A 69,366-nucleotide genomic window follows, 5' to 3' on the forward strand; every position below is an offset into this window, starting at 1 on the left:
GGGAATTGGGGTTCCCAGGGGACTGACAGTCAGGAGAGCCGTGTGGGACTGCCTGGCTGAGGGACAGGGGTGTCCGGAGCTGTCGGAGCTGCTCCGAGGAGGTGCTGGGGGTTCTGTCGGTGCCTGGGAAGCACAGAGGGATCCCTGGGGGAATGGAATGGAGGTGGCTCCTGAAGGGACAGAGGCTGCCTGAAACATGGCTCTTTAGGGAGAAAAACACCAAAAACTTTAAATGGCATTCAGGGCATGAACGTGCCTCCCAAGAGCCCGGATCTGGGATTAATCCCTTTAGATGAGTTTAGGCCGGGGTCAGATCCTCTGAGAAGGGTTTAATTTCAGAGCACGCTGGTGCTCCCCAGCCACCCTGATGCGCACAAAATGAGAGTTTGTGTTCGAAGACACCACTCTCTTTCCCTCTAAACAAGCCACCTGTAGAGAAACCGAAGAGTTTGAACACGATTTGATTAAAAAGCAGTGACATTTATCTCCAGACCGACTTATGTTGGAGATACACTGGTGGAACAGCCCCGTTATAGCTGTAATAAACAAGGTTTTAAACACAACCTATGGGCTGGAATTAAGTGAGTCTCAAGTAAGTCTAAAAACCTTGAGTGACCAGTGTTGCGTGACAGGGCTGTGAGTAAAATAGGGTGAGAAAGTGATGGTAAATGAGACTTGGGATGAACAAAAGTGAATGGAAACTTCCACTTTGGACACGCTGAGGCTGGCAGTGAATGGCGATGTTTAATATGCTGCCTCTGCTCTGCCCTTTATTCTCTTGCACATCAGTGCCATTAAGGGGGTGTCTGCACTGCGGCCGTGGGTTTGTACTGCCCGCTGAGGCGGACGTGAGGGTTCCGAGTTCCTCCCGCAGACACAGGGAGCTCTGTCCTCGCACGGACGGCGGCGGGGTCTTCCCGGGGCCAGGTCCACCGGACCCGGACCGCTCCGGGTCGTTATTCCGGTGGTTATCCCGATGGTTATCCCGGTCCTCGTCCTACTCCCTCAGGACCCCCCTCCCGCCCTCTCTGTGGTGCCCTGAGGGGCCGCCCCGGCCCAGAGCGCCGCCCCTCCCGCAGCGCGCCCTGCCCCTCCCGCAGCGCGCCCCCTGCCGGCCGGGCGGCTCCGTGCCGGGCCACGCCCCCACCGCTCCCCTTTCAAGCGAGGAAGTCCCACCCCCCCGCCCCGCTCGCTGATTGGCCGCGGGGCCCGCGCGGGCGGGCGGCTATTGGCCGCGCCCGGAGGGGGGCGGGGCGGCGCGGGGTGGGCGGGGCCGCGGTCCGGCCGTGGCGGCGGCGGGAGCGGGAGAGGAGCCGAGCGGGGCCCTCGGCCCGACATGAAGAGCCTCAAGTCCCGCCTCAAGAAGCACGAAGCCGTCATTGGGGGCAGCGCGGTGGGTGCAGGGAGGGGGCGGCGGGACACCCGGGGGGCTGTGGAGGCGTCCCGGGTCGGGGTGAGCAGAGCACGGGGCTCCCGGTTCTTGGAGGGGCAGAGCTCGGGGGGTCCCGGTTGGTGGAGGGGCAGAGCTCGGGGGTCCCGGTTCTTGGAGGGGCAGAGCTCGGGGGGTCCCGGTTCTTGGAGGGGCAGAGCTCGGGGGGTCCCGGTTCTTGGAGGGGCAGAGCTCGGGGGGTCCCGGTTCTTGGAGGGGCAGAGCTCGGGGGGTCCCGGTTCTTGGAGGGGCAGAGCTCGGGGGGTCCCGGTTCTTGGAGGGGCAGAGCTCGGGGGGTCCCGGTTCTTGGAGGGGCAGAGCTCGGGGGGTCCCGGTTCTTGGAGGGGCAGAGCTCGGGGGGTCCCGGTTGGTGGAGGGGCACAGCACGGGGATCGTGTCTCCCCGGGAGGGTCCCGGCTCCTTGGGGAGGGGGTGCTGGTGTCCTGACTCCTGGAGGAGCAAAGCACGAGGGTCCCGGTTCATGGAAAGGCACAGCCGGGGGGTCCCGGCTCCCCGGCATCGGGGGCTCCGCTGTGCGCAGGGAGCGTGGGGAGCCGGGATAAGTGGGGGGCAGAGTCCCCCGGATCCGTGGGGAGCGGCTTTGGTGGGCTGGGATCACTGGAGGATCCCAGGGGCGCAGGCTTTGGGGGGCAGGGCCCCGCGGTGGGCTGTGCCGGGGCAGGGGGCACAGCAGCCGGGGGATGACATTCCCTGCCCCCGGCTCTCATTCCGGCCGCCCGGCGTGACCCCCGGCTCGGAACACGGGCGTGCGAGCGCATTTAGCGCTGCCTTGGGCTCTGCTGCCCGGCCCCGGCAGGAGTTAACACCTCTCTTTTCCATCGGAGCCCCTGGAGCCGGTGCAGCCCCGGCTGGCAGCCAGCCCGGGGGCTCCCGTGTGTGCCCGGCACGGGCAGCAGCTCCGCCGGAGTGATTCAGTGTGGCCAAACCGGAGCGTTTGGGAAGCAGGATTTGCTTAGAAAGGGGGCAAAAAGCCCTCAGGGCAGCTGGTCACTGCCCAGCTGTGATTCCTGATCATCCGGGCTGGAATGCTGGGCCTGGGCGAGGCAGAACCTCTGGAAATGCACCTTTGCGATGGTGTAGTTGGCTGTGCCTTGTTCTCTGTGTCTTCCCAAATGCGGGCTGCTGTTAACTGGCTTTTTTGTTGGGCTTTATTTTTACTTCGCTCACCCCTGCTGATGACTTTTGGTGGGGGAGGTCTTTGTAACCGGAGAAAGCTGTGCTCGGAAATCGCTTTGCGTGGTAAATCACCTTTAACTGTGCCCGTTCAGTGGACGCCTCCCCGGGCATCCGCCGTGGAGTTGCGCTCCCGAGCTCATCCCTGCCTTCCTTTGCCCAGCTTGCCGCTGGCACCGCGGGATAGCGGGAAAAGGGCAGGAGAACGTGGGACGCTGCCTTTTATCGGCTGTCCTTTGACATACTGGCTGTCTTTTAAAATCTGCCTCGGATCCGAAGCTGTTACCTGCAAATAATAACTCGTTGGAAAGAGGTGTGGATGCCGAGGTCTGGGGAGCGCTGAGTGCGGTCCCTGCCAGGGAGGGCTCCGGAGCATTCCCGGAGCACGGCAGTGATTCACGGGGCAGTTATGATGATTTGTCATGTGTAGGCTGGCGCTGGCTTGTGCTCATCAGTTGTCCTGTACTTTAGAGCTGTTTGTCATTCTCGAATTAGCCCACGATAATTAAGTCTCAACAAAGACCCGACAGCACCCGTATTTGTTTTGAGTAGGCATGGAGATTTTTCACTTCCATAGGTGAGGGCTCAACAAACCTTGTCTTCGAAGGAGGTTTGAGTAGTTTTAATACTTTTAAGAGCTGGAGTTATTCTAAAATATGTGAAGGGAAATAGCTTTCAGCGAGATCCTTTAAAAACTGGGCTTTGTATCCATGATAAACTCATTTCCCCTGTTTATTACATAGTTTGGTTACATGATCACTCCACCAGCTCATCAAATACCAACTTATAGCCTTCTGTGTGGGGGGGAAAGAATCCATCCCCGCGGGTGGGGGTGTTAACAGTGAGGCCGAAGGGGGGTCAAGGGATGAAGCCGGGTCTCTGTTCTGCTGGGGAAGGAGGGAAGTGGGTGGGAATCCTGCCAGCGGGAGCTTTACAGATCCTGCTCAAAGGGGAGTAAAAGAGTTGCCTGTTTGAGAAACTTCATCCCTCTCTCCTCTCCCCACCCAGTGCTATTTCCTGGGGGGTGGAGAGAAACCTAATCCGTGCTGCTTTTGGAAATTTTCCTCCAGGTTAAGGGAATAATTACCTGCCTTCTGATGGAGATCTGTTGGAAATGGCTTTATTACTGGGCTCCTGATGGAGGGAAGCCACAAAAAGCAGCAAAAAGCAAAAGCAATAGTTATCACCAATTCCACAATTATCCAGAGCATTGTGCCTGAAATGGAATTACCTGGTTTTGCCAACTCCAGCTGGCTGATGGTGCTTGGAAAATCATCCGAGCAGCCTGTTCAGTGCTCTGAATAGTGAGACAAATTCTTGTCGTTAGCAGGAGTGTAGGCTGGAAGCTTTAATGTGAGACTCTGTGGAGCACAAAGCCATGAGGTCAGAGGTGATGCCTCTTTCACCAGCAGTTACAGAAAAGACTTTAATTAATGTAGTCAGTCCCACTGGGTGCCCACAGCAGCACACACTGCCCGTGTTTCTGAGGTTCCAAAATACATCCTGCTACTATAAATGTGAGTTTGTGACCTGGTTTGTGTTTAGGAAATGTGCTCTTCCAGCAGAGTCAGAAGTTGTGTGTGCAGCTGTCTGTACAAATGAAATGCTCACTGGTGGGCTCCTCTTGAGAAGATGGTTGGGGACAGTTTGGTTTGTTGTTCTACAATGTTATTTTTGGTTCAGACCTTTTCAGTGGTGAGGTTCTGACTGTGGCTCTGCAGGGGAAGAGGTGCTTTCTTGGGAACACTTGGGAAATAGCTGTGGGGGTGTTATCTCATTAGTGTGGGGTTTTAACCTTTCTGCCCTTTGTGATGGGGCCTGGAATTTAGGGAAGGGGGCTCCTGGAGTTCCTGGGAAACACGGGATTCCTGGCAGTGCTTTGAGCAGAGCTGCCACCGAGCAGCAGCAGGTCTTTTTTCCTCTGGAATTGTTGCATCCCAAGGTGTGAGGTGGAGCTGGTGTGAGACCCACAGGTGGTTCAGAAAGCAGCAGTGCTGCAAGAGGTGGGGATCACCTGCAAGAGGTGGGGATCACCTGCAAGAGGTGGGGATCACCTGCACGTGGTGGCAGTGAGCAGATATGAAACTCTGTGAAAGCTTCTACCAATCCTTTCTCCTCTGGGAAAAGTGATGTTGGGTTTTGTTTAATTAAGAGAACCTGAACCTCGTCTGTAATTAGTGGGAACCATTGTGCAAGGAACAAAGGTGGACACCTGAACACTTGCCCTGCTATGATGATCTGTGATTATTAAATTAATATCTGCACAGGCTCTGTAGTTAGTGACAGCTGAACTTATTCAGGGTTGTGTCAACAGTTTTTTTGCCCGTGGAGGCTGCCCAGCTCTGTTAAATGGATGAGTTTTCCTCTAGGGAAGGAGTGGAGCTTTGTGGGGTGACCCAGTACACAATTACACATCCACTCCTGCCCTGTCAGCACCAGAGAGGGCAGGTACCACCTCTTGTTCTGGTCTGACCCATTTTATTAGGGGAATGAAGAATACTGTTTGAATTTGCTAATTCATCAGCAGCACCATCTCTCTGTATGTGCAGCAGAAACGTGTTAAAAATGCTTTGTAGCCCCAGTGTGCTGCCAAACACACATTGGTAACTGAAGGAATGAAATAAAAAATAGAGGTGTGATAACTTTAAGCCTTTAAAGATTGAAGATCACTTCTGAAAGCACAGACAAGCCTCGTGCTGCTGGTGGCACAGGGTGGTTTGTACAGGAGCGAGATTTTGGGGGGTTTGTCACGACTGCCCCGTGCAAAGGCAGAGCAGTTTGGGAGCCACTGCTCACAGTGCTGGGAGGCAGCAGGAGGGTTTTTCCAGCCTTGCTGCTCTTGGCCAGAGCAGTCCCTGTGCCTGCCTCGGGCAGCCTGGGGTGACTCTGTGGTGGCATCTTGGAGAACCCACAGCACTGCAATATTCCAGTGGCATTCCTGGCCGGGCTGGGGTTGTTCTTCACAGCACCTTTGGTTCCAGGAAGCTTTGTTGAGGCTCCTGCTGATGTGTGTGCTCATTGGAAAAACCCCTTTGTGATTCGTCTGCGTTTAGTTAACTGGAATTAGGTGTTTGTTCCAGTGATGTTTGGGGTTAGTGCTGAAGGAACCCAACAGGCAATTTGTGGTCCAGGAAAAGCTTCGTGGTGCAGCCTGTTTACAGGTGCATTGTAATTTTCAGGCTCCGTAGAAGAGAGTTTTAATGCTTTATCACTTTGGAATGTAGCAATTAAAAATATTTAAAAGAGTGGGGGTTTAGTGAGTGCCTGTGAGTTCAGTACCCTGAGCTGATTTGCAGACATAATGACACAGATAAGCTCCATGGTTTATCTGGTTTGAGTTCATCTGACCTTTGGTGTAGAAGCAACTTATGGAGTACTTTGTCAGTATTTAAATATTAATATGAGCAAGCAAATGCTTGAACATCTGAGGCTGATACTGTCTCCATGTTCTCATCACTTAATGGTGACAGAACAGGACTGAGGCTGCAGCGTGTTATCCCTTCCCTGGGCACATGTGCTTGGGGCTGATCTCTGTGTATCAATGTAATAATCACGTTGTGTTTCATCAGCCCCTGATATTTCCCGATGCTTTGTTAATAAATGGAAGCACACAAATCAATGGGGCCTTGCTGAGAGCTCATAATTCCAGCTAATGCTGTGCCTGGAGTCCTGGGAAGGCAGGTGATGTGCTGCCCTTCCTGGCAGGGCAGGCAGCTGGACTCTGACCTTGCTCCTGCTTTCTCCTCACTTAAAGGGAAATATTTTCCCCTGGGCAGCTGTGGGGTGAAGCTGGGATGGAGCAGCAGGACCTGGGCTCCTGTACCCGTGAGGTGGGAGCTGTGGTGCTCTCCTTTACTGTAGAGGGTGTGATGTGCTTTGCTGTGTGTGAGGCTGGCCTCAGTCACCATAAAATGGAGTTGACAGAGTTTTAAAAGGAGCTGCGGAGCCACTGCTTTGTTTGCAGAGTGCATAAGCAGCTCTGATCACTTTTATTGGTGTCCAAGTCAGGCTGTGTCTCAAGGCTGGGAATTCGAGGCTGTTTTATCAGTAAAGTGCACTGTGGTTGTATGTTGGCCGTGAGACACGAGGAAGCTGTTTCAAAACAAAATTGAGACTATTTTTAATTCTTTTATCAGGGTTTGCCTCCTTCGGGGGTTATAGGCAGAGTCCTTTGACACTTCCACTGTACCTTTTGAGCTCTTGTGGCTGGTGCTGATGGATTTTCCCCTGTCCCAGCCATGAGGAAAAGGGAGGCTGGCAATGCTGGGAGGGACCTGTTGCTCCTTGTAGCTGGTATGTGCAGGATTTTTCTAGGCAAATGCAGGTAAGGCAAAATCTGCAGAATAGATGGGTGATAGTGAAGTGCCTCTGCAGTGCAGGGGAAACTGCACCTGCTGAACATCTTTTGAAAAAAAATAGTTTCACTAGTCTAACTTACCCTTTCATTCTGTCAGTCTGGGCAGTTTCCAAATAAATCAAACTACTTCAAAAGCATTTGTCACTTAGTGCTGTATGAAATGCAGGGTGTGTCTGCCAGACCTTAGTTTTGATTACAAATGTACTCTGACCTCTGGAGAAGGAGCAGGAAATCAGAGTGTGCGGCCTGACAGATGTGTGAGCCTGCCCCTGGCATCTGAGACACAGCAGGGTTGGCCATGAGGAAGAAATCCTGCCCTGTGAGGGTGGGCAGGCCCTGGCACAGGTTGCCCAGAGAAGCTGTGGCTGCCCCTGGATCCCTGGAAGTGTCCAAGGCCAGGTTGGACGGGGCTTGGAGCCACCTGGGATAGTGGAAGGTGTCCCTGCCCATGGTAGGGGTGGGACTGGATGGGCTTTGATCCCTTCCAGCCCAAACCAGTCTGGGATTCTATAAAAGCCTGTTGATAGGTTTGTGGGTTCCTGCTGTGGTGGTGCTGGCAGGGTGTCCCCAGAGCTGTGCTCTGTGCTGTGCTTATGTCACCCACTAATGGCATTAGTGGGGCCGTGTCCCGTTTGGGGTTGGCTGCTAATGGGATCAGCTGCCAGGCCCAGCCGTGACAGGACTGGGCTCACTTTCACAGCTTTAGCCCAGCTTGCAGGCTGAAGGGCTTAAGAGCTGCTTTGAATTACAGCTGGTATTTCTGAACTGGGTTGGGTGACCTTAAAGCCCACCTAGTGCCACCCCCTGCCATGGGCAGGGACACTTTCCACCAGCCCAGGTGGCTCCAAGCCCCGTCCAACCCGGCCTTGGACACTTCCAGGGATCCAGGGGCAGCCACAGCTTCTCTGGGCAACCTGGGCCAGGACCTCCCCACCCTCACAGGGAAGGATTTCTTCCTAATACTTAATCTAAATCTCCTCTCTTTCAGTGTGAGGCTGTTCCCTTTGTCCTGTCACTGCATGTTGTTATGTAGTTAAGTTGTACAGTTCCTTATCCAGGGCTGTTGAGGATGCTCAAAACTCACCTGGACTTGAGGAAAGACTGGAGAAGTCAATACAGTGATTGGTTCGGGATCATTGGCACGCAGGTGGAATCCCTCTAGCCTGGAAGTTTCAGTCTTTCCCTGAGAGCCAGGAGGGCACTTGGAGCAGTATCCTGTGCCTGCTCAGTTCATGTTCTCTCTCTGAGCAGGGTGATGTGAACATGTCGCTCCATCCCTCCCAAGGGTGTTGGATTCCAGATGGATGCACAGAGTGTGCAGACACCCAGTGTGTCTGCTTCAGATAAATCCTTCAAACCAAGGGCACACCAGACACAAACTGCTGGGAAGGAGACTGCTTCTGATCCCAACAGATGGAGGAGGTGGGATACTCCTTATCTTTGGAGACCTGGAGTTGGGAAGGATTCCTGGCAGGTTGAGCTTGAAAAAACAGGTGCTCTGTGTTAATAAAACCCAGGTAATATTGGCCTTGGCCAGGCATCCATGAGGTGGTGGGCAGGGTAGCACCCCCAGGGATCTGCACTGCTCGTGTCTGATGATGGTTCTGGTCTTTGTTCTGATAAACGACTCTGAACAGGGCTCTAAACTTTGATTACACTGAAAGAACACAACATGAGCACGTTTAAGTTGTTTCTACCCTTCAAGCTCCCTGGTTTCAGTGCCTTGGAGAACAATTTAGTCAGTGGGAGTTTGTAGCTGGGCTGTGTTTCCTGGTGCTGCTCGGTGCTGGTGGAGCTGTGAAAGCTGCTCTGTGCCTGACTGGGCAGGGCTGGGGAATGTGGTTTAGCAATCCTAAATCCTGTGGTCAGGACTGTCTCAGGAGGATCTCCAGCACAAAGGGGCTGCAGCTCACGAGTCACAGGAATGCCTGCAGACAGATAACGTGGAGACAAGTGAAACCTTTGGGATAAATACTTTGGAGAAGACTGTACACCTGGAAGCCACAGTCTCACCTACACTTCTCACCAAACTGATTTTGGTTAAATGGGCCTTTTCTGTTGCTGTCACTTGTGAAGTGTATTTTTTTTTTTCCCTCCCCCCCCCCCAAAAAAGCCATTTTTAGCTTGAGGAGACAGACTTGGTTCTGGTCAGAAGACGATGCAGTCACTGCACTTTTTGGAGTGGCTTTGTCACATGGGTACTAACTGCAGGGAGGGCTTGGAGCTTTCCTTGGGGAAACACAGTGGTGCTGCAAGGCAAAGGCTGCTGCTCACAGCAGGGGATGTGGGATAGTTCAGAAATTACTGGGAAGGAGTGAATTAGGCCAAATATGAACAATTGGTTTTAAAACTCTTCGCTGAGAAGATCCATTTATTAGGCTATTTGCAGTCTCTCCCGTGTGTCCTCCGGGGGTGTGTGTGTGTGTGTGGATTTTCTGGCCCTGGACCAGGTTTTTCTCCTGCAGACAAAACAATGCATTGCTTGCCTTGTTGACCTACTCCTCTAAATATGGCACTTGGGAGATCTCCATTTAAATTTAAAACTTGTGAAAGGGGACTCTCCTTCTCCCCTCCTGTTAATCATTGCGCTGTCACCGAATGTTTTCACAGCCTCTGTGACTCCTCTCGTTTCTCATGTTGGGAGACAGACTGGCAGCAGCAGTAAGCTGAAACCAGGTTCTATTCAGAAAGGGTTTCAGTGCTGTAAAAGGAGAATTTTTTTTAAAGCAGAGGCATGTGTGTTTTCTAATTTGAAATGGGTTACATTTCTGTCAAAATAGGATCATGCATTCCATCTGCTCCGCAGTTGTAACTGTCTGAAGTCTGAGCCTGAGTCTGGTTTCAGCTCTGTGGCCTGGTGGAATGGGGAAAAAGTGACTCCTGGGAGTATTTCAGTCCTCGTGTGTTATTAGTGGTGATAAGCGTGACCTCCCCCCATGTCAGTGCACAGTTAATTTGACTAACGTGTTTGTTATTTTAGAGCGAGTGTTTGCCTGTCTGCAGAGCACAACAACACCGCAGTAGGGTTTCCTGCGTGCCTGTCTCCTCAGTTAACACCAAACCTGCCCCGCATTACTCAGGGCAGGGGCACGCCGGGAATGCACTAATAGCCATGGCTTTCCATCCTGCCTGGCAAGGACTGGGCTATCAGAAAATAGATCAGCCTCAGGAGACTGTCTACGTATTGTTTACAAGATCTGTGGGGTCTGGGCAGTATTTCCCTGGGAGCCCCAGTGGCTCTGGCAGTTTGTCCCACACGACCCACGGCTCTGGAAGGGCTCTGGGGAGACCCGAGCGTGGCCGGACCCGCACACGGCTCCTCTGGCCGGGAGCTTTCCAAGAGTTATGAAGTCTGAAGATGATCCTGAAGATGGGGAGAATATCCTCGGGGATCCAAGCTAAGTGAGGGATGGAGCAGGATGAATCCAGGGCGGTGGAGAGGAGCCGTTTCTGGAAGCGGGCTGTGTGAGCTCGGGCGCTGTGAGCGGCGGGAGCTGATGTGAGATAAACTGATCCCTCCTGGCAGCACCAGGCTCAGAGTTCAGGATGATCTGTTGGTTTTCTTGTGCAGCTAAAGACACTGTAGGTATCTGAGCTTTCATATCTCTGGCAGTCATTTGCAACTGCAAAAATGGGAAAGCTTGAATTGTGTAAATGTTTTATAGTGGGTACTGTTTAATTAATGTGTGTTGTATCTCTTAAACAACTATTGCTGTGAGGAATTTTCCTTAGATGTGAGATGCATTTGTTAAATGGGTAATGATTTAATCATGGAATGGTTTGGGTTGGAAGGGACTTTAAACTCATCCTGTCCCACCCCTACCATGGGCAGGGACACCTTCCACTAGCCCAGGTTGCTCCAAGCCCCGTCCAACCTGGCCTTGGACACTTCCAGGGATCCAGGGGCAGCCACAGCTTCTCTGGGCAACCTGTGCCAGGGCCTGCCCACCCTCACAGGGAAGAATTTCTTCCCACTATCCCATCTATCCCTGCCCTCTGGCAGTGGGAAGCCATTCCTCCTTGTCCTGGCACTCCAGAACATCCCAGGCCATGGATAGAATTTACTGAAGTGTTATAACCAAATGGAAAAAATATGAGGGTGATGGATTTGTTTGGGTTTCTTTTTTAAATAATGCATTTGTTAGTCAGAAGTTTTATTAAATGGGAGCAAGGAGGGGCTGGGGAGGATTTTCTGTTGCTGGGACTGGTGGTGTCACCAACACTGACTTCATTAGGCCAGGCTGGCTTGGCTTTCAGGCTAATGGATGTTTTAATTGATTGACAAATCAGTTCTGCACCTCAGCTGGGCAGCACTGGTGGTAATGTCATTAGTGGTCTATTTTTATTACCTCATGTCGCTTTTAGCAAGTGTTGTACTGAGTAAGCTGTTGCTAAGCCTTCATGATTACTGTAATCTTGTTTGTTGTGAGAAAGGGGAGTAAAGATAATCACACAGAATCGTTAGGGCTGGAAGGGCCCTCTGGAGATCATCCAGTCCAACCCCCTGCCAAGGCAGGGTCACCCAGAGCAGGTGACACAGGAATTCATCCAGGTGGGTTTGGAATTTCTCCAGAGAGGGAGATCCCATGCCCTCCCTGGCAGCTGTTCCAGTGCTCTGCCACCCTTAAGGAAAGTTGAGGTGGAACTTCTTGTGGTTTAGTTTATGGCCATTGCTGCTTGTCCTGTCAGTGGGCACCACTGAAGAGTCTGGCACCATCCTCTGGCACCCTTGGAGATGTTTGTGTGGGTTGATGAGATCCCCTCTCAGCCTTCTCTGGTCATGATTGCAGTTCCAGTTTACGAATCACTACAGTTGCAGGTGGTGGCAGTGGGTTTTTGGTTCTGTTCTTTTTTGTGTACCCTCTTTTCCCTGGCACACCCTGGGTTGGGGTTACCTGTTTCAATATTCTTTATTTGGTGAGGTGTGGAACTTCTGATCCACAGTGATAAGTAACTTTGTGCACCTACAGGCTGCTTGTGTCTCACTGCTATCAACAAATTCTTTTGCTGTGCAGGGTTAGATTTGAATATAATACTCCTTTTTAAGTCTTGTTCTTCAGTGTCCAGCTTGGCCGGGAGGTTTCTGTCACAGAACAGAAATTCCTGGAAAGCCCAAAGCCAGTCAGGAGGGGTGGTTTGGCAGTGAAGAGAACAAACTCTGTATTTTGGGGTGGGAGGCTTGGCCTGTGGCCTGAAATTCTAAATTTGAAGTAAACAAGGGAAAAGTGGGGGATGACGACTGTCTGGGGCTGAATGTGTGGTGGTCTATTTATAACTGCCTTGGACTTCCTTTACCCTCTCCATTGCTTTGGGAATTGCAGGCTTTGAACTTCGAATTTCTTCCTTCTACAGCTCACTTCTCTTGACCATCACACTCGGGTAATTTTTGCCCCACTGCACAGTGTGATACAGCCAGGAAAAGCTGTGTCCTGGTGCATGTTTTTAGAGCATCCATTTGTTGTTGAAATGTGAAAACTGAGCAAAGAATGAAGCAGGATGAGGAAAGCCAAAGGAAGTTTGATCCTGAAGATCTCCTTTAGGACAAAAGTGGCTTAGCCAGGCTGCCTCTGAGCACTGCTCAGTTCTAAGAGCTGATTGAAATGTGACAGTGATGTTGTGCACAAATGACTGTGAACAGTTTGATGGGTGTGACTCCCTTTGCAGACCGAGCAATGCTTTGTTGTCTCCCCCATTTGTGTTCAGGTTCAGCCTCTTCCAGAGGTGCCCTCAGTGGATTGAAGGTGCCCCACAAGCTCACTCGCATTTCTGCTTCTCTCCTGCACAGCTGAACCCAGACTGGAACAAATATGATGACAGGTTAATGAAAGCAGCTGAAAGGGGAGATGTGGAGAAGGTTTCATCCATCCTGGCCAAGAAAGGAGTCAGTCCCACAAAGCTGGATGTGGAGGGGAGATCCGCGTAAGTGGCTGCAGTGCTCCAGGAGGTGCTGGAAGCTACTGAAAATTCCTCAATTCCCAGTCTTCTGCTTCTCTAAAAGCTTTTCGGAATCCCTAAATCTGTGTAATACCACATGTTCAATTCCAACATACTAAACTGGAATACCAGCTGGCTCGGATGGGAAATCCTCAAACTGCCTTCGCTTCCAAGTGAAGATCAGTATTCAAATACTTGCTCTTGCCAGGTTTGAATATTAAAGAGAAATTGAAGCCACATTGGTCTTTCACCTGGTTCACTGATAAGATAAATAATGGTTGGTTGTCAAGAAAGTTGTCTTGTTCCTTACAGTAACATCTGCCCAACTCTCACCTGGATTTGGACGCTGTCCAAAGCTGGGTTTGTGCTGTGTAATGCCTTCAGTGTGCAGCTGTTGGCTTTGGCTTTCCTGGCTAATATTGCCATTTTTATGTACAAAACAGCTGTGCTTAAGCAAGGTGTTTTCTCCCTTATAGATTCCACGTTGTAGCGTCAAAGGGAAACCTGGACTGCTTGAACACCATCCTTGTCCATGGAGTTGATATCACGGCCACTGATGCTGCAGGTGGGCTCCCTCAGGGCTCCAGGGGCTGCTTGAAAATGTTCTCACCTGGGTTTTAATTTGAAATAGAATTAAGCTGAACCACAGGATAGATCTTTCTCCTTTCTACAGTTGGCAAAAAGTTGATTTTCTGTGTGACTTGCAAACAGGAGAATTACAGAACTAACCTGGCCTCCTCCTTTATGTTTATTTTTGAAATGCTTTTGTGGAGCCATTTGCAGTATTTTGAGGTTAAGTTCACTAATGAACTTGAATTTTTGGTTGCAGTTTCTCTAAAATAAGCAAAGACTATGACAAATAGTGAGGTGTATACAAAAGGGACGACTTGGTTATAGACAGAATGGGAGGAGGGACTGACACAGAGGGACTGTTGTATCTAAAATGATGTGAATATTCATCAAAAATCCATTCAAAACAAATCCTGGATTGCTGTTGATCTGTTTTCAGGGAGAAACGCGTTGCATTTGGCTGCAAAATATGGACATGCCTTGTGTTTGCAGAAGCTCTTGCAGGTACTGAAAAATCCAGCTTGTCTTTTATTAATTAGAGGGGAAAGGAGATTTGGGATATGCCCTTCTTCTGTGATTTCTTTTTTAACCAATTAGATTATTTAAAAAAAATAAGACAGACATGGGGAAAAGAGCTTTAATCTTTCATTAATGAAACAATATTGAGGGTTGTCTTAGGTTTGTGTGATATTTATTTTTGCTTCATTTATTCCTGGTCAGTTACTGCTCATTTGATTATTTTTTTTTTTTTAAATTTCTAATGGGTTCTTTTAAACTTCTGTTTCTCTGATGCATGTCTCCATGCAGATATAAGTGGCACATTTTCTTATTTTAACAGTACAATTGTCCAACGGAGAATGTGGATCTCCAGGGAAGAACTGCTCTTCATGATGCAGGTGAGGGTTTTGCTTTTCTGGTAACTGCATATGAAACTAAGATTTAATTAGTGGGTTAACTTTCAGATGGGCAGAATTCTTCTCTTTTAGTTTTGGTGACTGTAGTAGGAGAGGGTGATTTATGTTCTCGTGACATTTGTCCTCAGTGATGAAGTTAACAGTCTTGGAGGCTGGAGGGGTGAGAGTCTCTTCTGATGCCTGTGACTTTTCTAGTGTGATGTTCAGCAGGAATCAGGAGCAGAGTTTCAGAGCAGAGCTGTCAGGAGGATAAGATCCCTTCCCTCTGGGTTTTCTGTCCCCTCCTGGTGCCCCACAGTGTCAGGGGCAGGAGGGTTTGGTTTCCTTCGGGCACTTTGGGGGCGGGAGAACAAAGTTGCAGAGCCTTGCAGTGCTTTAACTGAGCTGCGTGAGGTTTTGTGAGCCCAGTCCACCCAGGGAGGTGTCTGGGGTTCCCAGGGCTGTTCTCAGCAGTGTGACTCTGTCTCTCTCCAAAGCCATGTCAGACTGCTCCTCCAGCATCCAGCTCCTGTGCGACCACGGCGCCGTGGTGAACTCCAAGGACGGAGTGAGTCCTGCTCTTACCCTTCTCCTGCACAAACCCTGGGGCAGTTCTTGTGCTTTCTCTGCTTCCTCTCCCTTCCCTCATGGCTTTCCCCCTCCCTGTCTCCAGGATGGGAGGACACCCCTGGTGCTGGCCACTCAGATGTGTCGTCCCACAGTCTGTCAGCTGCTGATAGACAGAGGAGCAGATGTCAATGCCAGGGACAAACAGAACAGGTAAGGCACACAGGGGGTTGCTGGAATAACTGCTGATGTTTGAAGGGTGGAAAGCTGCCCCTTAGCTCTCAGGCTGCAGAATACATGTGCTAAATTTGGGGAGAAAGAACCTGGGGTTGAGTTCAGAAGTAGATGTGCCAGTGCAACAACGCAGGTAAACCTGGCCTTACTTTATTGCTTCTGGTTGCATCTAAAACTCCCCCAGGCCTGTTCCTGCCAGCAGAGAACCTGGTTGTTTTAAGAGTTTGTGTCCAAAGCTGCATCTTGCACCCTTTGGGATCAATGTGCAAAATGGGTCATGACAAAAGGGGGGCTTTGTCAAGAAGTCCTGAGTCTGCTGGAGCTCTGAAGGGACCTCAAGGCCTTGAGGGGTTTATTTCTGGGTCAGGGGAGGGGGTTTCTCTTTGTAGCTGCTGCTTCTGCCAGTTAATTCTTGGAGGATTCCTGCCTGGTGGCCGAGGGACGTGAGGCTGCCGTGGGACAAAGCCTGGCTACTCCCATGGCACGTCCTGCAGTTGGGAAGTGTTTGGGAAGCATTGCCAGGGCTCCCAGGTGCTCCCCTCTCCAGACTTTGTCTAAACTCCTCAGCTCATGTTTGTTGTGTCTGTCGAGATTTGTATCTAATAGAGGAAGCCAAAGTTTTCAAAACACTGGGAGACTCTCAAAGGCAGCACATTTGTGCTGCTTTCTTGAAAATACTGTTGTTATAGTGGGTTTGTTTTCTTTTTAACAAATATTTAAATGTTGGCTAAATGACTTTTTAAAGCTGTTTCCTCTCTGGATAGAGGGAAGGTGCCTTGGCTGTGATTAGCCATGAAAGCACAAGGGATTCTCTGTGTAAGAGCTGCTCCCTCCAGCGAGGGCTCCCCAGTGCTCACCCGTCTCTCCCCCCAGGACTGCCCTCATGCTGGGCTGTGAGTACGGCTGCAGGGATGCCGTGGAGGTTTTGCTCAGGAATGGTGCGGATGTGAGTTTGACTGATGGCCTTGGGCATGACTGTGCTTACTATGCCAGGATTGGGGACAATATTGACATTTTGGCTTTAATAAAAGCTGCCCTTGAGGACTCCGGCAAAGGTAGGAGGAACCTGGTTGTGCCACTTTGCTCTTTGGGTTGAACTGTGTGTGTCCCCCCTGCTGTGTCTGCAGGGACTGCTTTTGCTGTGGTCCTTTGGCCACAGAGCTGATAAACTGCCCCTTTGGGTGGGGAAAGAAAGTTTTTGGGCTTGTGTTTGGCTTTAGTAAAGCTTCTAAGGTAAATGCAGGCTCTGATGCCTGGAGGGGTTAACACTGCTGAGCCTGGCAGTGCAGGATTGATCACTGGAGTTTTCAGCCTTATTTATAGAAAAACTTTGCTCTTGTGCATGTTTCCAAGTTTGATTAACTGGGGGGTGGTGAACTATTTTTTTTGAAATGTCCTCCCAGTATGGGAAGTGGATGGAATTAGCTGAATGTGTTGCATTGTTGCATGAATCTGAATGAAATGTGTTTTGTAACTTCCTGTTTTTGTGGTGCTTTTTTAGGAAGAGACAGCACGAAGAAAGGGCAGGCTGAGCAAAAGGTAAGTATCTGATTAGGATTGTGCTGTGATACAAAACTCTTCAGTATTTTATGATTCCAAACTTTATCTGTATCTGGGATCAGATGGTGTGGCTGGTTCTGTGTGAAAAATATTCCATGATGTGCATATTCAGGATTAGAGTTTTGACAAGCCTCCCATTTGTGTGGGGATGAGATCATGGGTGACCTCTTGTTGTGAAGCAAGCTGTCAAAATGGGAATGTTGTAGGATTGCTCCCCGTGGAAGCTGAAAGGGGTGTGGGAGCAGCCTGTTATCCCCAGAAAAGGGTGTCTGCAGGACACAACAGGAGCACAAATTCATATTTCACTGCTGTATTTACAGATTAGCAACATGTCACAGAAGTGGAGTCGGGGGTTTGTGCAGGAGGAGGCGAATGTCAAACTGTATCAGAAGGAACACAGTGCTCAGGTAAGAGGAGGATTCCTGTGACTTGGGTCTTCCCACGTGGATAATGAACCAGATGAACTAAAGGAAGATGAGCTTGCAAAGGAAGCACTAATGATTCCATTAAGAAAGGTCATATATTGCTGTTTACTTAAAACTTAATTGCCTGACTGTGGAATGTGGCAATTATGCAGATAAGCTGTAAACTTCTTTCAGGAAGAATACTTTTTGTGTAATAAATAATTGCAAGTCTCCATAACCTTTCCTACCTCTGTCTCTGCAGTAACATCAGAGTCACAAAACAGCAAGATTTATTTTTTCAGCACTCTCAAGAGATGTGTGTTTGTGTCATACTCAAAGTAATCTGTGTCACAATTCTACCAACCAGCATTAATTTCCCATCCCCTTCCTATGTCATTACAGTTTTCAAAAAGATAAACAGCATTTTAAGCCATGGGGAACAAAGCCCTGAGAAACTGAGGCCTTCACTCTGAAATGCTTTGTAATGGGAGGATAAAGATCTCTGTTCTCTGGGGGGGCTAAAGCAGCTCCACAGTTAAGGCAGCGATTTCAGGCAAGAGTTAAAGGTGCTTTTTGTTGGCATGTGAGCACTGGCTGACTGAGGCACACAGACCCATCACTGGGGTGGATTTGGATGTCACTGGGGTGGTTCTGGTGGCTGCTGGAACAGTTTCACACTGAAAGGCTGCTCTGCTGCACAGGCTTTTCCAGGGCACCTCTGGCTGCAGAGGTTGGTGTCAGGAGCTGGTTTAACAGGAGCTGTTTGTACGTGTTAACAGACACAGATAAGCAGCTGTTGAGGGCTGTCAGCACCCAGGGTGACCCCACTCTGCTCCTCCTTCCCCAACCTGTGTGTGCACTGACAGGAATGAGCTGTCTGGAGCTCAGGGGCCTGAAGGCTCAGGAGCTTGTGCTTGTGTAAACCTTGAGAACACTCCTGACCTGGAGAGAGGCCACAGAACCATCAGGGGACTCCTTAGGCAAGGCTTGGAGCCTTTAGTGGCTGTTAAAACTGCTGGTTCAGGTTCTTTACCTTTCCGAGGTGTGTGCAGTGTGGTGGTCTTTATGTATTTATTAATCTCATGTTTTACTTTTAAGGACTTGGATTTGGAAAACCAAGATCTGAAAGATCGGATGAGAGAAGTGCAGGAGGAGCAAAGGATGTTGCTGGACAGAATCAGTGGGCTACAAATGCAGCTGAATGAGGTAAACCAGGGCTTGGAATAACCTGACTTGAAAGCTGGAATAACCCCCTGATGCTGACAGTAGGAGTAGAAAGAAAAGTACGTGAAATTAGGACGAGGTCTTCATTCCTTTCCTGGGAATTATTGCTCTGTGTCACTCATTTTCTGCTGCTGCAAAAGCCTCTGATAGTAATATTCAGGACCTGTAGTAATATCCAAATTGTGAGCAGACCTGTTGCAGTATCACTCACTGATACCCACAAATTTGAGCAATAACATTCCTGGCTCTGCCTCACAGTGCAGCAGGAGCCTCGGGGTGTCCTGGCAGGCTGTAATTTGGAGACTGAACCTCATCTGCCCAATTAAATGTAGTTGGTGTGTGGCAGTACTTTACCATCTGCTGATTTTCCAGCTGTTATTGTAAGTGGAAGCAGAGAGGAAAAAATCTTCAATTGGCAAGAAAACAAACCCAAAGTTCTCAATGGGAATTTCTCACGCAATTTTTTTTTTTTTAAAAAACCTTGATTTAAAAAAAAAAAAAAATCCCTCCTCTTAGAGCTGAGCATGACCAGCAGAAAGAAAATAAAACTAGGATTTTTTTGCTGTTTTTTTTATTTGTGGAGGCTCATGTTTGTTTCTTTACTGAATTTTGTAGAGGTACATTTGTGCAGCTCTTCCTAAATGCAGCACATGGATAGAAAGAATTTCTTCTTGGAATCACTGCCTTGTCTGAGCTTCTCTCTTCAGCATTGCCTTTATAAAATAAACTTCTTAATAGTCACTTTCCAAAATCAGCAAACTTCTTCTGAAGTTGTGCTTTTCTGCCTCAGCAGTGTCTGATTCAGATAATTGAGGAATGTTCCAGTTTATGGGGACATGGCTCTGTCAGACATCCCTAACTCCTGTTTAACCTCTGGCAGGGGAGATAAAGCTGCATGGGGAGCATTAGGAACTGGGGTGGATTTCTCAGCTGTTGAACTGTGTACAAGCCCCTTAAACATCATTGACAAAATGATTTGGGGGGGATTTTTTTTGTTATTTTCACAGGAGCAAATGTTTGCAGATGATCTTGAGAATGAGGTACGATATGTCACCTGCAAGTGTAACAGCACTGGGAAATAGGGGAAGCAACTCTCTCATTTCAGTAATGTATTTAAAACTACAGAGGAAATAAAAGCTGCCTAAAAATGCTAAATGAAGTATCTGCTGCTGCTGTGTCAGTTTGTACAGCTGCACAGCATTTCTAGTACTACAGATAATATATGTCATTCCTGTGGCACCTTTAAAGCGAACTTAATATTATAATTATTTCTAGTGACTTTCAGTAATGCAAGACTAATAAGTATGAATAAATTTAACAACAGCAGATTATGTTGGTGCGTATTCTTGACTCATTCTTCAAGACTCCTCTTGTAGAGAAGCAGTCTTGTGGAAGAACTTCAACATAAAATTTTAGAGGTTCTTTCGGTGCTGATCTTGGTTGAAGTTCTCCCTAAACTCTTTTTAAAAGTTACTTGAGATGTTACAAATCTGTCCCTTCTTGTGGCTTTGGCTATTTGGCACTTCTTTCTCTTTCAGAAGGATGAGCTGAAGAAAATCCTCACTGCCAAGGAGAAGCAGCAGGAGGAAAGCTTGAGGACTATTGAGGCTCTCAAAGCGAAGCTCAAATATTATGAAGTACGTTCACTGATTTGAAATGTGATAGAGCAATTGAGATTTGCAGCAGTAAATACTTTAAACACTTTAAATTGTTGTAAGCCCTAAGTGGTTATCACCTTGTAAAACCTTTCCCTGCCCTTTAATCCCTAGTTTAACATATACCAAAAGTTTAAAGCAAAATTTCAGCTTCATTTTGTATTTCTTGCTGTTTGATTTTAGGGGGACTCTGCGGGGTCTGGAAGTAACTTTGGAACTAGTAAGTACAGTAAATTCTCAAAGCTTTCCATGCCTGGGGCAGTGTTAGAATACACAGACAAAGGAGGGGTTTTTTGTCATCTCTTCATATTGTTGGCCTTAAATCAGCCAAGCATGGTGTCCCCCCCGAGCCCTGGGAGCAGGGTGAGCTGGGCACTCTGTGGGTGTGTTGGTGGGTGGGTGCCAGGGCACTGCCATCAGTCTCACAGTGACTGGCCTTGTGAAATGTGAACTGTGACTCTGCTGCATCTCCTAATAACGTGAAAAACAAGCTGAGCAAGATCCCTGCTCCCCGTGGAGCTCCCCTTTCCATCCCTCATCCCTCAAACAATGCTCCTGTCTGGCTCAGCACCAGCAAACTGGCCAGTGGCAAGGCTTGAGTGGAGTAGGTTTGGCTTCAGATCATAAGCCCTCAGTTTACACTCCTGTCAGAAATAATTCCATTTCCACAAACTGGAGTCTTTTGCATCCAGCTTGGTCACAGACCTGCCTTGCACTTGTGTAACTGAACAGCTCATGACAGATTAAATAACATTTTGAGAGCTGTTTGGCTGCCTGTCAGGAGGAATCATTTCTTTGGAGTGCAAGGAGATGCTTTTCCCTGGTGTGCTCATGTGCAGACCTGCAGCTGGGGGGAGGTGGCTTCCAGGACACTTTTGCAGAACAATTTACCCAGCCTGGCACAACAGTAATTTTTCCAAGGTTTTCTTTTCCTTAGGAGGGCTTTGTCCAGACTTTTTATGTGACTCAATTAAGGAGGAATTGTTTTAATACCAAGTACTTAAACACCAACCTTCAGCCTTGCATGGCCCCATTGAACAGACTGAAATTAGGAAGGAAAATCATAGTTCTTGTGATTGTGTTACTGTTTTTAGCCAGAACCTAAATGCCATTTGCTCTGAAAATCTAGGAAAGGAAGATGCAGTAGTTAAACAAGGCCAAGCATTTGCCATGGAATCACAGGTAAGAAATATTTTACCACTGGAGAGAATCCTAAGATAGTAATGCTGGGAAAGCTGAATGTCCTCATAAATGTATGTTTGTTGAGCATTGCTTCTGAACATAAAATTTTGAGGCATCCTTGCTCTTCCATGTTAATTTTTAACTGCTGGTGCCCTCTAGAGTCCTGTCTGTGACAGGGCTTTAAATACTAGGGAATCTGAGTGCTGAAGGGTCTGTAATGAGCTTTCTCAAACCTGGATCAACTGTGGCAGGGTAAAGTGCAGTTGGGTTTCCATCTCCATGATTTTTCTCTGCTTTAAATTTGGGTAATATTCAGAAGATTTCTTTTTCCTGCCAGCTATGTGATCATTTCCTGACAATTCTGTTTGGTAGCTGTCACCTTTCTAAAGTGACAGTTCCAGTGCAAACAAGGCCTGTCAGACCCTTGGGGGTGGAACGAGATGGTCTTTAAGGTCCTTCCCAACCCAAGCCCCTCTAGAATTCCAAAAGACTGTATTCCTCAGTCTTTTCAGCAAGAGGGTTCTGTTAACCATGGCATACTTTGCTCTGATTCCTTATAAAATCATTTTCACGTGCTTGAGGAATGGGGGAAATCTCTTAGTAAATTAAATTTGTTCAGGCAGATGAGTGATTAAATATGAATAGCATAACAAGGGGAATGGAATGAATATACTACACCTGCACTTTAATGTCAGTGGGGTCTGATGAGTTTGGATTTAGGTTCAGATGAGATATTGGGAAGAAATTGTTCCCTGGAAGGGTGGGCAGGCCCTGGCACAGGTTGCCCAGAGAAGCTGTGGCTGCCCCTGGATCCCTGGAAGTGTCCAAGGCCAGGTTGGATGGGGCTTGGAGCAACCTGGGACAGTGGTGGGATGAGATGGGCTTTAATGTCCCTTCCAACCCAAACTTTGCTGGGGTCCTGGGATTGGGAAACAATAATGTAGAGCTATATTCAAGATTTTTACTGTTAGAAGCTGAAATGCCTGTTCTGTAATATGGGCAAGAATAACTTAGTGCAATTTTAAGGGAGAAGGAAATCTCTTGTACAAGTTATGCTCAGATGAACAGGGATTTAAGACAGTTCTGTATGTGACAATTCACATATTAAAATGTGATAATAATAAACAACAAACACATGAAAATGACTTTTCAAACTTGTAAACACGTGGTTTTTGTGCCAATTTCCCTCCAGTCCAGGTCTATGCTGAGGCCCCTGGAGCTGTCCCTGCCAGTCCAATCACCCAGTTCAGAGAAGGAAACCTTAAAGAAGGAACTTGACAACCTGAGGAGCTGCTTTGGGGCAGCCAAGGAAGAAATCAGCAAACTGCAGAGGGAACTGTCCCTCAAGGCATCAGAGTGTAAAGCTTTGGCATCAGAGTGCGAGAGAACCAAGGTGGAATCTGACGGGCAGATAAAGCAGCTGGAAGATGCTTTGAAAGACGTTCAGAAAAGGATGTTTGACTCTGAAGGCAAAGTGAAGCAGATGCAGAGCCACTTCCTGGCTCTGAAGGACCACCTGACCAACGAGGTGGCCTCGGGGAGCGCCAGGGTGGCAGAGGAGCTCAGGGAGCAGCTGAAGGAGATGAAAACCAAGTACGAGGGGGCCTCTGCCGAAGTGGGGAAACTGAGGAACCAGATTAAGCAGAACGAACTGCTTGTGGAAGAATTCAAGAGGGACGAAGGAAGGCTGGTGGAGGAAAACAAGAGGTTGCAGAAGGAAGTTGTCAAGTTGGAGATGGAGCGAGATAAAAGGGGGAGGAACGTCACGGAGTTGGAAGGGCAGCTCAGAGAAACGGCGGCCAAGCTGGCCCAGTCTGTGACTGCAGAGAGGTTTGAGAACATGAAGAGTTTGCTGTCAAACGAGGCGAATGAGAAAGCCAGGAGGTTATCAGAGCTGGAAGGAGAGTGGGAGAAACTGCAGGCAGAGGTTGTGCTTTTGAAGGGGGAATGTGAGAGCCAGAAAGCTGCCCTGGCTCAGCACGTCAGGCCGGAGGAGCACGAGCACGTGAGGAGTGGGCTGGAGCAAAGGAACCAGGAGCTTGGGAAGGTGGTTTCTGAGGTGTCACAGAAGAACGAGACTCTGCAGAAGGAACTCGAAAGGTTGCAGGCTGATAACAAGATGCTGAAGCAGCAAGTCCAAGTGCTAAAAACTGAAATTAAAAGCCAGAATGTGCCTTTAAAAATTCATGAAGAATTGAAGAAAACAAACGATCAGGCTGTGGGGGACCTGACCAAAAAGCTGTTTGAAATAACAAAGAAGTACAATGAAAGCAGAGCGGAAGCTGAAAAGCTACTGGCAGAGAAGAACAACTTAAGTGAGAATATTGGCCACTTCCAAGCTGTGTATGTGTCTCCAGAGCAGCACAAAAAAGAAGTGGAAGCTTTGAAATCTAATGGGATCGAGCTTGAAAAGCAGCTCGTTGAGCTTCAGAAAAAATATGATGATGAACAGGCAAAAGTGTGCAAACTGGTGTCTGAGAACACAGTCATAAGGGAGACCCTGAGGGATCAGTATGTGCTGGCTACGACACACGAGGAGGTTAAATCAGTCCTGAACAACACCCTGGAAAAGACCAACGGGGAGCTGTCAGACCTGAAGGGGAAAATTGGGGAGATAAAGCACGAATTCCTGAAGGTAAACGAGGAAAATGGAGCCTTGAAAAACAAGGTGAAAATCTTACAGGATCAGTTAAAAACAGAGTATATAAGTTTAAAAGATCACGAAAGTACAGTAAGTGCTTTAAATAAAAGTGTGCACGAACTGCAGGAGAGCAATGCTGCGGTCAGGGCTGAGTATCACAGGGGGCAGGAGGAAATTTCACAGTTGCATGCAGAAATTGAGGCCCAAAAGAAGGAGCTGGACACAATTCAAGAGTGCATAAAGTCAAAATACGCCCCGGTTGCCTCCTTTGAGGACAGAGAGCAGAGCTTTGAAGCCACAGTGAAGGAATTGAGGGCACAGTTGCAGGAACAGGAGCAGAAGTGCAGGGAAAGCGAGGAGGAGACCAAGAAGTTCAAAGAGGAGAATGAAAAGCTCAAAAATGGCTTTTTGTCCATCCAGAATGACTTGCAGCAGAATTACATCCTGGCTGAGAAATCCCACGAGATGGAGAAGGTGTTTGCGAGCAGGATGGAGGAGCTGAACGAGCAGCTGAGAGGGTTGGTACGGAAATACACGGGGCAGGAGGAGCAGGGAGGGGACCTGCAGGAGCCCAGGGCTCTGCAGCCCCAGCACCTCTCAGGAGAACACATGGAGGCCTTGAAGGAGGCTCTGGGTCACACCGTGGAGGACCTGAAGGAAGCCCTCAGGAGTAAGGAGGAATGTTACGAGCAGGAAACACTAAAAGTAGGAGAGCTGCAGCAGGAACTGTCAGCTCTGAAGAAGTCTTCAGTACCTCTGGTGGAACATACACAGATGAAGGAAATGCTGGAACGAGAAATGGCAGCAGTCAAAGCCAGCTTGAAAGAAAAGGAGGGAGAAAACCGAGTGAAGAGCGAGGAAATGTCGAAGCTGCAGGCTGAGCTCCAGCTGAGCCAACAGGCCCTGGCGGAGCTGGGGAGCAGGGAAGTGATTGGCATGGCAGAGTACACCTCCATGAAGAGCTCTCTGGAGGCCCAGATCAGCAGCATAGCTGAAAATCTGTCCAGCATGAGTAAGAAGTACGAGGAGGCGTGTGAGGAGGCTCTGCAGGCGAGGAGGAGCGAGCTGTCCCTGAAGGATGAGAAGGAGCTGCTCCAGCTGCGGAGCTGCAGCATCGAGCAGGAAATCAAAGACCAGAAGGAAAGGTGTGATAAATCATTGACAACCATTATTGACCTGCAGAAGAGAATCCAGGAGTCTGCAAAGCAGGTGGAAGCCAAGGATAACAAGGTGGGATGTAGCAGTTAATGCTCCTGATGTTCTCAGTTCAGCAGGGAGGGATCAGGCTGCAAGTGCAGTTCCCGAGGTGTTCCAGCACGACTTTGTGCTGAGCATCAGGTCCCCAGGACAGGCCCAAATCAGATGAAGTCCTGGTTTTGCATTATACTAAGTTGTTGTGTTTTTTTTTTTTTTTTAATCCCTCATATGTTTTGGACATCATGTGTAGTGTTTAAATTCTATTAAAGCTTCAGACTTTTGGGGTATCAGGTCACTCTTCCATTGGAGCTGTGTTTGTTGAGCATTCCTGGCTTGCCTTCTGATGGGTCACTGTTCTCTTTAGAAGTTAGGCCTAGAATATCTTTAGCTACTCACTTTTTTTGTTGCTTCTGTTGCTGGCTGACCTCCAGGGCCCATACCTGACACATCTCAGTGCCAGGAAGCACAGTGTGACCCAGCATGTCGTGAAAATAAAGTCCTTTGTCTCAGTGAAGTCTCTTAGCAAGCTGGGACGAAGACCCTTCAACGCTTGCTGGTCTTCATCAGACTACCAGGAACATTAAAGGACATTAGTTTTTGGTGAGACATCCTTAAATGAGGTGCTTTTTGTGCTCTTTTTAAAGATCACGGAGCTGCTCAACGACGTGGAGCGGTTAAAACAGGCTCTCAACGGGCTGTCTCAGCTCACGTACACCGGGATCCCCTCCAAGAGGCACAACCAGCAGGTGGAAATGCTCCAGAACCAAGTGAAAGCACTCCAGCAGCAGCTGGCTGTAAGTACTCACCCAAGGTGTTGTCTGACGTGCAGTAGCAGTGCTCAGTTCCTTGGATAAACAGGGAGGTGTGGCTGTGGCTGCTGGAGCACAGGGTGGCTGCAGGCTGAGGCTTTGCAACTGCAGCAGTCATCATTTTGTTCTTTTTTTTTTTTTTTAATTCCCCTGAGTTCTTGCTTCTCTCTAATTTTTTTTTTTTTGCTTTCTTCTGCGTTTTGAGTCGCAACATTTGGGAGCTTTTCCAGGTGAAAAGGACACAAACAATTTAGAGAGAATTTGTGCTTAGAGAGAGAATTTGCGCCTACGAGATGCTCTGCTCTAGTTCACACCAGGACCATTTCTGAATGCAAGCTCAGTTTTAACACTTCCTTGCAGAAACCCAACCACGTATTTTTTCTCACTTTGAAGGAGCGAGATGGTCCTTTCTTAATGGATTTTACTTGTGTTCCCTTGGCTGCAAACCCTGAAGTGTTGCTTATCATGAAGTGCTGCCAGTGAGGGGGAGCACATCCTGCTCAGTGCTGGGATTTGGTGCACACACAGGTTTTTGGCCCCTGTGACTTCAGCAGAGCTCATAATTAAAGCTCTGAGTGTGAGCAAAGTTAGTTATCCTTCTTCTGTACAGATTTACAAACACAGCTTTAATACTATTTGCAGGGTTGACCCTTGTAAGGCAAAGAGTTCTTAAATTTGGTGGTTTTAAACAAATAGCTGATGATGGTGATAAAACAAGTGTGCAGGGCCAGGAGTTGGACTGTGATGATCCCAGTAGGTCCCTTCCAACCTGGGATATTCTGTGATTCCGTGATCTCAGCCTCCAGGCTGGCTCTGTCAGCCTCTCAGCAAAATTGGTTTGCTGCAAGTAAGAAATAACAAAAAAAAAAAAAAAAAAAGGCAGCAAAGACTTTTTTTTCTTGATTAATGGAGGGGGGGATATAACTTTAACTTTGAAATTCAGCTTTGGCTGGTCTGTCAGGGCACAAAACCAAGTGCCCAGAGTTGGCAGTGGGCAAGAGCAGATGCTGAATGCCTGATTTCCCCTCTCCCTGTCTCTCCCAGGACGCCAAGAGGCAGCACCAGGAGGTGGTTTCGGTGTATCGGACGCACCTTCTCAGTGCTGTGCAGGTATGACTGTCCCTGGCAGTGTCCTGCTCTGTCACCTGGGTGTGGGACACCCCTGGGGGTGTTCCTGACTGCAGCACCCCTTGGGTGGCTGAGGGCACTGGGGTTGTTCAGCTGGAGGAGGCTGAGGGGGACTCGCTGGGGCTGCAGCTCCATCTCTGCTCTGGGAGCAGGGACAGCACCCAGGGAATGGCTGGAGCTGTGTCAGGGCAGGGTCAGGGTGGATCTCAGGCAAAGGTTCTTCCCCCAGAGGGTGGTTGGGCACTGCCCAGGCTCCCCAGGGCAGTGGGCACAGCCCCAAGGCTGCCAGAGCTCCAGGAGGGTTTGGACAATGTCCTCAGGGACAGGGTGGGATTGTTGGAATGTATGTGCAGGGCCAGGGGTTGGACTGGATGGTCCTTTTGGGTCCTTCCAACTCAGAATATTTCATGATTCTGTGACCTCAAACTTGAAACTGGCATCAAGTGCCTGCTTTCATGTGGAAAGTTTTAATTTAGAATGGACTGACCCAACAAAAACCCAAACCGATGTCATTTGCGAGTCTTACTGATGTGTTCTTAATTCTGCTCCAGCCCAGGGAATCCTGGAATGGTTTGGGACAGTAATTTTTTTCCCACATGATATTTTCATAAAGGAAACTGCTGTGTCAGAGAGGTCCATGAGGGAAAAAACACAGGATCCCCAAAGTATTTCAGAATTTCCCAGCATGTGGTGAAAACACAGAAATAAGTCAAGACTTTAGGGTGATTTTGAAGAATCTCCTAATGCTGGTGATGGATGGTTGGTATTTGATGGGATTTTAAATATTTTTGACTAAATGTTTGCCTCTCCAGGGCCACATGGATGAGGATGTCCAGGCTGCTCTGCTCCAGATCATCCGGATGAGACAGGGACTGGTTTGCTGACCTGCTGTGTCTTGTGGGAGGGAGAACCTCCATGACATTTATATAATGGTGATGATATAGCTGCAATTAGAACCTCCCAGTATGAAACAACTTACAAAGCTGAAGCATTTTCTTCTTGTAAAACACTAAAGCAGGGCTCCATTTCAGGCCTGACTCCTCTTGCATTAATGAATAAAAGATGTAGAACATCTTTTAAAACTGGTGTCAAACTGACTGTCAAAATGATGACATAGTAGCTAAATTATTTTAATGTCTGATTGACCCTTACTAAAGCAAGGCCTACATCCAGAGCCTCCACTTTACCCTCTGACTTGAACTGGTGTGGTTAAAAATAAACTGTTCACAGGAACATGGCTGAGTATTGGGGCTGTATCTCCTTTAATGATTAAGAGAAGGTGGCTAATTGGTCACATTAGCTGGCCAGGGTGTGCTGTGACACAAAGTCAGCTGCAGAGGTAGATAGAAGGTGTTTAGGTGTCTGTTGTAGCTTGGCTGGCCAAGTTACAGCCTTTATTTAATATATAAGCTTAAGATTTAGTGCCTTTGCTTTTTACAAGACTTAAAAATCAGGTGTTTCCATCAGAACACTAACACTCCCCTTCCCCCCTCCCCCAAAATCTTTCCCGAGTGCTTTAATACTGATTCCTGCAGGCTGGAAGAGTGGAACTGGAGTGTCCTGGTTTGTGGAACAGCGTTTTGATTCCAGTGCCACAGTCCTGCTGCTGGGTGATTTCATTCTTCATTAGGCATGGGGGGTGTAGGCTGAGCAGCTCATTAAGCTGCACAACAGTTCAGGTATTGGATTTTCAAACGCCAGCTCCTGGAATTTTGAGGTGTAAATTATGTACTGTAATCTTATTTATGGGGGAAGATGCCAATAGTGAGGATTAATGCAAGGAGAATTTTTAATTGCTTGGAGTCTACCCACTGAACAAGGCTTCATTTTTAAGTGAAGGATGGTGCTTCCACAAGGAAGTTTAATGAAAGAAAACATGAAATTTGGGACTGTTTGAAGGAAGAAATTGAAAAATGAGCCTGGTAATGAATGGGACTGTTTTAAATTGAGCAAGGCCTGTGCTGACCTCAGCCCACTTGGTTAAAGCTTTTGCTGATAACCACCAGGTGGGAATCTGGCATCCTGAGGCAGAGGAGACTCTTCCTCTCCCATAGTCCTCAAAAGTAAGGACTGAAGTCAGAGTGCAGAGTTCTCTGCTTGGTTTTAACTGGGCTCCCCAACCAACTGCACCTCCCAGGCCTCCCTTTTTTATAGTAGTATTATGTTTCTTTCCTTTTTTATCCCTTTTTGGGCAGTCTTGTAGAATTGAAGAGGCAACTGCCATGTGGAGGCTCCAGACAGTGAGGGATGTGCAGGGCAGTTTTTATTCTAGAAATACACTTAATATATTTACTAAATATGTGTCTGTAGTTGAACAGATCTGCTGCTGCTTTCCTTTAATGTCTTAGAGGACTATTACAGAAAACATCTCAGTGTATAGATGTTTCTTTTTAGCCAAACTCTCTTATGATTGCATCACTTGAAACTTTTTGGAGAGAATTTTTGTTGTTATACTAACTCTGGTATATTTTGGTATTGTATCAAAATATTCCTTAGCCGGGGGGTTCTCTGTAAGTTTTTCTAAATCTCTCCCATTTTACATCATCAATAAATTGTTTTCTTCTTTTTTTTTTTTGGTATCGTAGTGGTCAATTCTCTTAAAGGTAAAGAAACAGAAGTAGTTTGGCAAAGTAGTTTGGGTGTGAAGGGTGTTGAACTGGCCTGGATGATGCCAAATACCAGGTAACACCTTTGGGGTTTAAATTCTGTTGGGGTTATTGTGCTTTTCTGTCTGTTTTCAGAGGGAGTTTGGTAAAATTTTGGTGACGTTGGTGAAGACCCAGAACTTCTACAAGTTAATTCTTCAGGGTAAATCCACTCTGGTCACTTCTACACCAAACAGGGCAAGTTGTCTGTCAGTTGTTGGATCTGGGGGTGAGCCAGAGAAGTTTTGTTACTGCTTTTAATGAAAGAATATCCACTGAACTTACCCTGCTGCTGGTTCTGTGCTGAGCCATGTCTGCAAATAACTTCTTGGCACCTCCAGAGTCCCTTCACTTGGTGGGACCTGAAAGGGAAGGGCTGTAACTTCATCATCAGCTGAATTCAGTTTTGGGATATTTGGGTTATCTCATCCATTATCTCTTCCCAACTGGGAAGAAAGCCCTACTTTAGAAATCAATGCAAGCTGAGGTGTCACAGAAATGAGAAACCAAAAGTGAATTTCCTTGGGAATGCTGTAGTTCACTATTCCAGGTGACACCTGCTGGCTCAGACTCTTCTGTTCCCTCGGTGTGGGTGATCCTGGAAAACCAGCATGGAGAGAGCAAACTTTGGGCTTTTAATAGGTGTGGGTTGTCTAAATCCTGTACAAATGGGGGTGTCTCCAGGCTGAGAGAGGAGCAAGTCCCTTGGCAATGCTGAATAAAAATGTGGGGGTGAATGGACTCATGGAGGTGAAGGTAAAACCTGGGCTGTGTCAGTGACATTCCCGTGGCAGGGATGGTCCCATGGCAGGGATGATCCCTGTGTCTGTGGGAGTCACCCAGGAGCTGTCCCCTCCCTGGGGAAGGAAGCTTTCCATTTCCATGGACAACAATGCTGGGGAATGAAAGGAAGAAGGGGGGGGGCAAAATGTCAAATATAGATGAAATGCACCTGAGAGGCCTCCCAGGGTGTTTGGGATCTGTCCTTGGGATCTGTCCCTGGAACAGCAGAGCAGCATTACCAAGGTAATGGGGCCTGGAGCTGATTGCTGGCACAGTGTTCTGTTGTGTAACAGCACTTTTCAAAGGGAATTTTGACTTCTCTTTTTGTTTTGAGTAGCTGACTTGGAAGTGTCTCTGAGTGTGGAAAGTTGGAGTTTGCTGCTTTTGTCATCTCGTGCTTGTGTTGCTCTGCCAACGCAGAAAATTACCTTGGAATAGAAAAACCACACATGTAATTGTCCCAGCCATTAGATCAGATGGGTTTTACATGAAGTGAAAAAGATGTTGAGCATTTAAGGGCCATTAAACTGTGCAGGTTTTTATTGGTGGGCTCACAGCCTTCAAAGCAGCACGACGCTGAGAGGAATATTTATTTTTACATTTGCAGAGTAGGGGGAGGGAATACATTGTAAAGGAAAATAGGAGAGGAAAATGTGCTGGTTTTCCACTTGGTGAACAGCGAGTTTTATTTCATAATAATTAGTTTTACACTTCATTACATGTTGGGGATTTTGCTTATATACTTTTAGAGTACAGTGGAAAAGACTTCAAAAATTCTCAGCAGGGCATCAAGTTGGAGTTTTATAATCTAAGGGGGAATTTCAGAGTAAGGTGGGAGCTTTCTGAGGAGGATCAGGAGTGGGATGAGAATTATTTGGGGTACAGAGACACTTTTATTTGGTCTTGTCTCCTCACACAACTTGCTGGAGTTTAGGTCTTGTGAAGTTTTGACTTCTGTAGCAATGGTCAAACTCACAAATAGTGAGTAGAAAGGCAACAAAGTTGTAGTGGGGTCTGGTCATGACAGGCTTGGACAAGGGACTTGTTGTCTTCAGGAAGCTCTGGGAGTTGAGAAATAGGAATGGTTGTGCCTTGGGTTTTAAAAAAAATGTCTATAAACATTCCAGCTCTGAAAAAGGGAGGAATTTGCAAGTCCAACCTGCAAATTCCTCTGAAAGAATCCGAGAAGGAACCTCTGAGGGGAGCAAGGACGGGAGAGGTGAAGTAGGTGACTTTTTGTCAATGAGAAATTCACCAAGAAAAAGCAAGAATTTATGAACTGTAGCTGATGCTGCAAGGCCTTTAAATGCTGATTTTCCAAGGGCCAGGAATTGCAGCATGGACTGCAGCAGGGCCTGGATTTCCCAGTGGTGACATCCAGGTTGTCTTTGCCTGGAAGGGATGACCTTGTCTCCTCTGGGGAGCCCTGGGCTGTTGGCAGCTTGTTGTGAGCTGGAGCTCCACAGAGCTGTCAAACCCCCATAAATGCAGATAAAAGACAGCTCTGTGTGTGCTCAGCTCTCCAGACTGACACTCTCAAGCTGTTGGAGGTTTTTTTGGAGGTGCTGTGCTGAAATCTTCCACACAGACACAGAGTGGGTGTGAGGCACTCGGAAAACACGGGACCTTTGGTGTTCCTGCCTGTTTTTGACAAGAAATCGGGCAGGAATAGGATAACCCTGTTCCTGGTGTCTCCTGCAGCCCCAGGCAGTGAAGTCTCTCACATCCTACTCTTGCTAAAAGGTGAAAAAACCCATAAAAAAATCAGTGGACATTTAAGTAATGCCACACTGGGATAAGAGGGAGTTCTTTGGCAAAAAGCAAAACCTTGCAGGAGGTTAAGGAGAGGGAGAGCAGGGCCTGGAAAAAGGGTGACAGGATTCTCCTGGGTTTTCAGCGTTCCTTGGGGAGAGGGAGAGAAGTCCAAAAATACATTAATTTGGGCAGCTTTGAATTCTGACAGTCTGCTTTTTTTCTCCTCTGCAGAATGAGGATATAAAAAGATCTGGGGAGGGTGGTACAGCTCCCCTGTGCATGGGGAGGGCTCTGGAGATTGCCTGGGGTGTATCCACAGGGAAAGGGCTGCTGGTCCTCATAAAGGGGGGAATAATTTGCTCCACTCTGTGGTGTCTAAAGATTGCCCAGGGAAGCTGTGGCTGCCCCATCCCTGGAACTGTTTCAGACCAGGTTGGATGGGGCTTGGAGAAACCTGGGCTAGTGGAAGCTGTCCCTTCCACTGGGACTGGATGGGCTTTAAGATCCCTTCCAACCCAAACCATTCCATGGTTCCATGTAGAGCTTCCCCAGCTCCAGATCACACAGGTCTGCCTTGCTCCACTTCCCAGGTGCTCCCTCAGCCTCCCAGCCAGGGCTGGCTGCAGCAGTCACTGTGCTCCCAGCTGGAACGGAGGCTTTCCAAGGTCAGAGTGGGATTATTTAAACCCACCAGCCCAGCCCCTGCCCCTCATCCCCCCCAGCCTGGCTGATGCTTTGTGGCCTCTGATGGAGCTCGTGATTTAAAAACTTCCCCGGTCACCTTTGCAGTATCTCAGATGCAATGGATGGGGAATCCAGGGACACATTTGGAAGGAAACTACGTGGAACAAATAAACCAATCTGTTTCTAAAGTGCTCCTGTGCCTTTGAAAACACCAACACTGACTGTCTGCTGGGGTGTTTAAGGGTATTTTTATTCGTTCTAATTGAGTTGTTGCCTTTTTTTCTTTTTAAGGTCAGCTGAGCAAAACCCACTCCCGTGCTGTGGGGTCTGATGAGAGAGTCTGTTCTTGGTCCCTCATGGCTGCAGTGGAAAAACAAGGAAAAGTCTCCTAAGAGCCACTTGGGGCAGTTGTCCCTTTGCTCCAAGCCCCATCCAACCTGGCCCTGAGAAATTCCAGGGATGGAGCAGCCACAGCTTCTCTGGGCAATCTGTGCCAGGGCCTCCCCACCCTCACAGGGAAGAATTCCTTCCCAGTATCTCATCTAACCCTGCCCTCAGGCAGTGGGAAGCCATTCCCTGTTGTCCTGTCCCTCCATCCCTTGTCCCCAGTCCCTCTCCAGCTCTCCTGGAGCCCCTTTAGGCCCTGGGAGGGGCTCTCAGGTCTCCCTGGAGCCTCCTCTCCTCCAGGCTCAGCAGCTCTCCCTGTTTGTCCCGGTGTCCCTTGTCCCTGGCTCCTGGGCTGAGCAGTGCTCGCAGCAGAGCCGTGTCCCAGGTGTTCCTGGGGCTGTGTTCCAGGTGTTCCTGGCTCTGGGACAGGGATCCTCAGCAGTGTGCCCGTGCCATGGGATCAACCAGCAGTTCAGCTTTGCCTCCAGCGCGATCCCGTCATCGCCGATCCCGGAGCCGCTGGAACAGGAACAGTTCCCAGCTCCTGCAGTGCTTCCCGTGCCAGCTGTGGGAGCAGAGCTGGGACCTGCCCTGGCACCACCTCGGCTGCAGCAGGGTGTGAGGACAGGGGTTACCTGCCCTGGCACTGAGCCTGCCAGGGCAGAGCTGATGTGCCGACAGTCGTGGAATGTGTTTGAGCTGGCGCAGGGAGTTTATCCTGGATCAGCACTTCGGGGCTGCTCTGGGGCCATTTCCATCCTGGCTCAGACACCTCAGGGCTGAGAGGGGAGTTAAACACTTCAGAGAGGGTCTCCAGTGTCGTCCATCTCTGGCTGTTGAGTTGCAAAGCTGGTTTATCTCTGTTCTCAGAGGTTTGGAGGTGACGTTTCTCCGGTGCAGGTTTGGGTTTGGCCCCGTGGTTATGGGGTGATAGTTGTTACCCTGAGAAGGCTCCCTGAGAAGGACACTTCACTGGAAGTGTCCAAGACCAGGTTGGAAGGGGCTTGGAGCAACCTGGTGGATCTGTCTAATGCCCTATCTCCATCTTCCTGATATCCAAACTAAACCTCCTCTCCTTCAGCTTAAGGCTATTCCACCTTCTCCTGTCATTCCAGGCACTTGTGGACAGGTTGTGCATAAAGGTTGCACAAAAGGCATAAAAGTGATTTTATTTAAAAACCCTTTTCTTTAATCATCAGAACACCTGGATCCTGGAACCTGCCTGGGAATCTGAGGAGCAGCAGCAGCTTGTTCCCTACTCTCTGCCAGCTCCCCCCTCTCCACCCCCAGCAGTAACTGCATCACGTTGTTCAACAAGCCACAGAAAATAATATTTTAACCCAGCCTTGCTCCCCTCCCGCCCCCGTGGTTTGTTGGTTCCCTCAGTAGCTTCCCATGCCATGTTCAGCCCTGATTGGAAACACCAGCCACGGCTTCATTACGAGCTCCGTGGCTTCCCCTGCACTTAACATACCGTACAAATTGTTTGCTCAACTCTGGCATCTCGCCTCCGAGGAATTTGTGTCATTCGAAGGTTTCAGTGAGCTGTTTGAGCCCTCACAACTGTAAATAAGAGGCTGTTAGCTTCGGAGAGAGCTGCTGGCTGGCATTTCAAACCCCTCCGAGGGCTCACCACGCCGTGTTGGAATCCCTGTCACGCTCCTGGCACCGAGCGCCGCTAAAGAAACCCCAAAACTCCGCCCTGGGAAAACTCGTTTATAGGAACAAGCGAAATGAACCGACGTTCTCAGGCACATGTTCCTCGTTTGGGCTTTATTGCTTTAACATGTCTCCCCTGGCCCGCGGTCCCCGGGAGGCTCCCGGTGCCAGCTGCACACCTGGCTGGGGATGGGGAGAGCCAGGGCCTGGCCTTTCATCTCCCTGCTCTCTGCTGGGAGTGCAACCACGGCTTGGCCCCACATCAGACACAGGGGGAGTGAAAACCATCCTCGGAGCTGGTTCCTGGAGGAAGCCTTGTAGGGTTGTGTATGTGTGTGGGGGGGGAGATGGGGATTTTTTTCCTTTTGGAGCTGTTGTATCAAGTTTTTATGTTCTGGCAGAGGCAGGAAACCATCGTGCACAATATGGCAACCAGAGCTCGCTGGCAGCCCGGCCAAGGGCTGTAAATTATGGCTTTAATTTCTGGCTTTATGGGTTCTTGTTGACTGCAGATCAATAGGAAAAAGGTGCACGGAGCCACCTCTTTTAATTAAAAGGCTGCTGTGATTAGGCTGCAGTGAGGGATGGGGAGGAGTGTGAAAGGGATGTGGCTGGAAGCAGCTGCTGGTTCCCAGTGTGGGGTGTTGGGTTCCTCTTCCCTGGGTTTGCTGCTCTTGTTTTCCAGAGGCCAAGTTCCTTGAGGAGAATCTGACCTCATAGACTCAGAGACTCTCCTGAGCTGGGAGGGACCCACAAAGACCATCCAGTCCAACCACTGGCCCTGCACAGGCACCCCAACAACCCCCCCTGTCCCTGAGAGTGTTGTCCAAACCCTCCTGGAGCTCTGGCAGCCTTGGGGCAGTGCCCACTGCCCTGGGGAGCCTGGGCAGTGCCAACCACCCTCTGGCAGCGCAGCCAGAGCTGCCTGAACCTCCTCCTGCCTGCTCTGTGTTAGCATCCTCACATCCTGAGCCAGCAGATCTTGTTTTCCATAGAACAGAAAAAAAAAAAAAAAAAAGCCTGTGTGTTTCAGTGGAATCTTATTTTAAAATAACTCAAATTCCATTTCACCCCAAACTCGGGACACTTCCCCAGGTCAGGATTTTGCCTCTAACAGGTGCAGCAATATTTTTCTTTCTGAAGAATTTTCCAGAGCAAATCTCACATCTGCACCAAAGCTCATCTTTTCCTGCTCATCGCCCTCCGACACGGCCGTAATTAAATGCAGATCCCAAACCCCAAGCCCAGTTCATGTCCCATAATTCTTGGGAGAGCGACCCATCGCGTGACGCTTGTTTGAAGTCTTAGTTAACCTTTAATCATTTGATGCTGAGTCTGGCTTTGATTTTGCTGCAGGGGAGGAAAAAAAAAAAAAAAGGATATTTTGCAAAATCTTCAGGAAGGAAATGTGCCAATCCTGCAGCATCTCTCATCCTGCTGGGAATGCTGTGTTCGGAATCTCTTCGCCGGTGAAGTCTGTGGAATGAAGGCTTTTCCCATTCCCATGCTTGGGTTCTTTCTCTTCTAAGACTGGTAACCAGCATCAGTGCTGCTACAGCTAATTAACGGATTAATTAATGCGTGGTGGAGGCCCTGGATGAGCGGGATGGCTCGACGTGGATCTCGGGTATGGAATTTCCTCAGTGCTGAGCTATGCTGAGTAGATACCTGAGGAACCACTTCCAGGTGTTCAGAAGAGCAGAACTAGAACTGTTAAACCTTCAGCACATTCCAGGATAAAAGCGGAGCCAGGAGCTCTCCAGCGCCTGCCCGTGTTTGTGTTTCCCGGTGGGAGGTGCTGGCTGGCTCCCACGGGGCTCTCAGATAAGCCAGGCAGGGAAGAATTCCCCGCTCCCACCCGGAGCGTGGAATGGGAGCCGGACCTGGCGCCCGCTCAAGCGCCTGTGAAGGCTCTGCCTCGCACCGTGGGCTTGGCTCGGTGCCGCTGCCGGGCTTCCCAATGCCAGGGCAGGCAGCCAGGTGCCCTGGATCACACCAGACCTGAGCAAACCAGGCCTTCCAGCACTTCCGACCTCCTGAACTCTCCAGCCCCGTGCCGGCGGCTGCCTTTCACCACAGTTCCTTCCCCAGAGCTCTCACAGCTGTTTCCTTCTCCAAAGAATGAGAAATAAACTCTCCGGGCTCGGGCCAAAACCTGATCTCTGCAGTAAGTGGCTTGTCAGCAGGGGCTGCGACAGCCGAGGGTGTGAGTGAAGGGAAGGTGCTTCCCACGTGCTCCCATGTGCCTCCAGCTGGCGCTGGAAAGCTCATCCCTGCTCCATGGAAGAGGCTGAGCCTGCATCTGCCACGGAGCAGGTGAACCTGCCAGGCTGGGGGACCATAGAGTGGGCTTGGGGACCCCTGGACGTGCTCAGATCCAAGTGTTGCCCGTGGGCTTGGCCACGGGATGTGCAGCTGGAGGAGAGGTCCAAAGGAGGGCTATATGAGCTTGTTCTCCCCAAAATGTTCTCTTCCCTCCTTTCTTCTACTTGGCCTTTCATTTGCAGCTTGGACATGAGAACAGAGAGCGTTATTGGGAGGAGGGAAAACCCCTCCTGGGCTTGATTTGGGACTCGAGGCTCTGTCAGTGGGTACATTCCTCCTCCTGGCACTGACTGAACCTCGTGGGACATCGCTCAGCCCTGACTTACAAACCCTGCCGTGGGCAGGTTTTGCCCTGCGGACGCTCCTGCTGAGCCCTGGTGAGAGCTGGGCGTGTGCCCAGGAGTGGGTGTGGGAGCCCCACGAGCCACCTCGAGCCTTAGAAACGTTTATTCACCCCATGCTGAGAGATCTGCAGAGGCCATCCTGGGTCTCTGTCCCAGAGGACTGTGTGGGGGAAGCTGGGAGGGAGGTTTTTGGGCTGGCTGAGGCAGGGTCTGGTTTGTGCCCAGGTCTCTCCCGGCTCTGTCTCTGCCCGGGTGCTGACGATGGCAGAGCTGCCGCGGCTCCGGGGGCAGGAGGAGGAACACACTGGAGATCTTTGGAGAGCTGGATGTGATGGGATTGGGGCTGGCCGAGGCTGAGGGAGAGCTCTCTGCTGACAGCCCCAAGCTGCCCTTTCCAGAGATGCTCTTGCCGGTTCCCTTCGCCTCCCTGAACGAGCCCGGGGGGGACTGGCACGGGAACAGGACGGAGCATTCCTCAGGGATTGCTGGGCCGGGGGGATCAGCCCGCTGCTCTTCTGGGGTTAAACACACGGTCTGAAGGTCCTTCTGCTTCCCATGCTGTTCCTTCGGGAGGGAATTGTGCTGCCGATGGCGCTGCCACCTCCAGATGGTGCCAGAGACAGGGACAAGAGCGCGGGATGTGCTGCGGAGCTGCTGCCCCAGCCCGGCTTTGGGGGAGCACAGGGAGAATCCGGAGGTAACGCTGGGAAAGGAGCGGAAATTGAGAAGAAATCTGCACTTAGAGTGTTCCAAAGTTCAGGGAAGGCTGTTACAAAACTGCTTTAGGTGGCTGAGGATATTACCTGGAGCAGGAGGAGCACTGAAAACAGCACTAAGATGTGGAAAAGGTCCCCTACTTTATATGAAAATTCTTTCTATCTTCATCACTGTGCATTGTGTCTGTTCCAGCACTGGGGAGGTCTGATCCTGGACCTCGTCCGTGGGGAGGGGGATGATGGATGCAATGGAAGCACCAAGGTTTGCTCTGCAGTGCCCTGTGAAGGAGAATATTTCGAGGAGCTGCACCTCTGCCATCTGTCTCAGGTGCCAGAGGTTTCATGTCAGATCCCTTATCCATCCTGTCTCTATTTAGGTTGGACCAGCTGACCCCTCTGGTCGTCCCTTCCACCCTTAATCATGCCGTGTTTCTGTGTTTTGGCTGCTCCATGAGCATCTCCCCTGTTCTGAATATCCTTGGAGACACTGCTATTAATCTCTCAATCTGAGTGTTCCACACAGTTTAAAAATCCATAAGGACAGTCAGGCAGGCTGTTGAATTATTCTTTCATGGAGAAAACAAGGCTGTCTGGAGAGCAGCAGAGATCTGCCATGGTTCACAGCTATCACAGGGCTGGAACACTTGATCTCTTCATTTCCAGAGATGTCACACTGACTGTTTGTTTTCCTGTTACAAGCAGTTGTAGCTGGTGAGAATTGGGGGTCAGCTACAGGTTCTGATAAAAGAAATCCCTGGTCCCTCCTGCTGCTTCCAGCACAAGCCTGGAGTAAGGGCTCTGTTCATGCTGGAACCAGTGGACCTGCTCAGCTGAGCACAGTTAGGGAAGTGTTAATTGGAATTTTTAATTGTAATTGTGGGGATATATTTTTCTCTTCTGAAAGAGGTGAAGCCTCCTGCTGTGTCCCCCAAGACCAGGACTTCTTCCTGCTGATGAGCAGGAGCAGCATCTTTGGAGGAAGCCGGGACTGAGTGGCTGCTGCTCGTGGCACTGGTGAACTGGCAGAGCCCAACCAGCCTCTGTGGACGTGCATTCCTTTGAGAAAACACGTTCCTGCCCCGTAACATGTGTCCACCATGCTGGTGGCTGGTCCTGCCACGTGTGAGAGGGATGGTAGAGACAGGGACTGACTCCCCTCTGCCTTTGCAGCAGCCACTGGATGGGATTCATTTCCTGTGGCCCATCCAGCTGGTTCCCCGACAGGGCAGCTCGTGGGGATGGCGCTTCCCTTCTCAACTTTGGGTTCTGTTTCTGCAGAGGTGACAACTTTACAGAGGAGACTAATGACCACGTGTTGCTGGGACACTGCTGGGAGCCAATCTGGAGCTGCCCTGCCTCCCTGGGAGCAGCTGGTGAGCAAAGGCAGCAGAGGGAGCTGCCCCAGCAGAAGTGGAGGAGGTTGACCCCGTTCCTCCCCGACAGGGCTGTTAGCTTTTTAGGATCAAAGCTTTTCACATTTGGTCCCTGCACTTGAGGAAGCTCAAGTGTTTCCAGTGCAGACATTAGTGATTCTGGCTCTGCTCCCTGCCACCAGCCCCGGCTCCGCTCTGCGAGCCTTCTCCTTGAAACTGGAGTTTACAAAAATAAAACCTAGATTAAAGCCAGTGCAGCTGCCCTGAGGTTTAAATCGATGCTGGTATGATGTGTTGCCAAAGAGAGAATTACTCAGGAGTGTGGATTAGAGCTGTTTGTCTCCAGGAAGACCTGGTCTTCAAAGCCAGGGAATTTTCCCAGCTCTAGCTGGTGCATCTCCAGACACGAGGCTCTGGTGCCCTGCTCTGTGGGCACCAGCCCGTCAGCTATCTCGTTTTTATCTCAGCTTCTTCATCTCCTTTCTTCTTCTTCATCTCTTTTCTTCCTGTCTGGTTTGGTATTCTCCCATGCTCCTACTTTGGCTGGAATTTGCTGGCCAGGGCTGCCCTCCAGCCTTCCCTGTGCTGTCTCTCACCAGCTGTAAAAACTTCAAGGCTTTAAAAAATATTTTTCTTCCTGTTGGGAGAAAGGTTCCATTTTTTTGTTGTGTTTGCTTGTTCTAAACAACCCACGCTCCTGCAGCACTGCTGAGGGTCCACATGCTCAGGGAAGGTTTAGAAACTCCAGTTTTTGGCCTCTGCTGGGTCTGAGCTCTTGCAGGATTGTCTGTGCCATGTGGCAGTGCCCCAGAGCAGCAGGACTGGGCTCCTGTGCCGGGCTGCTCGTGGGGATGGAGGAGGGACGGGGAGGGCAAAGGGCTCAGGGTAAGGCTGGTGTTCAGCAAAGTGCTCAAGGGAAGTTCTCCTTCCCCCCAAAGCCCTGACAGTGCACATGTAAAGAGCCCTGGCCTCAGTCCCCTGTCCCATGGGGAAGGCAGGGGGATGCAGGTCTCCCAGAGATCCCTGGATTCCTGGGCTGCATGGAGCCTGCTGTCCTGCTCTCCTTGGGCCAGACACTGGGGCTCTGAGCTCACCTGGGGGACTTCAGCTTCAGCCAGAGATGTGCCTGGTGAGGTCGTGAGTCCTGACTTGGCTCCAAACATCAGCTCTCTGTAATTGCCAGAGGGGTACTCTGCCTGGAATTGGGATGGGATTGTTGTTCAAGGAGCCATCTGACCTGGGGCAGGGGGGAGGCACAGCAGGGAGGGTCACAGGACTTGCAGAAGTGATGTGACCAACTGACTGCCCAGGGTCCCCTGTCCCCTGCCAGGCCTTGTCCTGTCACAGGTGTGACCCAGAGCCTCAGGCTGGACCCCCTGCCCAGGGAGTGAAGACAAAGCAATGAATTTCCCAGTTTTGCAGGTGCTCAGCCCTGGCTTTGCTGGGATTGCTGCCTTTGAAGGGAGCTGAGCCTTTCCCAGGGGGGTTTTGGACAAGCTTGGGCTGTGGCTCATCAATGCTGATGTGAATTGCTCACCACCCCTCAAAACACCTGTATTTCTGGGGGTTTGTGTCTAAAATACATTAGAGGAAGGGGAGGAGGATGAACCCGGGGAGCTCTGGGTAGTGCATTCCATGGTACCATTCCATGGTTCCATCCACAGGGCATGTGGAACTGGAGCCACTGGAAAGGAGCTGAAATGTGTGTGATGGGAAGGAGCTGGTCCCAGCTGGCTGCAGGGAGTGGTGGAGAGGAAGGTGCTGGGGAACACTCCGGGGTGTTTTGGGAGAAGGAATGATTGAGGCAGCGGTGGCTGTTTTGATGGGTTCAGGCTTTGGTTATTAATGTTCCATTTCTGGCTGGTTTGTCCATCTCCTTAACAAGGTCATGGCTGTAAAACAAAAATAGCATTCACGAGGGATCTCAACCTTCCCTGTGAAATCTCCTAAAAAAAAAAAAAACGCAGTCTGGGTCTTTAAAAATACAAATGCAGGCTGGCACGGGGGAAGGGTGAGCCACCAGATTCCCCCCTGAATAGCAAATTTCTCCCAACAAATGAGGACCTGCTTCTTTATGTGTCGAGACCCCAGGATGGTTTAATTTCTGTGTCAGTGCTAATTGATTGGAAGCAACAATTTTGCCAGACAAAGCTGTAAATTAGTTTCAAATGGGGGAACCAGGCCACCCACTGCCCAACTATCGTATTGCAGTAACAACATTAAACATGGAGCAAACCATAACCCAGGGAAGGAAAACCCAAGTGAAACCAGATTTCCACTCATTCCCTTTCCCCAGGAAAGTGGAACCAGATGGTTTGTGGCTTTGATAATAAGTGAGGCTGATTCTTTCAGATACAGCTTAGGCTAAGTATCACACAAAGGGATGGGCTGAGAAGCAAAACCTCACAGGCCTGAGCTGCGCCTCCGGAGACCATCGGCATGTAAAACCCTCCCAAGGAAAACATTACAGAAGATTGTCTGCCTAATTGCAGCCGAGCCTCTCTCGCTGGGACGGCCCCTCTCATCGCCTCCTGCGAAATCCCAGCGCCACTCCCACCGCTTCCAGCCGCGGATGCAAATCCCTCCCTGTGTTCCCCAGCAGTGGGGGCTGGAGCTGGGCAGAGGGGAGTGATGGTCCCCAGAGCCAGCTGAGGGATACCCGGACCCTGCACCCACCTCTGCAGCCAGACTTTGGGACTGTCACAGGATCACGGGATCGTTTGGGCTGGAAAAGCCCTCCCAGCCCATGGATCCCCCCTGTGCCCCATCCCCACCTTGTCACTGAGTGCCACGGCCAGGCCTTCCTGGGACACCTCCAGGGCTGGGCACTCCAAACCTCCCTGGGCAGCCCCTGCCAAGGCCTCACCACCCTTTCCAGGGAGAAATTCCTCCTGATGTCCAACCTGAGCCTCCCCTGGCACAGCTGGAGGCCGTTCCCTCTCCTCCTGTCCCTTGTTCCCTGGGAGCAGAGCCCGACCCCCCCCGGCTCCCCCCTCCTGTCAGGGGGTTGTAGAGTAAGAAGGTCTGTTGGGGTGAGGAGTTCTGAGCAGCTCTGAGGTTGGCCTACAGCTCTGTGGTGGAGCTCGAGCTGACTCATATCTCCACTAACTGGGAGCTCTGCTGCCTTAGAGCCATTTCCTGCATCACTTGCTGGCTCTGGGTCTGTGTCAACAGCCCCGTGCACGTGATGGGCTGTGGGGTTTCAACCATGAGCTCTGAGCTCCAGTCAAAACTCAGGAGTTCCATGTTTGTTTGCTAAATGGTGAGCTTTGTCCATCTTCTGTTCATGCTGGTTGGCTGGAAACAACCAGCAGGTCCTTCCGAAGGACAGGTGGAGTTGAGCATCAGCCCAGCAAAACCTTTATTTGATCCAGGTCTTGATATTCGGGAGGTGAAATTTCTTCCAGGTAAAGATCTCTTTTGGCTTTTTGTCCCTCATGGAGTAGAAGGAAGAAACCCATCGTGAGAAGCCTCTATCCTGCCAAAGACAGCCCTGCCCGTGCTGTGCTGCTGGCTTGGTCCATGTTTATGGTTGGACTTGATGACCTTAGAGGTATTTTCCAACCTTAGCCATTCTGTGACTCTATTTCCTGCCCTAACAGGGACACTCCAGCAGCAGCAAATGCTGCAGAACACAAGGAAAGTCCCCAGAGGGACATGAACGTGTGAGACTTGGTTCCAAGTTCAATTATCCACATATTCCCATAGCATCTAATGCCCTGTTCCTGGGGCAGCACACTGGTGTGCTGGAGACGGATGAACTCTGGCCTCTACCCTGGAAAAGCTGATGTAAATTCCTTCTGCCTTCCATGGAGTTCAGTTCTGGGCACAGAAAACTTCATCTGGGCTGGGAAATCCCCTCTTCTCCAGGCTGGTGTCTCCTCACGGCCACAGCGGCCCTGGAATGTGGAAGGGGGGAGGGGGGGCTGAGGGAAAAGTTTTCTGACTTTTCCCTTATTTTTGGTTTTGAAATGTTACTTTTTTCTGAGCCAAGTCTTCCCACAGCCGCCCTGGGAATTGGCTTGGCAGGGGGGGTTTCCTCGTGCTGGAGAGGAGCAGGTACGCGGTGGAGCAGCAACAACGAGCTCCTGTGGCAGCTTCTGGGAAGCGACGGGTTCAGGGGAGCTGCCTGTGCCTGGTGCTTGGATGAGGGCTTTAAAAAACCATCAACAAGTAATTGCAACTTCCTCTTGGCCTTGTGGTGAGGCAGCTCCGAGCTGTGAAACCGCTGGTGTTTGCCGTGAGGATACACAAAACAGACACCCCCAGCTCGCCCCAGCGAGCGCTGTGCAATCCCTCCCAGCTCTCTGTGGGCTGCTTGAGCCACAGATGCAGAGTCTGACATCCAAACACACAACAGAAGGTGGGTAGGAAGTGCTACACAGCCCTACATATGTGTGTGTGCTGCTCGTGGAGAGGGTTTCTTTCTCCTCCCAGTCATGGGGAAGCAGAGCTGTAATCCTGGTATTCCTGCAGGGATCTGCTGGGCTTTTGGCCGTGCTGAGGGACGGATGGGGCTGGGTGGAGGTTTGGTAGCCAGGCCTCGAGGAGATGGAGTTGGTGCTGCTTGGTTTCTGGGCTGGTTGGATCCCTGGGCTGGTGCTGGTCTCAGCCCCTGTGTGACTGAGGCACTCCAGCTCTGTGTGCTCCTCACAAGGAGGACAATGAGGGGCTGGAGCGTGTCCAGGGAAGGGGACGGAGCTGGGAAGGGGCTGGAGCAGCAGGAGCAGCTGAGGGAGCTGGGGGGGGCTCAGCCTGGAGCAAAGGAGGCTCAGGGGGGACCTTCTGGCTCTGCAACTCCCTGACAGGAGGGGGGAGCCGGGGGGGGGTCGGGCTCTGCTCCCAGGGAACAAGGGACAGGAGGAGAGGGAACGGCCTCAAGCTGTGCCAGGGGAGGGTCAGGTTGGATATTGGGAAAATTCCTTCCTGGAATAGAAGGACCATTGGAACAGGCTGCCCAGGGCAGTGGTGGAGTCCCCATCCCCTCAGGGTTTTAAAAGCCATGTGGATGTGGCCCTTGGGGATATGGGTTAGTGTGACCTTGGCCATGCTGGGAGAACGGCTGGACTTGATGACTTCAGAGGGCTTTTCCAACCGAAATGATTCCCTGGAGTGGGGCAGGGCTTCCACTGCCGGCCACACCTGTCCAGGAGCATCGTTCTGGCCTCTCCCAGAGCTCTCTCTCCCTCCACACACGTGGACACATCAGCTGTCGCCTGTCTGCGGGCCGGGGGATGCCCTGGCTCTTGTACCTCCTGCACCTCACCCTCTGCATCACTCCTGGGTCACGTCCTGGGAAAACCCAGGAAGAAGTGCCCTTGTCCTCGGGGCGGCCGAGCCGGGCTGTGGCTGACGAGCGGCGAAGCTGTTCCTCTGTTCCTTTGGCAAAGGGCTTGTGAAACACAGGATGACACAGCCTCGGAGACGCGTAGGAAATTCCCATCACAACCGGAGAACACCCCGTGGTCCTTGAACTTGTGAGGACTCGCAGCTATCATTATGCATGCGGCATCTTCCCCCCTGGGTGCCGGTGGAATTACAATGCCGGGTTCTCCCAGGCTAATCGCTGTTTTGAACAACAAGATTGATTGCTTTCTCCTTTAATTATTTGCAGATCACTGAGACTTTGCAGAATGCTCTAGGTGACATAAACCGCAGTTTAGTGTGTTGGCATTTGCCCATCTTGGGGATTTTTCCAGCTTAGCCACCAGCCGGGCTGTGGGAAAGGAGGAGTGCAAACATCCCTGTCCTCTAATGACCCGACTCGCATATATGCATTAATTCTGCCTTAATGGGGTGCTTTGGGGAGCAGACTGGGTGTCTCGTCCCTGTCCCCATCCCTTTCTGATTGCCGTGCTTGATTCAAGCACTTAACAGCTTTTGGCTGCTAATTTGCAGCTCAAAACCGTCGGTAGCGAATCAGACGGTGCCCGTTTGTGTGACACTCACAACCCGGATCGGGGCTGTTCCAGCGGCTGCTTCCCGGCGGCAGCGCCTCCAGCTCCCCGTGCCCGAGGCCGGGGGGCTCCGGCTCGGCCGCCCTCGCCCTGCTCGCTCCTGGGGGGTCACTGTGCTGCTTCAGCTCTGCTGACCTGGAAACCGGCGCGTACGAGCTGTCTGGCAGCGGCTGTGCCTGGGAGTCGTCGTGGTGTGCTATTTAAACCTCACAGATCTCTGCCTTCTTAAAAGGTCACAATATCTGCATCGACTTTTACAGCTCAGGCTGCTGGAGGGCTGGGGAAGATCTTGTGCTTGTCGAGTCACATTCGGGGAGAGCAGCTATTCCCGGCGTCACACCGAAATAGCTGTTCCCGTTCTGGGAAGGATGTCTGGCTCTCGGGCTGCCGAGAAAGAAGAAATGTGGGGCTCGTTGAGGCTTCACGGCCACAGCAGCACAATGTCCTGCAGAGCTCCCGCTCGGCACCTCAGTGCCAGCCCTGGCTGTCCAGTTGAGTCCCTTCCAGCACCTCACATCCAGCTTCCAGCTCCTGTGGGGCGCGGGAAGGAGTGCGGGGATTCAGAGGGCCCTGGGGTGCCCCAGCTCCAAGCAGGAGCAGGAGGACACGTCCCAGGCCAGGCAGGAGGATGCCGAGAGCCACCTCGTCCACTTGACTGAGGAGTTTTTGTGCTGAAGAAACAAACGAGCTGTAGAGAAATGCACGTCTGCCATATAATTCCAATTAAAGCACAGCTTGGTGCTGATTAGATCTAGAAGTTACATCAAGAAAAGGAAAAAAATGTAAATAAGCAGTATTATTTTTCCCCCCTCGTCCTTTCGACAGATGGAGCCGCGCTGATTAACTTATCTGATCTCTGGTGAAAGAACAAATTGTTGATGGGAAGCTCGTTGTGGGTTCTCGCTCTGGATGACGCCGTGTTTGTTCCCCGCACACGGAGCCGCTTCCTCCGGCCCCGCAGGCGGCCAGAGCAGCCTGACCTTGTCCCCACACTGTCCCCACACTGTCCCCACACCATCCCCATCCCAGCAGCCACTGTCCCTTCGTGCTGGTGATGGGCTGGCTCCGTCTGCTTTCGGGAATAAGGTTTTTCTTAAATGAAATCACTTCCTTGGAGTAATTACATCAGCTAATTAGGGACCTAATTGGCTAATAAGAGCGAAGTGGCAGTTTCTTCCCTGCACGGAGAAGGAACACAGTGTAATGGCAGGAAATCTGTGGAGCTCCAGGCTGCCAGGGCCTGTGGTGGTGGGGACAAGTGGTGAGGAGGTGCTGGTGAGGCATCAGCCTGTGCTGTCCTTCGGCTGCTCATCAGCCTCGTCTGCAGGGACATGAGCTCCAGGAGCTGCCAGCACAGTCCTGGGGACATGGGAACGGGGGCTGCAGGTGTTTGATCAGTGCAAAAGGTCTCCTGGGGAAGTAGGAGATTGGTTGGGCGCCATCAGCCTCCAAAGGCTGAGCCCACAGAGTCAGGGAATGCTTTGGGTGGGAAGGGACCTTGAAGCCCTTCTCATTCCACCCCCTGCCATGGGCAGGGCACCCCTCACTAGCCCAGGTTGCTCCAAGCCCTGTCAGACCTGGCCTCGGACACTTCCAGGGATGGTGAGACCACAGCCTCATCCTCCTCTCTGGGCTTGGCTCTGCTGGTGTTTCTCCTTGGGAGAAAGGTTTGGGAAGGACCAGAGGGAAAGGATGGGTTTTACTTTCACCATCTCTTTGTTTCAGACGAAGGGAGCCACGAGCACTGCCCGGGTCTGTGGTTTGGCTTGGCTGCCTCCTCGGGAAGCCCTTGGATGTGGTTTCCTTGCCGAGGGCCCGGGGTGTGAGCTGGAGGCCTGGGTGCTGTTCCCCACTCTGGCACTGGCTTGGTGTGGCCTCCAGCAAATTTCTCCACAACCCTGGGCTGCTTTGTCTACTCTTTGCCAGCCTTGCCTTATAAGTGACCTCCTTGGAGCAGAACCATGTCTGTGTGTACCCACAGCAGGCTCTGGTCTTGTCTGGAGCCACGTCGACTCCATCCCAAAATGACTTGGGCATCTAAATACGGCCTGACTATTCCTGTGAGCATCCAGTTGGGAAATTTAAGTCCTTTTTCATGTGGGATTGAATAGCTGCTGTCTTGGGATTCACAGACTGGCTGTTCCTCAGTTGTCATCTCCAGATCCACGAGAGCCAGAGCAGCCTCTGGGGTAGCTTTGGGAGAGCAGAAGGTGGAAGGTACCTTCTTACCAAATGCAGGTTGCAACATGCACCTGGAGCAGCTGGAGACTGTCTGTGCCAGAGAATCATGGAATATCCTGAGTTGGAATGGGCCATCAAGGATCATCAAGTTCAACCTGAGGTGCCTTCAGCCTCCTGCTTAGAAAGGTCACACTTTGCAACATATGTGGCTCCAAACTGCTGGTTTCCAAGGCGTGTGGCACAACCCCATGTTCTTTCATCCTGGAGCTCTAGATAAGCCAAAATCAAGGCCCAGCAAGAGCCAGAGGTGTTCCCAAAGTCCATCCTTCCGTCCCTCTCATTCCCTAGAGTCATCCCGAGCTCCGTGTTGGTGCCAGGTCTGGCTGAGCCAAGGAGGGGTGGTGGGATGAGGCTCTCAGCTGTGGGTCTGCCTCTTTCCATCCGCCCAAAGCCCCAACCAGCCGTGGTTGCAGTGGCTGCATTTCATGGGAAAGCCCTGTAAAGTGGAATTTCTCACCATCTTCACCCCACAGTAAAACCAGCTGGCTGAGTTCGCTCCTGTGCAGATTTAACCTGAGCTGGGAGTCCGGGCCGAGCCAAAACCAAGAGAATTTTGTGCGGTTTGGAGTTTATTGTGAACATTTCAGCAGGTTCTAACACAGAGTTACTCCTCTGGTAACGTAACTGCTTATTGGGTGTTTAAATTACAGCCCAGGATACTCCCTGGGACGCTGTCACACGCTCCACAGCCTTCCCAGCCCTTTGTAGATGTGCCACGAGGTGCCACGGAGCGAGGCCACGGCCCTCCGGCGGGACAGCCCAACCTGCTCCGGGATGTTTTTGCAGCTGGAAGAAAAAGGCCTTGTAACACTTAAGGATAAGTCGGTTTCAAAGTATTTTTGTAGCACATAAAAGAATATTTTATATATAGAGAGAAGAAAACAGGCAGGGAAAGGATGTTAAACTCCTCCAGTAAATTGCTCGGGGAATTTTTGCTCCACTCTGATTCTACCGGAGGGAAAATCTTGCTGTGATGATGATGTTGAGCACCAGGCAAATGTCTCAAGCCAAGAAGAGCCCAGGCTGCCTGTGGTCCCCCGGGGGCTCGAGGGTGACAAGTGACACAGCCAGGTGAGGGTGTCTCTGGGCAGGGGCCTGTGGAGCACAGGTGATACCTTGATCCCTGCGGGGCCCTTGGGGACATGGGGACAATCCCAACCCCTTGGATGGCCCGCTGAGCTTTCCTTCATGGGATGAATTAGCTCAGGAACCAGCATCTTCCTGGCAGAATTTTTTTTTAAAGAAAAAAAACCCCCTTAAAACTGATTGTTCACAGAATTTGGGTTCCTGGGGGTGTTTGCTCAGCAAATCAAGGAGAAACCAGTGCTCCCGAACAAGCCTTTCTTGTCTCTCTTACTTGAAATAGAATTTTGGTTTCTGAAGTAAAACAACAAAAAAAATCAGTTTCAAATCGACGTTTTGACTTGAAATGTCATTTTGTTTTTAATTGAAGAACCAGACTGAAATGACATTTTGAGTCAAAATGTTAATGTTTTGTTTAGACATCTCCCATGGGAAAATTTAAATGTTTCAGCAGGGCTGACATTTCCCTGTGAAAGAATCCCCCAAAATGGGGGTTCTCTCCAAACAGGGGTGAGAAGGGTTCCAGGGTGGGTGTTTGCACAGGCTGTGCAGGGGAGGGTGGGGTTCAGAGGGGCAGGAGGGTGTCCCTGGGGTGTCAGTGCCCAGACCCCTGTGCCTGCTCCTCGTGGCAGCGAGGGATGGGCTGAGGGCTCTGGCAGTGGAGCTGAGCCGGTCACCAGGCTAATGCTGGGCTGTTAAGCTGCTGCATCTCCACCAAATCCTCTGGCACTTGAAATAATGAGCTCTGCTAATTCTGTGTGTTTTGTACGCCCTTGCTGGGATGGGGAGATCCTGCCTCTCCTCTGCTCATCCGGCTGAGCGCTCCGGCCCCAAACCTGGGGATGTCACCGATTCCATCCAAGGAAATGCTCCTGTGTGGAGCAGAGGGGAGCTTTGCTGGAGGCCCCCACCCGCAGCAGCCCCTGTGCAGCAGCAGAGGTCCCTCCCACAGGGCTCCAGCCGGGCGTGGGGGCGACTCTGGGGAGCAGGGAGCGGGAACTCCGAGGTGGGGAAGAGGATTGCTCGCCCCGTGCAGCGGGGAGGTTCCCCAGTCCCACCACACTCCTGGGGCATAGTTTGCTCTTGCTCCAGGGGCACAGTTTGCTCTTGCTCCAGGGGCACAGTTTGCTCTTGCTCCAGGGGCACGTCCACGCTGAGCACTGAGTGGCTGCGACGTGTGGGAGCAGGTCCTGGCTGTGCCGGGAAGGGCGAGGGAGCGGGATGAGATGGGGAGTGACACCTCCTGGCACGGCTGCCACAGCCCAGCGCGGGGCAGGAGTGAGTCCTGACTGCTGGGGGTCCCACGAGGATGGGGAGGGGAAGCTGCCTGGGCAGCTCTGTGCAGGGGATCAGAGGAGGAGCAGAAGCAGAGTGTCCCCGAATGCTGCCTGGTGTGGGGACAGTGTGGTGGTCTGTGCCCAGCCCTTGGGGTCCCTGCTGGGAGGGGTCCCACTGAATCCCGACCACAGCTCCACCTCCTCTTCCCCCCTCTTGGGTAGCTGGAACAGAAATGGCAGGGCTAAAAGAGGTTTTGACAAAGTAGATAATCTCTGTGTTAGAATCAATGATCTGGAAGTGTTCAAGGGCAGGAGAGGGGAGAAATGCTCTTGGGAAAGGGCGTCTCCTGTGGGATCTAGAGCCATGTGTGCCTCTGGGGGGCTGCTCTGGGTTGGAGAGCTTGGAGCTTGGAGCAGGGAAGGATGAGACATTAGCAGTGCCAACATCCAGCATCTTGAGCTGGACCCTCACTGTGCTCCCAGCTCCTGGTCCCTTGTGCTGGACACCTTTGTGCAGGTGATGGGCTCCTGCTGCTGCCAGGGGCTGCTCCCCCAGGTGAGCCCACAAACTGCCCCCCCAGCAATAGCAAGGGAGCCAAATAAGTCAAAATGCCACCCCAGAACAGAGCAAAAGAGGCCCTTTCCCTGTTTTTCTTTCTGGCTGAATTAGGGAAAATGCCACAAGTCTCTGAAGACACTGAGGGATGGCTCCAGCAGGAGCAGAATCAGGTGACAGGTTTGTCTGAGTCTCCCAAAACCACCTGATTTGGATAGTTTTGGCTTCTCCACACCCAGGGACACATGAGGAGGCGGCTGCCGGCTCCCAGGAACCAGGGGTGGTGCTGAGCCTCTCGAGAGGAGATTAAAACCACATGGATTCTCCTCCTCAGACAGCCTGCCCGGGGGTTAACACAGTGTCTGTTTGCTTCCCCCTTAACCAGAAGGAAAATAACTTTCAGAAAGCTCTGGTGGTTGCTGTGTCTTGGCAGCCTCTGTGCCGTGGGATCGTGCTGGAGGGCTGGGATGGGCTCAGGCAGGAGCTCGACGTCTCCCTCTGGCCTCAGCCTGGCACAGGGAGCGCAGACACGCGGCGTGGGGACGAGGGACTTGGGCTCGGGCATCGCCCCAGGCTGTTCAGGGCCCACCTTCTGCACAGACCCACGTGCAGCCTCTAAAGGACAGTCCAGTTTGGAGCAGGCAGATGCTTCCAGCACAGCCCCCCGTGTGCTCCCCAGCCTTGCCACGGCTGCACTCAGCCTGGGTTCGGGCACTCCGTTGCTTCCCAGCACAGTGGGAGCGCTGCGGCTCTGGGCTCTTCCCAAGACACAGGTTTTCCATTTCTTTCCCCTGGTTTTGTTTTGTGACAATAAAAGCCCTGCGGCGACGCAGAGCTCTGCAAGCAATCCCTGCTGGTAAAACACAGCAGCCTGCGGAGCATCCGCCCGCCAGGGAGACGGGGCTGCGCCGGGGCCTCCGTGTTTGCTCTCGAGGTGTTTGCAAACACTCAAATTATCTTTAATTGTTGCTGAAAACCAACCAAACAACATCTCCCGTGTCAGACACCGCTGTGTCCCAGCGGCGTTCCGGTGTGTGCCGGGAGCTCGCGGGAGCTCCCTCGCTGCCAGCAGGACCTGAACCCTGCAGGGGAGATCAGGAGGAGGCTTTGGCTCATCACTTCGTGGGGAGCCGGGCTGTGCTCTGCCTGTGTGTGTTCTCCAGGGTTTTCCCTGCCTTCCCTGTCCCCTCTCGGAGCGGGAGGACGGCGGGATGTGCTGAGCAGAGGCGGGAGCAGGGCAGTGGCTCCTTTTGGCCATAGCAGACAACCCTTAATGTCAGCTGAAGGTCCCTGGGAGCCCTGGCTGGCTCTGCTGCCAGCACGGACCGTCAGCTCGTGTTAAGGACCCGGCAGGGCCAGCCCGGGCTCCTCTGCAGGAGCAGCCCCCCAGCCCAGCTCCCGTGCCACATCCTGCCCCTCACGGGCCGCGGGGCCGGGGGCACATTCCCAGCTCCAGCCGGACATCTCAAGGTTCCCATTACCCAGGGAAACCACAGACCCGTCTGTGCTTGGGTTTAATTGCTGCTTCTCTGAAGCACTTCAAAGAATGTTTCTAACCGCAGTATGTGGCACATATTATTAGATTTGTTTTTGGAATATAATGATAAACTGTTGCCATTATGGAGGTAGACGTAATTATCTGAAATCTATTTTAATCTATTCTGCCTTTTAAATATTCTATGTTCCCTTTTAATAAGAGGTAGCATCCACCCTTTGATGTTATAGCGGAGGTGTAGAAAGCTCTCCTCTCCTTGCTGCAAATGTTAATTGAATAGCCTCCCTTTCTCTTCATTAGCTGCATTAGCTTGCATTAACACCTTTTAATATCTCTTTAAAATCTTGTTCAATTTACTTTCTTTAATCTTTTCCTTTCCCAGAGTGTTGCATCACTTTGATCCTCATCTTCTTCTTTTCTTTGATGACAACTCGGAGTTTAATTTGTATTTGAATTGAAATGGAAATTTCCTAATTCCTCAGAATTCAGCAGGCATTTTACAGGGGTTTGGCATCTGCATTGGCATTTGGGGCTGCCCGTGCAGGGAGAGGGCCTGGGGGGAGGGACCCTGCAGCCTCCCAGATTGCTGCCCTCCCCTCCCCTCCTCTGCAGCTCGGTGCTGCTCTGCTGGCAGATGCCCCGGGGATCACAGACAAGGTTAATAAAGAAAGGGCTTCTGCAGCACCTTGTGCTGGGCCTGGCTCCCAGATTCCGGGTGTTCCTGGTCGTGCTGAGCTGAGCCTTGTCAGTGCTCAGCACCACAGAGGATGTGCCACGAGGGGCAGGAAGATTCCCCATCCCTCCACATCAGTCAGGCAGCAGCACTCAGGAGCAGCTGCTGAGCTTGTCAGAGATCCCAGGAATCCTGGAATCCTGGAATAGCTTGGATTGGAAGGAACCTTTAATGGTCATCCAGTCCCATCCCTTGCCAAAGGCAGGAACATCCCAGGTTGCTCCAAGCCCTGTCCAACCTGGCCCTGGACACTTCCAGGGATGGGGCAGCCACAGATGCTCTGGGAAACCCAAGGCCCTCTCCAGCTCTCCTGGAGCCCCTTTAGGCCCTGCAAGGGGCTCTCAGCTCTCCCTGGAGCCTTCTCTCCTCCAGGTGAACCCCCCCAGCTGTCCCAGCCTGGCTCCAGAGCAGAGGGGCTCCAGCCCTTGGAGCATCTCCATGGCCTCATCTGAGCTGTCTGATTATACTTTTTTTAGGATTACAATGTAATGAATCAGCTCTCTTTAGAAAGAAATACTAATTTTTTTTTGAGACTTTATTCCTGATGCTCTTTGTCAGGGCACTTGATATTTGCTAAAAAACACCTTGGTGTGGATTTTAACAATAACATCAGAGATGAGTCATTGTTTTCTGAGCACTTTAAGTGGTACTTGGTGAATCCAAAAGGAGAGATTGTTGATTGGTACCTTATTCTCAGGGTTGAATTCTTGATTTCTACAAATCCTTTCCTTCTCCCCGTGCATTTGCCCAGCATTTCAGAGGGGAGACTGTTACCCTGGGCTGGGTAACATGGTCCATGGCTGGGTCTTGCTTTGCACCGGGTGGCTCAGCAGGAAAATTGAGGGGCAGAGAGGACCCTGTGATGCCCCCTCTTCCAACCCTCAGCACCAGGAACATGGAGATAGTTTGTGCCAGTGTCCAGGTGACTTGTCCCTGTGTTACCCACCCCTGTGACTGCCCCTGACACAGCGAAGGCCCAGAGCACCCAAGGGCCTGGGTGTTGTGTTGTGTGTGTTGTCCCTCACACACAGCCACAGGTATGATGTGACCTGGAGCTCAGCTGCATACTGGATGTGCTCCAGCCTGTCCCACTGGCCCATCCTCCTCTCTCCAGCCTCCCAGCCCTTCCTCACAGCCAGTCCCTCTGGACCCCTGTTGTGCCCCTCACCTCCCTCTCTGCGCAGGCAGGGCTGAGGTGAGGAACTGGGAGCGCTTTCGGCAGCCCCAGAGGGATCCTTCCTTTCTGGCTGGAGCTGGTGTTGTCCCTCCTAAAGCTCACAAAGAATCGCTGTCTCCAGTATGGGAAGGCATTGATCTCAGATCTCCAGGGGGAAGGTGTTCTGGAGGGGGAGGGCTGTGCTGTGCCGTGCTGCCCTTGTCAGATGGCTGCACGTTCTCAGCTCCACAGCTCTGCCTCGCAGAGATGGGAATTCGTGGAGTGTTTTGCATCTTTTCCCTTTTAAATCCCTGTAAAGGAAGCTCTGATTTCTGAAGCGTTGCTCTTTTCCTTCTCTTCCTTTTCGGGGAAGAGGAGCTTTGCTTGGAGGCTCGTGCTTTGCGGATGCTCCTGGGGAAACGGGAGATTTGTCACTTCCCAATCGTTGCATTTCCACCCGCGCCGTGTGATCCTCCATTTAAACCAGAGGCAGCAGCTCAAAGCACCTCCCAGGCTGGCAGGGAAGAGCTGTGTAAGATGGAAGGATACAGGGAAGTGTCTTTAAGGGATCACAGCTTATCAGGGAGAATAACAAATTCCCTGGCTGGGGAGGTACCTTGATGTCGGTCACAGAGCACGACCTTCCCCCAGGCTCCTGTCCCCGAGATGGCAGAGCACGAGCACGTGGTGGATGCGACTGGGAAGGAATGAGACAAACTGTGCCAGAGAGCCAGAACTCACAGTGCTCTCTGTCCTTCCTCAGCTCCTCCTCCTCCTCCTCAGCACAGCTGGGGTATGTGTTCTCCTGGGCACACACGTGGCCTCCTGGATGAAACAGTGTGAGATTGTCCCCGTGTCAGGTGAGGTCTTTTCACCTCTTGCACTATTTTTGGACTGAAAGGAGCCTGGGGATGTTACTTGCACAGGTGTCTTCAAAGGGCTCTATTTGGGACACTCAGCAGGGATGTGCTGTCACAGCTGAACCTTGGACCTTGCCGTGCCCCCTCCCCAGCCCGGTCTGGGGGGCTGAGGACCCTCACCCAGTGCCACCTCCCGCAGATCAGGCTCACCCCGCTCTGCCTGGCTCAGGGGTGCAGGGTGAGGAGGTGGAGGTGGTATGTGGATGAGGCAAACTGCTGTTTCCATCCCAATTTTCCATGCACCTGGTGTGTGCAGCTCTGTTTCGGCTGGCTCAGGTCCTCTCCACTGCTCCAGATCCTTGGGAGAGAAAAACAGCCTGAAGCATTGTTGGTTTTCCTCCCTTTTTACGTCCTGGGAGAGATTTGTCTGTACACTGCGCTTGATTGAAGTGGACCTTTATCTTCCTGCTTATTTTTCCTGTCTCCAACCCCCTCAGCAAACCTCCTGTGCTGGTGAAAACCTCTGGCTGTGAAACCCGAAAGAAACCCCCACCCCGGAGCCTGGGTGGCACGGAGGGGCACAGGGGTGGGCAGGGGCCGATGCAGCCTGGCAGCCCTTCTGTGGGTGTTTGGGCACCTCGGGCTGCCCTTCCCACAGCCCCACAGCGGGGGATGAGTTATGGCCCCTCTGGATAAAACCACACGCCCGGTGGTGTCGCTTGCGCAACGTCCCGTAACAAATTGCCGCAGATCCAAGCCCAGCCCGGGAGTCTCCCGTTCCAAACACATGTTGCTGCCTGATCCTGCCCGCCGGGCCCGGCGCTGTGCCTGGCTCTCGTGGGAGCTCGGCATTAACGAGGCCCTGTAATTCCAGGCCATTTCATTAGGAGCATTAGGGAAAGGTCTGACGACTCCATGTCGTGAGAAGCTTCCCGTGCGACGCTCGCGCCGCTGCTGAGACTCCGTGTTGTGCTTTTGCACTCCCTGGTATTTCCCTCATGGTTTCCAGTACAAAAAAAAAAAAAAAAAGACAGAGAATGTGAAAACCAGCCTCGGTCGGGTTTAATTAGTTTATAGATTGGGAGAACAAAGAGCTCTGTGGTGCTGAGGACCACAGCAAATTAAAGCCTTGCTCGCTGTGGCAGGGCCGGTGGGGAGGTGGGGAATGGGGTGTGCCAGGGATGCTCTTTGCCTGCCCCGCTGCAGCTGCTGCAAGGTGCCCTGATACCCCTCATTTCTGGGGTTTGACTGAAAACTAGAGCAGAATCCTTCTGTGTCCACGAGCTGCCCAGTGGGATTTGGGATGCTGGTGGACCCAAGGACCACGCTGTGCCGGGAGGCTTTTGGGGGAGACAGGCTTGGGGATCTCTTGGAAAAAGGCTGCAACAAGGCAGCTCCTCAGTAATTTTTGAGACTACAAGGAGATTTAAATAGTGCCAGGAGGTTGTGCCCACATGAAGGGAAACAAACCCGGTTTTCCATGTGCTTTGGTCCAAAGAGCAGCAAGCATCCAGCACAGACTGCGCTTTGCTGGAGAAGGATGTCTTCTACCAGGGTGGTTTGACTTCAGAGGCGTATGCACAAGAATGATGAATATTTCCCATTATTAAATCCAGTTTTATTTGCTTATAACTTTGCAGTTCGCTCGGGGGGAAAGCTTTCTGTGGGCAACGTCTGCTTTAGGTTGAAACTTTGTATTTGGGAAGTTTTGGCGAAAACAATCCGACCACATCTGAGAGCGCCGGGAGGGCAGCAGTCTGCTTTGACATGTTCCAAAAGCCAAATACAACGCAGGCAGGAGCCCCACTGACATGCTGGGCTGCACGGCCGGGGCGGCCCGGCAGGAGCCCAGCTCTGAGCTGGGAACTGGGAGGACGGGGCAGCCCAGCTCTCCGACCCACGGGGCTCTGCCCCCTTGTTTGCTGCTCCTGGGGACTGGATGTGTCCCAGTGCAGGGCACGGGCTGAGCTGGGCACTCCCTGCTGCTGGGGCATGGGGGGCAGCCATGGCATCACCCCCCGTGCTCATGGGAGGCTTCCTGGAAGGGGGGAAGAGAAGACAAGTGGAAGGCAGAGGGCTGCAGAGGGGCAGGACGTGGTCCTGGGTGCTCCAGGAGCAGCACTGGGAGAGTCCAGCTCCTCCTCTACCCTTCCCACGAGGCTCCCAGAGGAAAGTACAATATTCTTGTATTGCTCAGGCATGCAGCCAGGAGGGAAGGGTGCTCCCAAATCTGTGTTACCATGAGACAGCAGCAAGTCCTGCAGATATGCAGTCCTTTGGTTGTTTGGGGTAATCTGGGCCCGATCTGCCCCATTTCATGCAGGGTTTGGGTCAGTTCCTCTCCCAGTTCACCCCCCTGGCAGCTGACAGGAGGGTTGAGCCTCCTGGCACCCTCCCCTGAGCACCCTTGGTACCTCTGAGCCAGGTCAGGGTGTGTCTGGGTTCGCTGTGGGTGAGGCTCAGGTTCAAAGCCCCTCATAGCCCCAGGTCCCCTCTGCCTCTCGTGCTCCCTGTCCAACCCTCTGTGTGAATGCTGAAAGGAAGCTGTGCTGAGCTGGGCACGTGCAAAAAGGACCAACATGAAGCCCCTTGTGAGGTCTCCAGGGCTGTGTCTCTGACACACATCCCATGGGATGCTCCTTCCTCTGCCTGCTCAGTGCTGCTCCCCTCCCAGAGCTGTGGGTCTGCTGCCAGGGTTTTTCTGTGCATCCCAGGGATCTATCCCCATGTCACATCCCCATGTGCACAGAGATCCTTGGAAGTGCTGGCCATGCCCTGCCACCCCTGTGCAGGGGACAGCAGGGGTAGGATGGGCTGTGCCACAGGAGGGCAGAGACCTACTGTTCCTCTCCATAGGGTAGTTTGTGCTTCCCCCCCTGTTCTGTCCCACTTTGCAGTGGTGGAAAAGTGGGATTTCTTAGGCTGTGAGCCAGCTCCTGCAGCTGGGGCTGCCAGCACGAGTAACTCCCACCCAGGGCACCGAGCTCCATTGGAGCCCCTTTGGACCTGTACCAGTGTTAACACCCAGAGCCAACTGAGCTAAAACATGCCTGGGAAAGAGCAGAGCATCCCCAAGGACAGTGGTTTTGGGATCAGCAAGGCTGATGTGCAGCAGGATGGACCACACTCTCCCAGAATTGCTGCTCCTTGCACTGAGCAGGTCAAATGGGCTTTGGTGGCTCTGTCCCATCCTTTGCCCCAGGGGGAGTTTGGGGACTCTGCCACAGCCTCTTTGAGCTGGGAGCATCTCAGGGCCAGCTTTGCTGTTCTGTTCTACCTCTGTTGCCCACACCCCAGATCCTGTCCCTGGGAATGAAACCCTGATGGTGCTGCTGGCCAAGGAATCCAGGGATCCACAGCAGGAGCACTTCCCAGCTGCAATTACCTGATAGGGAGTTGAGGGTGGATGCTTGGGCTGCATCTAAACAGGAGCACATCACTGTCACTGACTTTATTTTATCAGTTCCAAAATCCTCCTCCTCCCTCAGCAGCAGGAGAAAAGCCCTTTCCCATTACAGCTGGGGCGGGTTCTCCTGGGCTGTCTCTGAGCTGTGGCACTGGTGTCCATCTGAAGGGCTCACGGAATGAGAACCCATTTCTGTGCAGATATTTCAATAGAAATCTGGCAGGGTTATTAAGCAGAGAACAGTGAATTTATTCTGGTTACTTATTATTGATAGGTAACATGACATGATTTTAATAATGTTCTCTGATCCTACTGCAGCCCAGCGGGGTGGGGATGGAGCAACCCCAGAGGGGAAACAAATCTCCTTCCCATGTTGCTGCAACGTGCTGGTTCATCTGAGAGCATGGCTGATCCTCGGTGCTGATCCTTCCAGCTGCCCAGGTTGGTCTGGATCACGGGGTGAGCAGGGGTGGACTCTGGCAAAGAGGGTGCTGGACACAGAGAATCCTGGAATAGCTTGGGTTAGGAGGGACCTTAAAGCTCATCTCATTCCACCCCTCGCCATGGACAGGGATGCCTTCCACCAGACCAGGTTGATCCGGGTGGCATCCAACCCCATCAGCTGGAGAAGGAAGTTATCCTCAACCCATTCCAGGCACCTCCTGGGTCACTCATGCCCTGCTGTGTTGTCCCTCCAAGAGACATCGGGGGCTGCAGTCCCCCACGAGGAGCGGGGCTTGTGAACGTGCCCCTTTCTCTCTCGCCGAGGGGTGGGAGGCTGCGGGCACTGGGTGTGACCCCGGGGCTCTGCGGGGGCTTCCTGCCCCCCGCCCCTGCCTGCAGACAGCCTTGGCACGGCCACAGCCGGGGTTTGTCCGGGAACAGGCGGATAATCCCGCCGTGGGGACGGGCTGCTGGTCTCGCATGGGCAAGGGGCTGTGTTGGCCCCCCGGGGCACAGGAAGCAGGAGGAGCCCGGGCTGTTCCCTCACAAAGCCCCCGCATCTGCGGGAGCCCCCAGCCCTGCCCGAGCTGCACTAATCAACTTGTTAATCCTCATTAAAATAACCAAACCCTGCATCTCGAAACGGACCCCTGGTCCTTGCAGGACTCGGTGCCGGGCTTGGCTGGTCCCTGCGGGCACCGAGCCCCGGCTCCAGCAGTTCCTGCGGGCAGCGTGGGGAGGGAGAAGGCTTTGGCAAGGCCCCAGCGAGGCCTCATTTGTCCCATGGATTTGCCTCTCCTCCCACTTTGTGGCTGCTTTGCCATTGTCCCTATGAATGAGCCATGGCCCTTGAAGAGCATCTGCTGCTCAGCCGTTTTCCTGGGGCTTCCTGGAGAAGTGGGACCCCGCTGCTCTCGAAGGATCCATCGGGGATCCTGTTTTCTGTCAGTTCCATGTGGCAACCGACCCTGCCGGGGTGCAGGTGGTCCTGTTGGGATACAGGTGGTCTGGTTGGGATGCAGTGGGATGCTGCAGGCACGGAGAGCACCAGCACCCACAGAACTTCACCCCAGCCTTTGCCCCATCCCCCTGCCAGAGCCCACTCGGGGCTCGCTGAGCACGGAGCAGCTCCCATCCCGCTGCCAGCCTGGCCAGGTGCCCTGCAGGTGTGTGCTTTGGGGGCAAACTCCTTTCAGGATGAGCAGTGATACCCCCAGGACTCTCCAAGCTGTTTATTCCAACCCTGGAGCCGCAGCTTTGCCGAGCAGCTCCGTGCGGAGTTTGCTCTGGGTTATGATGTACAGAGGTCTGGAAATGAAAGGGAATATTTTGCCTTTGAAAAGGAGAGGAATCGTGTCTGCTGTGTTAAATTCAGAGACCTGGATGTGGAAGAAGCCACGTGTGAGGGTGTGATGAAAAGCTTCCCAGGATTTCATCCCACGTAATTGGGCTGGGAGCTCTCGCCTTGTGCGGAATCACGATGTTGGGCACGGAGGGGACACGCGAGTGGGGGGACATGGAGTGACACAGCCTGGGCTGGTGTTTGAACACTGTCTGCAAATCCCAGAATGGGCCATTAGGAATTAAAGAGATGCTGTTAATCTGAGTTGGAAATAAAACAGGACACACACGAGCTCGTCTGGTTGGTCTGGACTGCTGCTGGTGTCAGCTTCAATTGGAATAAACAAGTGTTGCTCGACTGTTCTGAGCTCCTGGAAGGCAGAGCACTGCTGGGAGCGGGAGGCTGTGCCTCTCCCAGATGAGAACCACTTGCCCAATTCCTGCTCATTTTTAAACACAGGCAGTTGTGAAACCGAGAGGGTACTCAGGGGTGCTCATTACCACTTCTGCCTTGCAAGAGTTTTCCTCCAGCGCCCATAAAAACACTCCTCACTCTCACGAGAGACTCCACATCAAATATTCAAGGCAGATTACACCGAGAGCCACACAGGAGAAGGGGGAAGGGGAAAAACCCTCTAAACTGTTCAGTTGCTTTAATAAAAGAGCCAAAAAGGTTAAGAAAGAGAAAGGGAGGTGGGAGGGAGGGGAGAGGCTCCTTGTTCCTCCTGGGGCAGCGCTGCTGGCAGCGAATGCCAGCGCAGCCCGGGTTTGAAGTGGGTGCTGCTGCTGCTGAGCCAACTCGGGGCACAGGTTATATCACCTGCAGCCAGGAGCAAAATCCTCGGCGGGGAGAACGTGCACGTGGCTGTTCCAGAAACTCCGTGCAGTGCTGCTTTAATAAAAAAGGAATGAATGGCTGGTGAGTATTCCTGCCCCGGAGCAGTTGGTGGCCTGTTGGAAATGGGTTGGTTTGTTCTTGGTCTACACAGAGGGAGCTCAGCTATTGCTCCTGCTGCTGTATGGAGGTTTTGGGTGGAAAAAGGCTGAATGTGAGTGTCTGGATGGGCTGTGAGTGTCCAGCTGGGCTGTGAACACCCACCCAGGCTGTGTGTGTCCAGCCTGTCTCTGTGTGTCCAGCCCAGCTTTGTGTGTCCAGCCTGTCTCTGTGTGTCCAGCCCAGCTCTGTGTGTCCAGCCCAGCTCTGTGTGTCCAGCCCAGCTTTGTGTGTCCAGCCTGGCTCTGTGTGTCCAGCTGGGAATGGAGCAGAGCCAGTCTCTCTGGTGGCAGGGATGTGGCTCTGCCTGGCAGTCCGGGTGTTCTCCTGGTGCTGTAGTGCCACAGTAAAACATTCCAAACCTGTCAAAGCTCCTGAGAGCACGATTTTGCTCCACAGATAACATCTCCCCCCAAAACATGCTTTGCTGTTTCTCTCTCATGTTTTTCTACCATGTAATTACTTTTCTCCTCCTAATTGTGCTGCTGAGTGTAACCCGAGCTCGGGGGGAGGAGGTGCTGCGTGTGTGACCCTGGTGCCTGGGTCTGGGGAGGTTGTGCCATCCTGGCTGACACAGTGAGTGGGTGTGTGCCCGGGGCTGTGCGGGGGCACTTGGCTCCTGTCACTGAGCAGCACCCGGGGGTTGTTTTCCCTCCTTGCACAGCCTGGAGGAGGGTGTGTGGTGCCTGTGTGGTCTCTGAGCCTTTCCCACAACTACCATGTGTTGTTAGGGGATGGTTTGTTGTACCAGTGCACTAACCCCGGGTGTCTGTAGTGCCCAGAGCCACCCAAACCCTCTCCAGTGCCACCCTGCTCCGTCTCACTGCAGGGAGGTCTCCTGGGGGCAAAGCCCCAGACCCTCCCGAGGTGATGTGGTTTGTCGTGGCAGTGAAGTGGTTGTGCTCCCCTTGAACAGCCCTAGGAAGTCATTTTGCAGTGCCCTGAGAGCCCCTGCTCTGCTGGCCCCTCGTGGCATCAGGGTGGGTGTGTGATGCTGGGGCTGTTTGCTGTGGGTTTGTGCTGTCACACCAGTGCTGCACAGTGGACCCCAGGGGGACCCCAGTGCCCTTCCCAGGGCACTCAGCCTCTCCCCGGGGTCCCAGCCAGCCCACGGGTGCAGCCTCTGACTGCTCGGGCTTCCCTTCCCCTTCTCCAGGGCCCGATTCCCGCTCCCTCCCCGCGCAGCACCCGGAGTGCTCTGCAGAGGAGCCCGTGAGTCACGAGCCACCCACGTCGAGTGTTTATGAACCCACAGGGGAGAGGCACCCGCATTTCAAAGCTGCATTCCAGGAGCCTCCCCCCACCCAGCCCCACACAAGGAGTGTGGGGCCCAGCCCTGCCCATGAGGGGGTTTGGGGGTGTGGGCTGGCACCTGGGACAGGAGAGATCCCTGTGCCACTGTCGGGCACGGCCGAGGAGCCACAGGCTCCGTGTGCTGTGTGGGCATGGAATGGGGAGCCCAGCCTGCACACGGAGGTGCCATGGGGTAGGTGACCTGGGAAGGGTCCTGGATCTAGCTGACCTTTAAAGCCACTTCCAACCCAAACCATTCTGTGTTTCTATGATTTTCCAGACCTTGTTTCCCCTCCCATCTTGCCCACAGCAGTGCCCCGTCCCTGCAGGGCTCAGTCCCCTCACACGTTGGGTCCCAGCCCACGGGAGCAGTGGGATCAGCTCCCAGGGGTCCCTGCAGGATGTCCCACAGGACACGGAGCCCTCCCCTGGTGGGCACAGCAGCGGGCAGGCGGTGGCACACGTGGTCCTGAGCAGTGCCGTGGGCTGCTGTGGTTTCCTGCTCACAAGCAAATGGATTTGTGGCTTCAGTGGATTGACTCAGAGCTGAAGTGTCACTTGGCGAGTGCAGCAGAGCTCCTGCCCCCAGTGCTGCTCCCCGAGTGTCCTCGTCACAAGTGACACCTCCCAGCACAGTTCAGGCAGGATGTGGCCGTGGTTTCTTTTTCTTCTCTTTTTCCTTTTTTCTTTTTTTTCTAAAAATTTTTCTTTTTGGGGGTATTCTTTCCCCTTCAAGCTGAGATCCTCTCTAAAGGAAACAAACCCCTGTGGCTGGGCAGCTGTCCCAGTGACACTCTGGCTGCAAGTGGGATGTGAGTGCTCCGTGTCTCCGGAGCAGCAGGTCCCACTTCTCCCTCCTGCTGCCGCCCCCATGGGCCATGGGAATGGGCACAGGGCACTCCACTCCCCAGCCCTGCAGCAGGGCAGTGCCCTGGGCTGTGGCTGCTCCGGGGCCCACCAGGGTTTCTGCTGAGGGATTTGAGGGACCCGCCGGGTGCTGAGGCAGCTCCGTGTCCCGGCCGGTCCCGGCTCCCCGGCCCTGCCCCTGGTGTCTGACGGGAACTGGGGGCCATGGCAGTGCTGGGGGGATGGTTGGACTCCATGATCTTCACTGCTGGGATTTAGGCTTTGTCTCTGCTGGGTGGGGAGGCTTTGTGGATGGGGAGCGGGTCAGACACAGGGCAGGGAGGAAGAGGAAGAGGAAGAAGGGAGCAGCAATAGAGGGGCAGCTGTTCACTGAACCAGAGCTGACAGGCACAGTGAGGGGCTGCTCTCCCATCCACAGAGTTCTGGTGACACACCAGTTTTGAGTGCAAGTGCTGTGTCAGGGCAGCCATGACTTGAGCTCCTCTGCTGGTGCCATTCCTTGGGCTCACCCACATGTCCTGCACCTAAGATCAGACACCTGCAGTGGCTCAGCTGTTCCTGAGCTCCTCCAGTCATCCCAGCTGGATCTGCAGGGCCATAAAAGCCTGTTTTCCCAAAAAACAACTGTGGCTGGGAGAGCTGGGGTGTTCAGCCTGGAGAAGAGAAGGCTCCAGGGAGATCTCAGAGCCCCTTCCAGTGCCTAAAAGGGGCTCCGGGAGAGCTGGAGAGGGACCAGAGCCTGGAGGGACAGGACACAGAGAATGGCTTCCCACTGCCAGAGGGCAGGGTTAGATGGGATATTGGGAAGGAATTCTTCCCTGTGAGAGCACTGGCTCTGGTACCCAATGCTGGTGCTGGCTGTGCAAAGCAAAGCAGGGGCACTTGGCCCTGGGGCTCAGCTCTGGGCACCTCCAGGTCACTGAACCCCTCGACCTCTTCCTCAAAAGGTTAGTGATGCAGGCGTTTCTTGGGATAGATTTTTATTCTTGTGGTCTCGCTTCTGGTGGAAATCACTCAGCTTTCCAGAGCACAAACCTCAAGCCACATTTCTGAGCTGGCTCCTCGCTGCCACCGTTCCACAAACCACTTCCTTCCAGGTTCCTGGCAGCCAGTCCCAGTGGGCAACTGAAGGGCAGGAGCAAGGCTGGGAAGAGGAGCTGGGCATCCCCAGCCCGGGCTCTGCTCCAGCAGCAGCCCAGCCAAGGGAGGTTGGCAAGATGGGGGCTCAGATGGGGAGCACAGGGGCAAGGTGGGAGAGAGGAGACAGCACAGAGGGGTGAGAGGGTCTGACTCCAGCGGGCACTGTGGGCAGACAAGGAAAAGCCCCAACCCAAACCCAGACCCATGAGACTCATCTGACTGGGAGTTTGGTCACATCAGCCCCAGTACAGCACTGGGATGACCACAGATCCCATTCCTGCTCCATTAGCAGCCCAGGCACACAGTCCCACATGGAATCCCAGAATGGTTTGAGCTGAAGGGTCCTTACAGCCCATCTCATTCCACCCCCTGCCATGGGCAGGGACACCTTCCACCAGCCCAGGTTGCTCCAAGCCCCGTCCAACCTGGCCTTGGACACTTCCAGGGATCCAGGGGCAGCCACAGCTTCTCTGGGCAACCTGTGCCAGGGCCTGCCCACCCTCATGATTCAGCTTTACCATGAACAGAGCTTTTAAAACAAGGCAGATACTTGATGGGATGTTGTTTTTCCTGGAGGTACCGCAGAGAAGGGGGATGTATAAAGGAGCTCCATAAAGCCCCCACTTACACCTTCCCAAACCACAGCCTCCACAACAGATTTGTCCCTGCTAATTTCTTTCCTTGGTGCAATTTCGTTCCTTGGGTGGCAGGATGCAATTTGTGTTGGAGTTTGGCTTTCTAGTGAAACTCTTGGCTTGTCACTCTCAAGGCACAACACGCTCCCTAAATAGCAGGCTAAATTTCTCCACCTAGCCTTAAAAAATAAAAGAGTCCTCTGCCAAATGAAAGGACATATTCCAGTACTCTTTGTTGTTGCAACAAATTGGGTGGATACTGTCAGACTTCTGTATTCTGGGAATACTTCCAGAGCCTCTTTTTGTGTGCAAGTCGGTTACCATGTAATTGTCAACTTAAATTGCAGTGTTGGATAACTGAGCTGGGGCTGTGAGATAATCTGCCTGTCTGAGCCTCAGCCCTGCAGCACAAGGGCCAGGCTGGGCTCTGCTCCCCCTGCCCGTGAGGAGAGGGGGCTGCAGGGCCCCGGGGGGATGTTTGGGGGGAGGATGGGGGGGCATTTGTGATGGTATCTTTGCTAAAGACATCCCTGCCCGTACCAGAGGATGGTCACAGAATCCCAGGAGGTTGGAAAAGCCCTCCCAGCCTATGGATCCCCCCTGTGCCCCATCCCCACCTTGTTCCCCAGCCCAGAGCACTGAGTGCCACGGCCAGGCCTTCCTGGGACACCTCCAGGGCTGGGCACTCCACCACCTTCCATGGTCCTGCCCCTGTGGGTTGTGGTGAGGGCAGGGGCACGGGGTGTTCCCTCCCTGATATCTGCCAGGGCTTGGTGGGCATTTCTGGTGGCACCTTCGCTAAAGACACCCCTGAGGGAGGACGAGTCCTGCCCGCAGGGACTGCGGCACGGGCAGGGGGACGGGGTGTTCCCTCCCGGCTGCGGGAGGAGATGAGAGGCTGCTGCTTTCACTGCGATGGGAATCGTCTTCGCCCTCTTCCTTCCCCTTCGCCCTCTTCCTTCCCCTTTCAAATTGGCAGCTCGTTTTGTTGTGTTTGTTTTAGCCCGAATCCCAATGACAATTAGCGCTGGAAGGCTAGATTAAGCTGTTTTTGCTTGTTTTCTTTTTCACTTTGATTTCCACCTCCTCCAAATTCTTAATCCTACTGAATATTTCATCTCTTGTAAGCCCATCAATTGAAAGTCTCCCAGCGGGGCGTACAGGACCAGCACTGTTACAGCTGCTTTGCTTCAGCTGCTGCTCTCAGCCCCGGGTTCCTCCTGCAACGTGTTTCAGACACAAACCCGCAGCATCTGCCCGGCGAGAGCCGCTCCAGCGATCTGGGAACCGGGCTGGGCACCCAGAGGGAGCTGCCGTGGTTGGTGAGAAAGCAGAGCTCCCCTCGTTCCCACCTCACACCTTCTCCCACCACAGGCAGCTCCTGCAGGTGGGAAACCTCCCGTGTGGCCACAGCTGGGAGGTCCCACCATCAGTTTGGGAAGTGTTCTGTGTGAAGGGGTCGGTGTGGTGGTCACCGGGCTCCTGTCAGGGGGAGCCAGCCCAGCAGTGGGTTACACCACGGGAGAGGGTTTGCTGGGCTGCAGAGAGGTGCTGGTGGATGATCCTAGAGAATAACAGAATATCCTGAGTTGGAAGGGACTCCCAAGGATCATCCAGCCCAACTCCTGGCCCTGCACAGAACATCCCAGCAAGCCCACCCTGTCCCTCCAAACAGTTTTCCAGACGCTCCCTGAGCTCTGGCAGCCTTGGGGATGTGCCCACTGCCCTGGGGAGCCTGGTCAGTGCCCATACACCCTCTGGGGGAAGAACCTTGTCCTAATATCCAATATCCTAATATCCCTAGCCTCCCCTGACACAGTTCCACCCATTCTCTCGGGTCCTGCCCATCTCTTTTTGGTTCCCCATCAAAAATTGCAGTTTTGTCTTTTTTCCCATGGCTGCTTCCTGGAATGCTCTGCGACTCAGTGTTGCCCTGCACTTACACTGTTGACAGAAAAAGCTTTCAGATAGGGAACGGGTTTTTTCTCCCTGTCAAAATGTCATTTTCCAGCTTGAACCTCTCCAGGCCAGCTCTGTGCAGGTCTGTCTGTCGGGATGGACACACTCCCACTTCTGCTGCTTCCTCCTGCCTGGAAAGGAAATCTGGGGAGAGAGTGCTGGCTCTCAGGATTGCAGCCTGTGCTGGGGGCTTTGTGCCCGTGTCTGTGGGGATTATATCACAGCGGGGTGGCTGCTGTCTGTAAGGATGCCTTTTAACACCCACATCCCCCCTTGCTCCACAGTATCCCTGTGGCTTTGCAGGGGTGTGTCTCCAGGAGGAGTCCGGCTGCTCGCACGGGCGGCTGCCTCTGACACGAAGCAGGACTGCAGCAGCTCTGCCAGCAGCTCCTTTGATGCCTGCAAAGCTTCAGTGCTCTTCACCTGGTCTACGTGCTCCTTCTCAAGAGCCCCGAACTGTCTGCAGCCTGGATGGGAAGAGCATTCCCTGCCAGGAGCCGGCTCCAGGAGCCTCTGCCAAGGGAGCTGCGGTGGCATATGTTCGCTCTCAGAGCAAGGTTACACTCTCGACTCATTAGAAGTTCCTTTCCTCATTTTGGGGCATATGCAGAAGATCCCCGTGCCAAGCTGGCAGGGAGGGCTCAGAGAGGCTCCGGAGGAAGTTTGCTCTTGCACTTCTGTCCTCAATTATTGTGTTTTGGAAGCGGCACAAACCCAGCCCTGAGCGAGCACTGGCATCCAGCTCCCCACGGGCCTTCCCTCCAGCCCGAGACCTCTCCCGGTTCTCCCTGCAGACAAGGAGCAGGCCCTGGCTCAGGAACTCCTGGGAGGGGTGGGATGGGGTGGATGAAGAACCCGGCAGCCCCAGGACCAGGGTGCAGGTACTGCCGTGGCCGGTGCCAGCCCAGCCCTGATCCCAGCCCTGATCCTGATCGCTGCTGAGCTGCACCAGCCCCAGGGAATTCAGCACATTCCTAAATAATGGGTCTGGTGGTTTTGCAGGATCTGTAGCCCATACTAATGGCTCATTGCTGAACCATAAGTGGTTGTGTTATACTTTGGATTTATTGGAGGCCAAGGGATTAATTTCCTGAAATGTATGGTCATGATGTTGAGGTTAAATTAAGATCTCATTCAAAAGGATTCTTTTTATTATATTTAATTTGTAACCCCTATTCTATAGCCATTTTACAGCTATTCCTCCCCCTCCCTTCAATGTTCAGTGTCATGTTTCCAGGAAGAATCTTATTTCATGCAGACTAAGAGCATTTTTCAGTATAACCTTTTACAGTTCCTCACCGTTTGAGTTCCTCCAGTCTCGGTTGTTTATCCACAACAAGGTCTTAAATCCTCTCTTAGAAAATAAAGATGTTGATGCAAAAGCAACAAGAGCTTCTGGCAGAGCTCAAATCCATCCGTTCTCTCCTCCTTCCCCACATGCCACCCCCTTCAATCTGCTGGAACTAAAAGCCCTTTTACTTCAGCGCTTGAGCACTTTGATAAAATGCATGTTGAGTAAATCTTACATGACATTTTTACTCTGGGTGAGATGTATATAAAGTCGAGCTGGCTCGGTGCTGGCCTCGCTTCGCCCTTCTCCGTGATGCCATTATTAAACTGATAAATTAACTGTGGAAATCGGTGCTGTGAGGTGCTGGAGGTGAGTCGGGAAGGGGACGAGGCAGCTGAGAATGACAAAGGTCCTGATGTTCAGCCTGGAGAAGAGAAGGCCCTGGGGAGACCTCGGAGCCCCTTTGGGACCCTGAGGGGGCTCCAAGAGAGCTGGAGAGGGACTCTGGACAAGGGCCTTGGGTGTCAGGAGAAGGACCAACATCCCCACTGCAGAGACCCCCACACTCCCCGGGCTCGTGCAGCACCAGCCTCCCCCTCTCCCCTTTCAGCACAGAATCCCCACCCCAGCCGTGCTCGGCAGCTCCTCACCCCCAGCTGGCAGCTCTGTCTTCTGCCGGGATTTTCTCTTTTTTTTCCCCCCCCTCTTCCCCTCCCAGAAGTGCTGATGGACAAGTTGAGTAACCGTATCTGCTTGTTACAGGACATCTTGAGGCTGATTGCGGAGGTCAGGACTCAACTGGAAAGACCGCAGCGGGTTGCTGACTGGCATCCACGGTCCAGATAAGATAAAAACAACTGATGACAGCAGGGAAGTGAAACAGTCATCTCAGCACTTGGATTAGTGCCCGGCAAAGAGGAAGGGAAAAAAACCGAGTCGGGCCGGTGGGGAGGGGAAGGGGGTGGAATATGGATTAGAATAGAAACTCT

General features: G+C 52.1%; 1 protein-coding gene across 2 annotated transcripts; it reads left to right on the top strand.

The window, feature by feature from the left end:
* Nucleotides 1–1,284: 1,284 nt before the first annotated feature.
* UACA (uveal autoantigen with coiled-coil domains and ankyrin repeats) lies at nucleotides 1,285–29,546 on the top strand. Of its 2 annotated transcripts, XM_032700570.1 has the most exons (19): nucleotides 1,285–1,393; nucleotides 12,766–12,899; nucleotides 13,391–13,479; nucleotides 13,924–13,988; nucleotides 14,323–14,380; nucleotides 14,875–14,945; nucleotides 15,051–15,157; nucleotides 16,052–16,233; nucleotides 16,680–16,717; nucleotides 17,059–17,145; nucleotides 18,241–18,348; nucleotides 19,374–19,406; nucleotides 19,905–20,003; nucleotides 20,205–20,241; nucleotides 21,151–21,203; nucleotides 22,396–25,074; nucleotides 25,686–25,835; nucleotides 26,895–26,960; nucleotides 27,791–29,546. In XM_032700570.1, exons 1-19 carry the CDS (start codon nucleotides 1,337–1,339, stop codon nucleotides 27,860–27,862), a joined length of 4,185 nt encoding a protein of 1,394 aa, XP_032556461.1. In that variant the 5' UTR covers nucleotides 1,285–1,336; the 3' UTR covers nucleotides 27,863–29,546. The 2 variants fall into 2 exon arrangements, with proteins under 2 accessions (XP_032556461.1, XP_032556462.1); XM_032700571.1 differs by lacking the exon at nucleotides 19,374–19,406.
* The last annotated feature ends 39,820 nt before the right edge of the window (nucleotides 29,547–69,366 follow it).

The sequence above is a fragment of the Chiroxiphia lanceolata genome, chromosome 12 (genome assembly GCF_009829145.1).
Source record: "Chiroxiphia lanceolata isolate bChiLan1 chromosome 12, bChiLan1.pri, whole genome shotgun sequence".
In the NCBI taxonomy this organism is placed as follows: Eukaryota; Metazoa; Chordata; class Aves; order Passeriformes; family Pipridae; genus Chiroxiphia; species Chiroxiphia lanceolata.

Bases quoted from the DNA above. Each gene is read 5' to 3' on its own strand.
- UACA (XM_032700570.1), top strand. From the start codon at position 1,337: ATGAAGAGCCTCAAGTCCCGCCTCAAGAAGCACGAAGCCGTCATTGGG. The intron at 13,480-13,923 runs GTGGGCTCCCTC...ATCTGTTTTCAG, and splicing joins CACGGCCACTGATGCTGCAG to GGAGAAACGCGTTGCATTTG. The intron at 25,836-26,894 runs GTAAGTACTCAC...TGTCTCTCCCAG, and splicing joins CACTCCAGCAGCAGCTGGCT to GACGCCAAGAGGCAGCACCA.